This window comes from Lactuca sativa, chromosome 4, assembly GCF_002870075.4.
Source record: "Lactuca sativa cultivar Salinas chromosome 4, Lsat_Salinas_v11, whole genome shotgun sequence".
Classification (NCBI taxonomy): Eukaryota; Viridiplantae; Streptophyta; class Magnoliopsida; order Asterales; family Asteraceae; genus Lactuca; species Lactuca sativa.
Genome location: NC_056626.2, coordinates 175,269,069 through 175,341,157, shown reverse-complemented (window position 1 = coordinate 175,341,157; position 72,089 = coordinate 175,269,069). Strand labels below are relative to the sequence as shown.

Sequence of the window (72,089 nt, the reverse complement as noted above, 5' to 3'; positions counted from 1 at the left end):
CTGCGATCGCATGTACTAAACCTGCGATCGCAGGTTTTGAAGTAAACGCGTCTTGGGCCTTTTTTAATGAAGTAGGATGCTATTTTGACACTTTTTGGCCAACCTGCGATCGCAAGGAGACAAACTGCGATCGTAGGTTTTGAGTTTTCACTTCCGGATGAATTTTGGGCATAAAAGAACCTCGAAGGCAACCTGCGACCAAACTTAAGATCGCAAAAGGTCACCTGCGATCGCAAGGAGACAACCTGTGATCGAAGGTTGTGCCTATGACGTCCGATATTTCGTCTACTTTTCAGATCATTTTGAATCGCATCAATCGGAGTTATAGTTCTCGAGATATGGTTAAAACACGGACAGGGGGTCAAAGCTGCCAGCAACATCCTTTAACTTTGATATTGTATATTCTATCTTCGTGTGATCAATTCAATTGAATGTTTCTTGACCAAAGCATCTTCCAAACATTCCTCAACATACTCCATAAGTTTCAAGCTCTATTTTAAGCTCCAAACACGCATCCAACTGCTCCCAAAGCACTGCTCCACTCGAACTATCTGTAATCAACATAAAACATGAGCAGTATGGGAATTCTAACAAAATACATGAGCTGAACATTATTTAAATAAATGACATGAAAATGTACAAAATAGGATCCTAAATGCTAATGAAAACTACCCTATAAGATGCATAAAATGGCATCTAACAGTGTTATATTATTTATTTTCTAGACTACGTCTTATTTCATTGGATTCTGGATTATCTTTGTTTGTTTTTGGACAGGGAATTGATAGCATTGATTCTAGAGTATGAGATAACACAATTTATTCAACCTAGCATGTCTTTGTTTTTTATTTTATTTTACTTTAATATTCATGTTTTAACTTTTGTTCATTACTTTATGTTTAGCATGTACTTAGACATATTTGATATTTACTTAGATATTCGATTCAAAAAGCTTAAAAATATCGATGAGAAACAATGAAATTTTGATTATTTTCAAGGTGCTACAATTTAATTATTTATTTTATTTTATATTATAGACGAAATTGTATTGTGACAAATAAAATTGTCACTAAAATCTTAAAACTATAACTAAAGGTAGCATGAATTTATTAAATCACATGAGCTTTTAATGGCACAAAATATATGCCACAAAAACTTTTCTTCTATTGTGACACATAAAAAAATGTCACTATTTTTTATTGTGATAAATAAAAAAGTGTCACTAAAATCTTAAAATGTGTAATTAAAAGTATCATAAATTATTGAATCAAATCAGATTCAGTGGCACAAAATATGTGCAACAAAAGAAATTTCTTTTACTGTGACAAATAATAAGTGTCACTGAAAACCTAAACGTTGCAGCAGCAAAAACAAAAAGTGCCACTAAAAGGTTTTAGTGGGAGCGTTTCTAGTGATATTTATTAAGTGTGCCGCTGATTCTTTGAGAAGCCTTTAGTGTCATTTTTATTGGTCTTTTAGTGGCACTTTTTGTGTACCACTAAATGACATATTTTTTGTAGTGGACAATCCAAGAGGATACCCACGATTCTAGGCACAAAAGTCGTAAGCCAAATTGCTAGAAGGATTTTGTGTTCATTTAAAGAAAAAGAGAGCTAATTATTTTCATGTCTCTCTTCTCAAAGAGAAGAGCCGAATATATAATAAAGGAGATTAGGGTTCCGTTAGGGTTGGCCTTCATGGGTTGCTTTAGAAGCAAGTCAGGAAATCCGAAATTTAATCAGGATTTAGGGACCCCGGCCAAGGGCTCCGCCCCTTGGACCCCGGTAGGAGCGCTGCCCTTAGACCGTGCCAAAGGGGCGCAGCCTCCGGACCCCCAACTTGTCGTTGAACCGACTTCTAATTCGATCTTATATATGCGTGCACTCCGCACAAACTCATACATATATTATAGCACAAATTATGAAGTCCCTTAGCTTGCATGTTAGTTCCAATTACATAAAATGACATTTTTTTGTCTTTGCTATCCTTTGATGTGATGGTCTAAGGAATGCTGGAACGGAGAAATGATATAATATATTGGTAAGTTTCTATCAAAAAGGCTTAAGATATTATTATATTTTTATTTTTTTTCTTTCAAATTTTGAAAGGACCAAATACAAGGACCAAATACAGGTTTATGCTTAACCATCTTTTATTCTAAAATGTTTATTAAAAATATTACAAGTCAGTTATTAAATCAATAAAAAAATACAAAAATCAATCTTTGGTAACATACACCCTTAGATAATTAATTTTTGAAATACATTCTATAAAATTAAACCCAAATAAAACTGTAAGTGTGCTATTTCTCTATAAAAATTTATCAATAGCAAATTGTAGGGACAAAGCATGGTAAATCGGATATGTTTGCTGAAAAAAAAAACTAGATTGCCATTTCTTCGTGCAGCCCATTCACAGGAAAAATGCAAGACACAACAATGTACTTTCTGTTTCTCGATTTTCCTTGACTACATCCAAATTTTACAGTTTATTCCTTAAAAGGTTTTATCTATGTTAATGTTCACCGAACTTGCAAATGTTAATCTCACCTCCATTCCATATTTGCTTTATAACTGGATCATGTTTTTTACCATCAAACAAGAACAGGATAACCCATAATGGAAGGTTAAGGAGGAAATTCCAAAGTACATACTTTTAGTACAGACAATGGATGATGAAGCTCTATTTTGTTAGAACATCTTGGAATATGAAGCTAAAGAAAGGTAGGTAGGACAACTTACTTGCCTATTTTCCTACCTGTTTCCTTTTCCAGCATTGTTTTCACCTTTGCTGCACAATCATCACCGAGACCATTTTTGTCGATTAAGGGTTTTATCAGGGCATATTTCTAAAAAGGGCAGTGTGTGGCTGATAGCATCCTCTATCATGAAATGTACTATAGAGAATCTTATTTTCCTAGAAAAATACTTTTGTAGTTGGTTAGATATGGCATCCTACTTCCATTTTTCTATTTTTCCAATATCAATCTACTTTCATTAAATTCTTTCTGTTTCTGTTTGTACGTGTTAATCATTGTGTTCTTTGACCTTGCAGCTTAGGTGGTAACTGAATGCACGTGGACTGATTCGTTGGTATTTTATATGAAAAAGTGGCACATTTTCATGTATGTATGTATGTATGTATGTATGTATGTATATATACATACATATATATATATATATATATATATATATATGTGTGTGTGTGTGTGAAAGGAAGAATGTTATAATTGGCTTTTTCAAACTACATTATCCTAATAAGACAAAAAACCGTCATGGGGCGAAGCCCATGCTTCCCTCATAGTGAGTACACCAAGCCATTACCCCCAAAGAGTAGAAGGCTACCTGGTAGGCCATCTACTAAGAGGAGGAAAAGTGCAGCAGAAAGGGAGATATCAAGCACACACACAATATCAAGAGTAAAGCAGGTGCAAAGGTGTTCAATATGCTATGTTAGTGGGCATAAAAAAATGGGTGCCCAACAAAAATAATTCCAACAACAGGTGATCCGGTTCCTGGATCTTCCACTCCAGCTCCAATTCCAACTCCAGGATCCACTTCTACAACTCCAACATCCACTCCTGCAACTCCAAGACCAAGATCCACTCCTGCAACTCCAAGACCAAGATCCACTTCTACAAGACCAGTTCAAAGTGAAGTTCAATTGAGAAAGAGGAAAGCTTCATAAAGAATCATCAAATAGTGCCTGAGGAAAAAAGTGGTGCCCAACGATGGTAGTGGTTGTAGTTCAGAGAAACCTATAGATTTGGCTTGATTGTAGGTGTAATGTTGAACTCTTTTGTTTTCTTATGTATGCATGTGGGGTGTAAGTGTTAGGTAAGCATGTGATGGTCGAATCTTTTGATATTAAATGTAATGTTGTACTAGACTAAGGGACAAAACTACCCAACTTTTGATGCTCTTTTGATGCCGAATGGGACACCTTTTTAAGGTTGTTTGTTTGTTGACAATATTACCTTTAATATATTTTCTTCTTTAAATCTTTTAACTGATTCTTGGTTGTTGAATCATACACTTTACAGATGTACTTTGCCTTCAATTTGGTTGTTCATTATAATTACTGCTTTTGCATTACACTGACGTTGCTTGTTCACTATAATAGCATTTTAGATTTCAATACACCATATTAACATTACAATTACATATTTCATTACCAAAAGCTTCATTTGCATTCATACATATGATTTCATTACATTATAGGTAACCTTACAATCAAAATAACAAAATTATGGGTACCCTTTATATTCAAAAGATCTTTACTGTATCATAATTGCATTCAATATAACTTAACAAAGTACAATACAAACAAGACAATCAAAGCTTCTTTATGCCATTTCATCATCTTCTTCATTTCATTCAGCTCATGACTAAGACCCAAAAGCTCCTCTGTGACCAGATCTTTAACAACCCATTCCCAAAATCCACATTTTCTCCCTGCTCTTTATAAAAAAAATGAAAAAGAACAAAGCTTTAGGATAAATGTTATAACTTACACACTTATAACAGAGATTTAAAGAGAGAAAAGCTTCAATCTTCAAAATTGGCCATTACCAACGAATTAGGGCATGTTCTAAACCTTTTCCCCGGATTTTATGGTGTCGTGGAGACTCGAATCTGACTCGGGAGCCCACAGTAGCACATGATTCGGTTGTTTGAGGTGGAGGCGATGGAGGCTTGCGACATCTTTTTCTGTTCTTCTTTAACTCTTCAATTTAGGACAGAAGAAATATGGGACATTGTTTGAGGTGGAGGCGATGGGGTGCTTATAGGCATGCTACTGGACACGTAAGCTACCAACTAAGCTAAACAATAAGAAACCGGTAAAAAGGACTATTTCTAAACGGTAACAACAACCAAATTGGTCTAATATGCACAAAAAAAACATTAGTGACCTAATATGGACAAACTGGAAACCTAATTACCCTCCTAAGTCATTAACCCCATGTTTGGCTGTTGTAGAAGCTTATGATACTGCAATAGAAAACGGTAAAACAATTAAAGTTTAGACTTTGATTTTATTAATTTGGTAGAAAGAAACATGACTACTGTTTTTGTGTTAATCGGTAAAAAGAAACCAATGTTGTGGTTAAAAAAATAAAAGGAATTTTTTATATGATTATATACAAGGATAGTTGCATTTTGTGTATATTAAGTGCTAAATAATTTTATTTGATTATTAATTTGGTAGAAAGAAACTTAATATTTAATGTATTAAGTGTTGAATAGTGTTTTTGTAATATGCAATAAGATTGATAAGCAGATCCTAAGACTTGATGTCAACAGAAGTTGTCTCGATTACTGAAATTAGTTGCACTTATAAATTACATCATTTTGCAAAATATGCGCCAAAAAAACATTTTGTGAAAAGAGTGATAATTTTTTTTATTCGAGAGATAGATGACATTTTGTAATAACTAATAAAAGTTTAATATAGACTATATTTTTATATGTTCATCACAAAAACTTATTTAATATCGTTTTATTTCAACTGAGAGGTTGTGAGTTTGAGAAAGTCGTTACCTTAACGGATAAAACATTTATTGTGGAAAATATCCTTTTTAGATTTCGATGGAATTGGAATTTCAGATTCTATTCCATTGTGGCTTTTTGACTCATTAATTATTAGAAATTGTATCATGTTACCAATGTCTATTTCCCATATATATTGTACCGACTTTTAATATAATATAAACAAAACCAACTTCTCTATGTAACTTCCTTCATATATTAGAAGACTATAAAATAACAAAGGGATTGGAATAGGGAGAGGTTTGAGTGTGTTTCCCGTCTCCACAAGACTGAAACTTTCATGACCTTTCTGATTTATGTTTGTCTTATCGATAGGTTTTTTTACTGAATCATGACCACAACTAGATTTGTTTAGGACTTATTTATTTTTGATGAGTTACATATGTATTTCACTAATTTATTTCGTTTTTTCATTTAGTTATAGATGCACGTACAAGATGAGATAAAGAATTTAGCAAACGAAGTGGAAAGACTCAAGTATGAAAATGAGTAATTAGTAGCTTCATGTTTGTTGAAGTAAATAATCTATATTCTTTCATTTAGTTATTTTTATCCACTATCCTCTACATTTGGTTTGTCTGATAAAATTATATTATTTTCATTAGTTAAGAATCTATAATATTTAATAATTTATAATGTTAAAACATATAAAGATATGGATTTTCAGATATTTTTTAATTATGTTTTACGACAGTTGAAATAATGTTATATGGGTATTTTAAATGGTGAATTTTAACTGTTAAACATGATCTTTATTAGTAAGTTTTTTTATTCTGTTTTAATTGTTATTATTTATCATCTAATCATATTTTAATATGTTAAACATGTACCTCCTGATGTTGAAAAATCAATGGTGGAAAGTGTATTTCTATATATCTACGCTTTGAGAAGGTCTGTACTCTTTATCTTTTTATATAAGTTAATCGTTGATAGAATAATTTACAAAAAATAATCTCTTTGATACATGCTTTTTAGCAGATTTAGTTCGAAATTGTAACTTTTTGCAATTTTGGTTTTCATTGCAAGACTCTATATGGATTTTTTCAATGTGTCATTAACTTCATCCATCTTTTTGGTCAAATTTGTAACAATGACCCTTATGCCCTTTTTGTCTATGTGGTATGTGATTTTCACCATCTTGCAATTTTGGCTCTTATAGCAAGGTTTTATATTGATTTTGGTCCTTTACTCATTAAGTTTCACAACCCTTTTGTTAACTTTGTACAGATGACCATTTTGCCCTTCTTTTTTCGCTCTTGTTGTATGTGATTTTTTCTTGGTGCAGTCCAAAAATGAATCATTTTGCCATTTTTCTTTAGTAGAAGGTTTCATATAGTTTTGGTATCTTGTCTTTAGTTGATATTTGTGGAAAAGGTTTTTTAAACTGTTTTAATAGTACAAGTGGATACAAATTGGCAATAAAAGTGAAAACATGTATGTAAATTATTGACTTTGAGTTTTTAGTTAATGATTCATTAGGCCAAATGTGTGTCACATCATTGTATTGGCACCAACTGCTAATGTCTTGGTTCAAAAACTTGAGGTAAGTACAAAATTGTTAACTTTTGAAGTCAAAGAAAGTTGAAAGTCAAGTGCTTGACTTTATTTAATTTGTTTGACAAATTACAGGATGTGCCTTTCCATGAAAGAGTTACTTCGAAATTGAGTTGAGAAATAACAGAAGGTTGTTATTCAGAATATAAGATGATGCAGGAAGGGGAACTAATAGCATTTTAATCATCTCTGTTATATTTTTTGGATTTCCTAAGTCATGGTTGCACCGTCTTTTGCTAAGATTTGGCCTTAATCACCTTTGTAATATCTTTTGGATTGCCATGTCTCTATCATGTACCCATTCTAACCCTTACAAAACATGGGTTCCTACACTAGTTATTATTTAATTCATAAGGATAATTTAATTAATCTTATAATTAAATATTATCTATTCAGGATTATCTCATAATATTTAGGTTTTTATTTTTAATTTTTGAAGGCATTTAAAATTTGAATTTTGACAGAATTAAAACCAGATAATCACCAAAAATAATCATATAAATCAGATTAGGTAGAAACTCCCGTAATTCGGTTTTGTGGTGGAGTCATGTCGTGACCAATAGTTTTCTAAAATATTTTTGTTCAATTCATCTCATACACTTTGAGTGTTAGACAATCAGATATCTCTGATACCACTTATTGGTTTTATAGGTTATAACTACATGTACAATGCGGAAAAATATTAAACAATTAAGAGGGCACATGCAACTTATAAAGAACTATGTCATAACACTTTGAAGCCCACATACTATGAATAACAAAATTAACATAAACCCTAACATATTTCAAATCATGGTATTTGGGTTACATACCTTTGATTTGTTGTAGCAAACAAATCACTTCAATCCTTCCTTTATAAAGCTTGGAAAGCGAACACCTAAATTATGATCCCTCTAATTGTTTGTACCCAAACCCTAGAACTAGAAGACTATTAAGGAGAGAGGAGGGAGATGCAAGAATTCAACTATTCTATTGGTAACACAAGTGGCCAAAAATAGGAGACCCAAGGGTCCTATTTATACCTGCTTAGGAAACCCTAGAAAACCTTAATTTGAACATATAATATTAATATTTCAAATCCGAGTGGTTATCTATTTTCCTTATCATCAAGAGGCTTCCAGAATACTCTAATAATGTATCTAAAACTGTCCTATATAAGAGGGTTTTGGACCTTCTCATTTGTTCAACTATTGAACAATTACCGCTCAACCTTTGCACTTTCAGTTAATCTAATTAATTTAAAAACTAATTCCAATTAATTTTTAATTAATTGTTACTATTTCTAATTAATATACTAATCACATAGTATATTAACATATCATTTTTACAATTTACCGATCATATAATAAATCAATAAATCATCATCTTTCTCTATAGAAATGTCATTCTAACCAAGTGCAAGTTATGAAGGCAACACAAAAAAGATTTTGCTTTTAGTTACAAGTATATGCCAATTTAGTTATGATCTTAGACACCTTAATCCAATAGTATCCAACTTGGATAAGTGTATACCTACAATTGCAAGTATAACTTGAACTAAGCAACAAAATGTGCTTTTCAAAGCCACTTTAGAACTCTGATTCAAATCAAATGTTTGATATATGCTTTCAAGTAGGATCATCTGTTCGATTATCTATCTTTCTTTCAGACTACATACAATTATCCATTCATAAGATGAATGTTAATATTTCCCGTAGCTTTTGTATGGTTGTATGATACCTTAGAAGTTGTAATTATGTGATGGCGAAGAGTTTGTAGCTGTGTGATGGATGTGAGCTTACCCTTTTTGTTAACTAGACATGCATTAGAGTTGTTAGTCATTGTTGATGACTAGATGTGTATTATACCCAATAATCACCGTTGACCAAGTGGATCGACATTAGAGCCTAGAGCCTTCGTTTGTTTGTAATTATATGTATGGTGGATTTTATGGCATAATCGAAAACTCACTAAGCTTTATGTTTATGTTGTCAAGTTTAAAGTTTTTCTAGTTGATCAAATGTGAGATGGAATGACGCGACATCATTGTACATCGCATCGGTGTCATATTGTTATCTCAACTTCCGCTTGTTTTGTAATTTAACCCTGTTTAACTTTATGAATTTTAAACAAATGAATGATGTGAAATGGTTTCAATGAATGGATTTGAATGTTTAATAAGATTTTAAATGAAAATTTTGGTTTGACATTTGGAATGTTACATCCGAGTGGTGAGTCATCAACATGAATCGCTTCCGAGTCTTAGCTGAATCTTGGTGGAAAATATGCATCTAAAGATGTTGAATCGGCATTGAAAGATGATGTTTTTTGTTATTTTAAATGAAGTAGGTGGGGAGTCTTTACCAAATTTTCTAACGCACAACCATTTCACATTTTTTGCTATAATCGTCTTGTTTGGATATGCCTTTAGAACCCCTTGAATAAAATTTAAGATAATTTGAATGGAATTGAAGAGAAAGAGTTTGGAATCGGAGAAAAGATGTGATTTTTTGTAAAGATGGATGTGGTATTTATAATGGTAAAATATTTTTTAATTACCATTTGAGAGAGAGAGAGAGAGAGAGTGTTATGTAATATGTGGTCCTTCGATTTAATGGTACCTCCACATTAGCAGATTTGTTCCACATGTAACTCACCATTAAAAATAACCGACTTCGTCCACCCTAAAAAGAAGGGAGAACTCCAATAAAGTCCTTACACATTGGTCTCATAATCGATTTAGTCCTTATATCTCTTTTTATTTAATTAAGTCCCAAAACCGGTAATCGTATTCAATTTAACCCTTTTACCCGGTCAACAGGTCATCCAACTTTCAAAAAATTACACATTTGGCCCAGATTTAAAATTTTATTACAAATTTGATCCAAAGTTCACACTTTTGGCCTAGATTTTAAATTTTATTACAACTTTGGTCCAAAGTTTACCTTTTTGGCCAAGATTTTACAATTTTGTTATGAATTCGTCCCAAATGTAGTTTTTTTACAACTTTTTTTTTTCAAAATTTTGTTTCGAATATGTTTTTTCTTTATAAAATCATATTTATAAAAAAACATATTTTCACATAAAATTCTTATATTTTCTATATAAAAACCTTTTTTTGTATACGAAATACCTATTTATAAAAACATATATTTTTTAAGTACATAAATATATACAAATTAGTTTATATAAAGAAAAATGTATACAAACATGTATTTTACAAAAAAAAATGTATACGGACATCTATTTATAAATACATTTGTATGCAAACATATTTATAAACAAAATATATACAAACACCTATTTCATAGTAAATGTATTCATTCCTTTTCTAAAAACATATTTATATGCACCCAAATAAGTGTTTTCATACATTTCTTTTGTAAAAACATATTTTATAATAAATGCATTTGTATTCACACATGTTTATATATAAAATGTATACAAACACGTATTATATAAAAAAATTATTCAAACACGTTTTTATAAATGAAATGTATACAAACACGATTTTATAAAAAATATAGATACACTCCTACATATATATATATATATATATATATATATATATATATATATATATATATATATATATATATATATATATATATATATATATATATATAGTATATACACGTTTACTATAAAACAGGTGTTTATTTATATTTTTTTTATAAATATGTGTTTGTATACAAATGTATTTATAATAAAATAAGTGTTTGTATACATTTTTTTTGTAAGTTACGTGTTTGTATACATTTTTTTTTATAAAAATGGATTTGTATATATTTATGTACTTAATAAATACCTATTTTTATAAATATATAATTCATATATAAAAAAGTTTTTATATAGAAAATATAAGATTTTTTATGTGAAATATGTTTTTTTTGTATCAATAGGATGTCATAAAGAAAAATTATTATCGAAACAAAATTTTGAGAAAAAAAATTGTAAAAAAACTCAAGATATGATGAATCCATAACAAAATTCTAAAATTTGGGCCAAAAGGTTAAATTTTTGACCAAATTTGTAATAAAATTTAAAATATATGCAAAAAGTGTAAATTTTGGACCAATTTTTTAAGATATTTTGAAATATGCGTCAAAAATGTAATTTTTGAAAGTTGGATGACTTTTTGACCGGGTAAAAACGTTAAATTGATTATGATTACCGGTTTTTGAGACTTAATTGAATAAAAAAAGATATAATGACTAAATCGATTATGAAGTCAATATATAAAGACTTTATTGGGGTTGTCCCTAAAAAGAACCACATTTCACTAAGGGAAAATGACTTGTATAGTTAACTATGTTTCAAAATCGTTCAAAAAATACCATTCAAGTTCGGTGTGTTCAAAAAACAACATCCAAGTAAAGCATTTATACAAAAAAAATACCAACGAAGCACATTCTTTGTTCAAATTTGACATTGTGGTAACCGGCAATTACCGGCAAAAAATAAGTAAAGAAAAAAAACAAGAGGAAATGACTCAAAGGGGTAATTGTGTTTCAAAATCGTTCAAAAAACATCATCCAAGTTTATTATGTTCAAAAACACCATCCAAGGAAACTTTTTGTACAGAAAATACCAACAAATTATATGTTTTGTTCAAATATTACCCACCGGTAACTGACTCTTACAAGTTAAATGATGATTTGGCTCGACTCAGAGGAAGAACTAGAGGAGGAACACAAAGTAGAACTTGCAGATGGACCTGCCGGGTCAATAGTGGACCTTGAAGAGGAAGTGACCAAGGGCAATAATGATGATGACTCGGATGCAGAATCCGATGTCATCAATCCTCCATGTAAAGCCAGAGTACCGACTTATCGTGTGGGCCCCGGTGGCCCCATGCCCCCATGGGTACACGATATTTGGAGATAGAGTCACCAGCAGGGGATACGACCACATTACGGTAGGAACTGAGGTCTCTTCGATCTTAGTTATAGAGGACCAGCTGACCGGGCCCTCCCAGTCATGGTCCGGCGCACCTGAGGTATTGATAACCAACCTCAGGACACCTCAAATTAAACGGAACCAATGTGGTTTGCTATTGAGAGAGATGAGATGCAAACATAGGAAGTGAACGGAGACTCCCGAGCGAGACAGTTAGTGTGAGAAGTACGACTACGAGATACCAAACAACAAGTAGCTCATCTCCAAGGTGCATCCACTTCATCAGCACCACCACCAGACACTTTCCGCCACAATTAGGATCAGCCTTTTCTTTTTCCCCCTTACTATCCGATATGACTCTCTTTCGTGTACTAATGAAATGATTATATGCTATCTTTATTTCGTGTTATTACATAAATTCAATTATATGCACAACCAAACCCTCAAAACCGCTAGATACTTAAGGATCTCGAAACCAGAACAACCTATATACTCTAAGGATAAACGTAGCGATCGTGCCAAATCTGCGATTACCTACTACCGTAAATACATCATAGGGATGTAGATGGAAGCAGTGAGAATTATACAACAAGATGCAAAATTTATAGAGTATAACCAGGAATGACGATCATTACTTACGATCTGGCGTATCAACATGCAGCAGGAAAATGCCATCCCGTAGGAATAACAAGCACACCCGCGAGACACCGCTCCTGCAGATGGACTCTGCTACATTCCAAGCTGTTGTAACAGCGGCAGTAACCGCTGCTATGGCACAGATCAATGCAAACAACACCAATGGAGGCAGGAATAGCATTGACAACTCCAGCCGAAGGAATCATCACGGAAACCAACAAGTGACAGCTTATCAAGGAACACTAAACCCCAAGCTTAAGAGTAGGAAGCAAAATCCTAGAAGTAAGAGAAAGGGACAGCCAACTCAAAGGTTCTCAAAGAAGTAGCATGTTGTTGTTGTTCATGCAACCATGACCCCTATCACACCAACATCAACGAGACCATATGTTGGAAGCCTTCCAAAATGCAACCAGTGTAATTTCCATCATAACGGAGCCTGTCAGGAGATGTATTGTAAGAAATGCAACCGAAAGAATCACACCGCCAAATACTGTAGAACTTATCCATGTCAGAACCATCAGCCAAACGAAAACAACAACAACAATCGCAACAACCTTAACAGCAACACCAATAATGAGACCAGTCACACCTACTATGGGTATGGAGGAACCGGTCACTTCTGGCGCAATTGCCCCAAGGATAACAATCAAGGAGCAGAAGGATCAGAAATGGTCCTGACCTTGGGTCAAGGTGAAGCAGACCAAGACCCGACAGTTGTTACTGGTATGTTCCCACTTAACAACTTTTTCGCTTACCTCTTATTCAATAGTGAAGTTGAGCGAAGTTGCGTTAGTAACATATTCAAACACTTACTAAAACAACAACCCCAGAGGCTAAACTAAGCCTTAACGGTGGAGATGACTAATGGGAAAACCGAATCAACCAAGGATATTTATGTAGGAAACACCTTAACACTAAACAACCATTCATTTCAAATAAAAATTTAATGTCAGTAAATATTATGAGTTTTGATGTGATAATCGGCATGGTTGGTTTAAGCCCCCACCGTGCTGATATTATGTGTCGCGAGAAGGCCGTTTTCCTTCATCTTCCCAATCACGAAACTCTAAAAATCCATGGTGATAGACCTGGCACCAAATCCTCATCCTATCTCGTGCATCAAGGCACAGAAGTGCCTGCACCAGAAGAACTACGTTTTCCTTGCTCATGTTGTGGACAAGACCGAGGAAGAAGTAAGCATACAAGGTATTCCAGTAGCATGCGATTTTCCGAATGTATTTCTCGAAGAACTTCCGGGAATACCTCCAGAAAGACAGGTCGAATTTCAAATCGACCTAATATCGGGAGCCACATTAATTGCCAATTCACCCTATAGGTTAGCTTCCGCCAAAATTCGTGAGTTATCCAGTCAATTGAGAAGAATTGTTGCGCAAAGGATTCATCGGACCAAGCTTCTCACCCTGGAGAGCTCCGGTCTTGTTCTTCAAGAAGACGAATCCTTCAGAATGTGCATTAATTTTAGGGAATTGAATAAGTTCACTATCAAAAACCGATACCCACTTCCTCGGACTGACGACCTATTTGACCAGCTCCAAGGAGCTAGTTACTTCTCTAAAATAGATCTAAGAACCGGTTATCATCAACTTCGAGTCCGAGAAGACGACATTCCAAAAAAACTGCTTTCCGAATTCGTCACGACCATTTCAAATCTGTTGTATTACCCTTCGGTCTAGCGAATGCTCCCACGATATTCATGGACCCTACGAACCGAGTCATCCCAACCATTCCTAGTCAGCCTTTTTAATTATCTTCATCATTAACATACCCTTCTGCTCTCAAAGCAAGAACAAAACTATGTCAACATCTACGACCAGCCTTGAAAGCATTAAAGCCAGAGAATATCACGAAGAAAACACTACATGGATGGATAAAACTCTCGAAGTCGAAGGACAAAGCTTATATTTATGCGAGTTGAGTTGGGCGTTATCTGGGTGATCGTCGATAGGCTAACCCAATCCACCCATTTCCTGCCAATACAGAAATCAAACAAGACAGAAAGATTAGCTTGGACCTATATCAAGGAGAACGTGAGGCTCCATGAAATATCGGTATCTACTATCTCGGATCGAGATAACGGAATTACTTCAAGACTTTGACAGTCATTTCAGAAGGCTTTGGGAACATAGCTTAGTATGAGCCTTGCTTACCACCCTCAAACCAATAGCCAAATCGAACGGACCATTTAACCACTCGAAGTCATGCTCCGAGCCTGAGTGTTTGAATTCAATAAGTCATGGGATACCCGGTTGCCCTAGATTGAATTCTCATACAATAACAACTATCGCACGAGCATCAAGATTGCTCTTTTCGAGACTCTTTATGGTCCTAAGTGCAGATCACTCGCCAATACTCTCACGGGACCAGAAACCATTCACGAAACGACAAAGAAGATAATCCAAAATCAGAACTCGACTTCAAGCATCACGAGAAGGACAGAAGAGTTATGCTGACAAATGACGAAAACCTTTGGAATTCCAAGTTGGAGGCTGGGTACAATTGAAATTCTTTCCCAAGAAAGGAATGATTCGCTTTCAGAAACAGGAAAACTGAACCCGCAATACATTGGACTGTTCGAAATTCTTGCTCGGATTGGTCTAAAGACTTATAGGTTGCAGCTGCCTGTAGAGCTCAGCAACATACACCCTATGTTTAGCGTATCGAATCTAAAAAAAGTGCCTATCAGGCAAAACTCTTATCATTCCTTTAGAAAGAGGTCAAAATAAACGAGAATCTCCTGTTCATCCAAGAACCAGTCGATGTATTGGATAAGGAAGTAAAGCGTACAAAACAATGTCGCATTCCGATTGTGAAGGTTCGATGGAGCGCCAAGTGTGGATCGGAATTCACATGTGAACGTGAAGACCAAATGAAGCAGGAGTACCCTCACCTATTCTCTCATTCATGAACCTACCTTTCAAAGGAATTTCGGGACGAAATTTCCTCTAACGGGGCGATGATGTCACAACTAGCCTTTTTGCTAGGAAATTCTACTCTCATATAATCATAACCAGTATAATAACCGGTACTCTAAGCAAATATCATACTCTATGCTCATTCAAATACATCTCTCATATTCAACAAAGAGTGTGAAACTTTAAAAATTCCGAATCAAGTTTAATATGAACTAGAATTCTCTTATTGGGCCTAATGGACCAATAAACCATCAACTTTACTACTTTGGGCCTAAAAATCATAATTAGGTTCTAATTGGACCCAACTTCATGAACTTAACATTTTGGGCCATAATGGGCCTAAAATAAATTTGTTTAACCTTAATGGGCCATAAACCCACTCTTTTTACCATTGTGGTCCGTGAACATGAATGAGAGCCCAATAGGCCGAAAACTTCCATGATTGGGCTTTGTAATTTTCGAGAGTATTCAAATTGTGGCCCAACATAACTCTTATCCCCTCTCCTCATCGCACTCTCGGTATTACAAAAAAACTTAAATAGCTTAATGCATGACACCTCAATGTTGTTTAGAGGATAACTAAGCCATTTACACACCATGAAACAACATTCACATATCTCCATGCAACACTTGTCTCTCCCTTCCCCCTTTTTCTAAATTCTCGGCCATAAGGCCTTTCCCCCACCATCAATTCTCATTTCAAGCTTAGAAACACATTCCTCATTCCTCTCATACCTCCCAAAGAACCTAAGGAAAATTTCACCACTTATCCTTCCAAAAATTCGTGAACTAGGGTGTTCACCAAGATTTTTCATCAAAGATCATCATCATTGGTAAGATCTCACAAGCTAAGTTGATTTACTACATCTTTAAACTTAAATCACTCCTCTTACCACCTCAAATTCGTGACCATGCTCCCTAGAACTCATCAAGATTCGAAGATCACTTCAAGAAGCTAGCTAGAGTCATAACTTACACCACCTTCTTCTTATCTTCATCAAAACCGAAATCCAAACCCCAAGGTAAGTTCATACCCCCCTTGTTTTTGGTTTTTACTTGTTTTTGGGGGAGAATACAAGTTGATTTGTGTAGATCTATGTGTATATGCATGACTATGTGTGTTTTCCATGAATTATTTGGTGATTATGTGTTGATTTCTTCATTAATCTAAAAATATGTTAAGAACTTGAAGTTTATCACTTGGATCTTCATAAGAACCTTGAGAAAAATATGTTTTATCACATATAATACATTTAAACTTGTAGATCTAATATTTATACACTTTAAGTAGCAAAAAAATGAGTGTTGTGCTCAAAGATCTATAAGTTATATTCAAAATCAGCTTTTGACAGGAAAGATTTAGCCCAATCTCGAACTGTTTTGACCCTCTTAATGGAAGTATTTTTCAAAACTGTTTTACATGGATAAATTTCAGATTTATACCTTTAAAATGACTACTCTCACGTTTTCATACGATTTTTCTATAATTTTTGGCGAATTTTACAAAACTGCCTACCAAATTTGAAGTAATTTCGGACCATCCTGTGAAGGTGGGCAATTTCACACTTGTTAGAAGCCATTAAAAATTATGAGAAAAATTGTGAACAAAGTATACAAAATTTCCAAAATTCCAGAATTTACGGATCCAAATTTCGACGTGCGATGATTTTTCTACAAATTTTCCAAAAACTAGGTCGGAAAAGCCCAAAACCAGAAAAAATATGTATTTCCACAAAAATCACGCCAAAAATGATGTTTTGACAAAAATGGGTTTAAAATGTTATTTTTACCACAAACTAGTCATCAACACAAGTTTTGAACAACATGGAGGCTAAAGTGTTATTTTTACTATAATTGGGCCTTAACTGAAAACTTGGTGGCTTATTGGGCCAAGAACGTCATTTTTTTTTTACAAAAAGTGCGCTTTAGATATCAATTATGTAAATAATCAAGCTAAAATAAACAAAACAATAACAAACGGGTTAAAAACGATATTCATATCCTTATTGGGCCTGGAAATAATATACATGTTTAGTGGGCCTTAGTGTCCTTTTACATTATATTGGGCTCGGGATAGATATTCATATCCTTATTGGGCCTGGAAATAATATATATGTTTAGTGGGCCTTAGTGTCCTTTTACATGTATATTGGGCTTAGGATAGACATTCACATTCCTTTTGAGCCTGGAAATAATAGACACGTATAGTGGGCCTTAGTGGTCCACTTACATGTTTATTGGGCCTGGGAATGGGTTTTATATGCGTTCTTCTTTTTATGCTATTTTAGTGAATACTTGAGCTAAAACCAATGATAAACCAACAAATGGATTTAATTTGATCATTTTCTAGGTTATTGGGCCTTAGTGGCCCATTTTTATGTGTGAGAGGTTCTGTATATGTTTATTGGGCCTCATTGACCCATTAACATGTGCGACGGACCTTGGATACTATTTGTGTGCTATTTGGGCCTGTAAATACTTTACATGTGAAATGGGCCTTAGTTGTCCTTTCATATATATTTCGGGCCCATATTATATAATCTCATTCCAATTGGGTCTTGAATGATTTACATGTTTAGCGATGCCTTAGTGGTTCACTTACATGGATCATTGGGCCTGGAAGGAGTTTATACCTTTTTCTTCGCGTAAATTCGGTTAAGGATCTAGTGAGTTTTTGTCGGTTGGCACCTATTAAGTGTACGATCGTAACCTGTAGTTATAACCAAAGTCTCTTGGAGGGAGAATGGGGATTTGTGTATAGATCTATACGGGGATGACACCCCACACCTGAGCTGTTCACTACAGTTAGACTAACTCAGTCTAGGGTGACAAAAACCTTATAATCAAAGTCAAAACCGGCGTCCAACGACGCCAAGACAGGTGAAACTGTCATTATTTAGTATGGTTATGACGACTCGCTTAGAGGAATTAACGTTATGAAGTTTACGGAAGACCATTTTTTTTACAGGCAACGTCGGGTTGTCTGGGAACATTCTCTTTACATGCTCTTACATTCTCTCTACATTCTCTTTACCTTTTTAGTCAAATATAACATACATGCATTAATACAAGATCTAACACAAACACACTAAACAGTTTTTAGAAAATATCAGATTTTTTGGTGGTTTTCAAAGTTATACAAATCATTTTCACAAACATGCTTATGAACTCACCAACATTTTTATGTTGACCGTTTTCTAAATAACTTGTATTCTCAGGAAACCATTGAAGCAGGATGAACGAAACAAACTAATATATATTATGTTATATTTCGTTTCATCATACTCTTGCTATTTTGACATGTAATATTCAAATACAATACTCGATGTAAACAATGAATGTTGTTATATTACATATGTGATGATGATGATGTTATGTTTCAATTATATTCACTGTAATGATATTTCAAGATGAAGTCACGCACAAGCCCCCGGACGTTTCCGCCGTCTGGTTTAGGGGTGTAACAGTTATGAGATTCAGTTTTGGAATATATATGTGTAAGATTTTGCTATGGTTAGTATAGCAATCATGAGCAACACACTTTTTTTAAATATGTATGTTAATTTGTAATGTGACTACAATAGTGTCTGGATGAATATTTATATCAATTTTTAGTTTGGTGAAATCTACTTGTTGTATCCAACTCGCCTAGCTACAGGTCATGACTAAAATGAAATGGATTGCAAACTATTATGCATCTTTCAATTTTCACAAATCTCATTCCTTGAGCAACTTATGAACATTATCCCCTTGTTTTCACAAATTTCAGTCTTCTTGTAACATCCCATAAATCATAAGGTAAAAATTTCATTTTAAAATCAACCATAAACATCAATAAGCCTTTTTAATCATTCAAAGGCATGTTATAGTAAAATAGTTATCAGAGTACGAATTCCCAAAACCTCTAAGTGCGGAAACCATAAGGTTATGCGGCGCAGTCAGATCGGGTCCTTCCCCTTCGAACTGGAAGTATATGAAACATAAACTGAAACTGTAAGCACAAAGCTTAGTGAGTTCCCCCAAAATACCACATACTAAACAAACATACTGCGAAGCATATCTGGGTCTAAACCTCTCTTTCCCAAGGCCCGAGGCCTTAAGATACTCGATCCTCAGGTCATGATCCTGAATTATGGAACAAACCAAAATAGGGTATTACAACTCTCCCCGACTTACATTAGATTTCGTCGTCGAAATCACTCCTTACTACCTTTCAGATATGCCAAATCACCTAGACGATAATCCCACAACCACGATACGAAATGAGAAGTTGTCTCGTATCTACAACACCCTTTTATGGCCATAATCGAACCCAACCTTAGCAGGGTTCTTATGCCATGACGACGTACATATACTCGTCCTTTTGGCATTAACTAGTGAAGAATAACCATCGCTATCCTACCCAAAGCCTGAAATCTGAAATCATAACCATTGCTACCCAACCGAAATGACCCATTTGTATGCAAATGAAACATCCCCTCCCTGTCTCCTGACAGCCTCCAACATGGGTCCTCCCACACTTGACACAATGACCCGGACCCTGCTGGCCTCCCAACTGCGAATCCTGAGTTATGGGCCTCTTTGCCTGGCCTATTTCTGTCTGAACCAGTTATGTCCTTTTCTTCCCGAGGTACTCCAAATCAACCTCCCCCTCACTGGCTCCAATAATCACATCATTCAGAGTCTTACACCCTGACACCTCCATTCATGAAGAGGCCCTAAATCGATTTTTAAAGGGGGGTGTATCAACTAATATCCTTTCACTAACTATTATGTCATGTCACCAATAATTAGGTCAAGTCTTCTAATGGTGTACCAAGCCGATAGTCTGAGGAAATCCATTACCGACCTGATACTTACCAGATCGGCGTTACAAACACCACGACTTATTACGAACGAATATAAATTCGAATATATCGTACACAAGTATCGGAACCATATCCCAGGAAACATGCAAAAGAAATGGTACGAAACAATATAATAACAAAGAAAGGACACGAGACATGCGTGTCTGTAGACCGGATAATAAATGAAGGACCGGGCAAGACTATAAACTCTTCTAACAAGGAGCTGCCTATAAATACCCCAAAGACATGATATCTGAGGCAGAGTAAGGTAAGGAAAAATAGAGATTAGCATACATAGTATTAAGGTAACACTAAGAATTGCAATCTAATTTAAGCATCAGAGAGCTATGCCGAGTTACAACCCTCAGAATGACTGTCTGACCTAACACTTGTTTATCTTATGCAGAGCGGATTCCCAGATGCTTATTGGACTGAGACCTTTAGGTGAGAGAGCTAAACATGTGTCTGGAGTTCGCCGTAACAACATCTTCCTTTGAAAAATAATGTATAGTTTGTTGGTGTTTTTTGTATAAAGACTTTCCTTAGATGGTGTTTTTTGAACATACCAAACTTCTATATTATTTTTTGAACAATTTTGAAACATAGTTACCTTCTTAAGTCATTTGCTCTTTTTTTCCCTCTAATTATTTTTTACTGGTAATTGCCGATTACCATAAGATCAAATTTGAACAAAAAATGTATATCATTGGTGCTTTTTGTACAAATGTTTTACTTGAATTGTGTTTTTTGGACACATCAAACTTGAATTATATTTTTTGAACGTTTTAAACATAGTTACCCATATAAGTCATTTTCCCTTTCACTAACGCAAAACACATAAACCCAAAATGAAATGTAAAAAAATAAAAATAAATAAATAAATCATTCTTATTGCATATTACAAAAACATGGATAGTGAAATGGTGTTTTTTTTTTTTTTTGGCTTCGCATTTCCATTTATTTATCACCCATTATTCTAAAGTATAAAAAATACACATCTTATTCTAGTTCACATTTTGGTAAAAGCACTAGTTACCTGCAATTAAACGCGGCTTCTTCAAGAACCCGATCACTTGCAAAGGGAAGCTAGCACACGACGTGGTGGCTTTAGTAGTGGTCGCCGGCCATGAAGAACCATCAAGTTATTAACCAGAAGCACATCGCCTTTCTTCCAAGGAATCGCAACACACTCTTCTTCTAAGATCTTCAAGTAATCTTCCACAGCATCATCAGGCACAGGGTCGCCATTACCGAGCTCCACAATCGTATCAACATCACAAAACCTTTTGTTCGCAGGGCCACTGTAACTAACTGCAATACTGTTGAACCATGTTTTCCGGCGACTCTCTTCGTCAACCCTAACGGCTGCTAATGGACCTGTTATGATTTTTGCCGAATTCCCAATCCATTCAATCTTTGCCCCAAGCTTAGATGCCCTGTCAATGGAGGATTAAGTTTAGATAAAGTCGGTGAAATCACGAACCTGTTAATTACTAGAGACATGATGATACCTTTCCTCAGCGACGGTTTTGTCGTCGGTTTTGTATGTTGACTTCCAACCACTTCCGGTGAAGGATGATGGATCGTCTTCTTCGTTCGATACTTTTGTATAGGTCAATCCATGCTCCTCTAGCTGTGAAACGAACTCTGGGTGCTTCTCTGTCATCCTTTTGTATATGATATGACTCAAAACTATCGGAGTTTCTCCCCCTTTTCCTGGTTCTTCGTCGCAAAAGAAAAATAACTTGGTGGGGAAATCACGAACCTGTTTGAGATCCCAACAATTCAAATAAGTAAAGGTTATACATCTACAAAAATTGTAAATAAAATCAATAGAATGAAGTAATGAACATCTATCCAGATTTCCCCTTTAGTGGAGCACGGATTTCATGTAGATCTGAGCTTAAATTGCTGAAAATCAATGAAACCACAAGCTGGAAAGAAGTGGCTTCAAGTACAGAAGCTTTGAGCTGAAAGAAACTTCAATCATACTGAAATAAAATTTGCCTTAGTGTCTGGAATTATGAACTACCACTACAGACTTGATTGTAAGCACGAAAAACGAAATTGAGAGTGAAATTGGATAGATATGTAATAGAATCGAGGAATTTACGTAAGCCATTTCGTGATGGAAAGGAATTCCCTTCTCGGGAGGAGCTTCATTTGCGGTGTAAACCCGGCCAACGACCTTGATTCGAGAGGCTCGGCCGCCGACATAGAACGCTTCAGGGTAGCCGAAAGCTTCGACGACGTCGTTGAAATCAGTAGGTGAAGCAACAGGGAAGCCTCGGAAGAGAATAGCGCCACTTTTCTGAAGAAGAGACTCCAGCCATGGTTTATGAGCTCTGATCGCCTCTTTGAAATTAGGGAGTTGAACTGCAGTAGAATCAGTGGTATGGTTTGGGGATAACACCGCCGGGAAAACAACGCCGTCGTCCTGAGGCTTTTGCTGTGGTAATTCTACTTCTCGGAAGAATTTCACGGTGGCCATTTGGATTGTTTTTCAGCTGTCGTTCGATCAATACCGAGACAGTGAGTAATTGTGCCTCCATGCGTTGGGTGGGATTATTTTCTCTGCAACATATACAATACTCCAAAAACTGATGGCAAAATCATACACGTCTCGTTACATGCACAAAAGAAGTGTATAATATTTGATTTCATATACTGTATTATCTATTGTTATTTTATTTATAATCAATATATATATATATATATATATATATATATATATATATATATATATATATATATATATATATATATATATATATATATAGACTTAGATTCAAATGTTTTCAATATCTATTGTGTGCATGTATAATTAATTCTGGACCAATTATTTTAGATATTTTAATAAAGTAATTATTGCATATTAAATGTTGAAGATTTAATTAATATTCATTATATCTTCAACATGTAATATGCATTAATTACTTTTTTAAAATAACTAAAATAATTAGTCCAGAATCAATCATACATGCACACAATAGATAGTGAAAACAAAATAACCTAACCATATATATATATATATATATATATATATATATATATATATATATATATATATATATATATATATATATATGTGTGTGTGTGTGTGTGTGTGTTCAGGTTCATTTGATATCATTCTAATTTTGTGAGACCGTGAGAATAAATCTAAAAATAATTTTAAAATGCAAAATAAATGGAAAATCCAAAAAAAAAATTAATATTATTTTCGGACTTGAATTAACTAAAAACAAATAAAAAAAATTCCATTTTTTTTTAAATATACGTGAAATATTCTAATACAATATTATACTGACATATTGTAAAAAATAATATTAAAATGCAGAATAAATGGAAAAATCTAATCAATTCTTTTTTTAAATATTATTTTCGGAACTTGAATTAACTAAAAAAAATAAAAATAAATTCCAATTTTTTTTTGAAAAATACGTGAAATATTCTAATAGAATATTACACTGACATATTCTAAAAAATAGTTTTAAAATGCAGAATAAATGGAAAAATCTAAAAATTCTTTTTTTAAATATTATTTTCGGAACTTGAATTAACTAAAAAAAATAAATAAAAAAATAAAAAAATTCCATTTTTTTTGAAAAATACGTGAAATGTTCTAGTAGAATATTACACTGTACATATTCTAAAAAATAATTTTAAAATGCAAAATAAATGGAAAATTCCAAAAATTCTTTTTTTAAATATTATTTTCGGAACTTGAATTAACTAAAAAAATAAAAAATAAATAAAATATATATATTATTTTCGGAATAGAATATTACACTGTATGTGTGTGTATATATATATATATATGATTAGGTTCATTTCAAACCACCTATATTTTGTGAGACCGTGAGACGCATTTTTTTATTTTTTTATTATTTTTTTTTAGTTAATTCAAGTTCACAAAATAATATTTAAAAAAGGAATTTTTGGTTTTTTCCATTTTAAATTTTTTTTTAGATTTGGTCTCACGGTCTCACAAAATCAGAATGCTCTCAAACTAACCTGAACATATATATATATATATATATATATATATATATATATATATATATATATATATATATATATATATATATATATATATATATATATATATATATATATATATATATATATATATATATATATATATATATATATATATATATATATGTCGTTAAACGCACCATCTATGCTTAAACAAATAAAATCACTATTCAAATGCACCAAAGAAAACATGGTCGAATTTAAAAGAACACTATCTAAAAATGATGTCTTTTTGGTGCAACTATAAATTTTTTATATAATTCACCCCTAACTTTTTTTTATTTATTATAATTTGACCCAACTTTTAGTTTGTTTTACCATTTTGATACAGTCGATTTTTGTTTTTACAATTTCCATATTAATTTTTTTAATAGTGTCTTTGTACAACTTCTTTTAATAATATTTTTACAACTTTTATTGCATCTATTTTAGTAGTTGTATTTTTTTAATTATATAAACATTGTTCACAAAATTTCCTTAAATTTTTTATAACTTTTTTTTTAGTTGATAGCTTGTTTTACATTTTCTTCCTTGGTTAGGCGAGCGGCCTTTATACCTTAAAATTTTTTTTAAGAAAGGTTATTTCAATAATATATTTATTTAGGAATTTTATATATTTGTTTTTTTTTTAAATAATTTTTTTTTCATATGCACAGGGTATCAACCCAAGTAACAAATTAAACACTATCAATTTATATGAACAAATTAATTAAAGAAAATGTAACTTTCTACTTAAAAAACGTCGTTCAAATTTTTTTAAATAAAAGTATAAAACACCAAAACTTAACCGATATAAGCAAACCAATACACATACCGGAAAATTATATTGTTTTATTTAGCTTGCCATATGCATTTATTAATCGCTGGCTATTAATTACTAGACTACAGCATTGTTTTTTCCTGCAACAGTTCAATGAAACGCCGATCACTTGCAAAGGGAAGCTAGCACACGACGTGGTGGCTTTAGTAGTGGTCGTCGGCCATGAAGAACCATCAAATTATTAATAAGAAGAACATCGCCTTTCTTCCAAGGAATCGCAACGCACTCTTCTTCCAGGATCTTCCTGTAGTCTTCCACAGCATCATCAGGCACAGGATCGCCATTACCGATCTCGACAAAAAACGATTTTCCCGCAGGGCCACTATAAGTAGTTGTAATAGGGTTGAACCATGTTTTCCGGCGACTCTCTTTGTCAAACCTGATGGCTGGGAGTGGACCTGTTGTAGCTTTTGCAGCATTCCCAATCCATTCAATCTTTATTCCAAGCTTTGCTGCCCTGTCAATGGAGGAATTCTCTTGAGCCATGCATGTTTGGATAAAGTTGGTGAACTTTACTTGTATTACATTATTGGGTTTAATGTGAATTGTGAAGAAAACAAACATACCTTTCCGCAGCAACATTTTTGTCGTCGGTGTTGAATTTTGACTTCCAATTACGACTGATGATGGATGATGGATCGTCTTCATCCATGATTACCTCTGTATACGTCAATCCATGCTCTTCTAGTACTGCAACCAACTCTGGGTGCTTCTCTTTCACCTTTTCGTATATGATATGACTCAAAACTATCGGAGTTTCCCCCCCTTCTCCTGGTTCTTCATCACAAAAGAAAAATACCTTGGTGGGGAAATCAGGAGCCTGTACATGCATTAACATGTGAGCACTAAGTTGCAATTAATTAGGTATGTCAATTGTTATCATGAAAAAAAAAACGAGATTGACAGAATCGAGAAATTTACGTAAGACATCTCGTGATGGAAAGGAATTCCGATATGGGGAGGAGATTCATTTGCGGTGTAAACCCGGCCAACGACCTTCGTCCGAGGGGCTATGCCGCCTAAGTAGGGAATTTCAGCGTAGGAGAAAGCTTCCACAACATGGTTGAAGTCGGAAGGTGAGGCAACAGGGAAGCCTCGGAAGAGAATAGCGCCGCTTTTCTGGAGAAGAGACTCCAGCCATGGCTTGTGAGTTCTGATAGCTTCTTCAAAATCATGGAGTTCTACTGCGGTAGAATCAGTGGTAAGGTTTGGCGATAACACCGCCGGGAAAAGAAGGCCGTTGTCCAGAGGTTTTTGCTGAGGTAGCTCTATAACTCGGAAGAATTTTCCGGTAGCCATTTGGATTGCTTTTCAACTGTCGTCGATGAATAAGAGACGATGAGTAATTCTGACTCCATGGATTATATTCGCGGGGTAGATATATCGCCCTTCTCTAGGGGCTTATAGGTTATAGCTTGAATAATTTGTTGTGCTTACATTAATGATTGCAAGATCAATGATTGTAGCAGGAATCCACATATACACGACGAATGCGACTTTTTAAAAGTGATAGTATTAAATTGATCATTTATTTTATTAGGATAGAGTGTGTGCGGTTGGGCGTGCCATCCGTCCGCATGCTTAGGTGGACGATGGCTTCCTCTGAGATTACTCTTCTTGACCGTGATATGGCTTGGCACTAGGCAACTCTTTACCAATAATCTAAAAAATAGTATGACAATGTTGACACTAAGGTGATGTTTGTTTTCGAAGTAGGTAAATGTCTTTTGTCTTTTTTCAAGTTTGCGGAAGAAGACGTGCACTTGCAAAACGTCTACCCGCTAGAAGAGAAAAATGCTCAAAAAATACTTTTGTAGAAAAACAAACGAGGCCTCAATGCAAAATAATGATGTGATGCATTTCCACACCACACATTTTAGATTAAGGCTATCCAGTATGGTATGGAGGGAATCCGATATCGAGGGTTCGACCCATACATGAAGACAAGGAGGTTTCTCTCTTCTTCTTATTCTTCTTTTCTCTCCGTTTCTCTCTATCTCTACGTGTAAACACTGCTCCCTTGGGCTGTAATGGTGTTTATGGAGCGTAGTTTTAATGAGGTGCCCTTACCTTTTGGCTCTTTCACGCTTATGTATGCCAGATAGCGTAGTGGTGTTTGGGATAGCTGATTTAACTTAGCATATTATCTTAATCATAATTTTTTTTCTTTTAAAATGTATGGATTACTTATGTGATGGTATAAAGCTATAACTTGATAAGTCAATTTTTTATAAAAAAAAAATTGTTTGGGTTAGTTTATGCATATAATACGACCAAAATAGAGCATAACTATTTATTATTTTTTACATATAATATTTATGTAAAAGTAATAGTAACTTATAAGCTAAAAGAGGACATACTTTAATGAAGGTGTTATATGGTCTTCATATTTATAAATTAGGCAATTTGGACGGCCCAGTATCGTGATGGATTGCGTTATGATAATGTGGTAGATTGCGTTATGATTATGTAAAAGGCAAACGTTTCTTATTTGGTCGATAAGGGAAACAGTACATTGATCATTAAAACGAACTATAACAAAGATCAACACACAAGGAAAAAACATATTGTCTCTGTCAATATTAGGAACAACATCTACACTTCATATTAGTTATGTCATTTTCTCTCTTGATTATGATTAATTTCTCTTTGTGGTCTACTGAGGTAAAGTGAGGATTGCTTCAAACATGGTGAATCATCTAACTATTTTAAGCATTAGGCATCATGTGCCTTCAATTTTCATGCATACTTTAGACCACTTAACAAATGTATGTCATTAATTTTGGAACCCTCTTCATCATGAGAGCAACATCAGGGGACGGGGTTGTGTCCACCAGATTGCACAAGCATTAGGTTCTTCAACAATGGCAGCACATCCGAATCCTCCACATTTGCACGACCTCTCAACATGAGAGCAAATGTTACTTAAAAGGTAAATAATGTCATTTTAGGGCCTACAAGAAAATACACAAAAATCTCAAATAGTTGCAAAATAGCACCACCATCTATCCAAATCATATCCAGGTTACAGTATCATTTTCATTTAACTTATTTTTCTTCCTAATTTCATATAGAATTATACATATTATCATATTCAATGCTTATAATAAAATAATCTAATTTGATATTCACTTAGGAATAACATTTTAGATGTATATATACAAAGAAGCAATTAATGGAACATTTGGGTCACTAAAGCAGCCCTAATATGTTTGGAAACAAGTTAAGTAAAGCAACCTTTACCCATGATTCATCGTCAATCTAGCAAAAATTATTGTGAGATTCTAGTAAAGAGAAGCTTCATGTTCTTACCATATCATGCGTTGTTTGAGAAAGTAAAAGGAAGAAGGGTGTATTGCTTTTTTTTCAGACACCATATGGGAACCAAAAGCGCATGAACAAAAAGAAAACAAAACCACAATTCCATGAGCCCAAAAATACAAACAGAATTAATAATTAACGATCAATTCTGCTCCAAAACTTAGAAGACGAAACATATAATGCTAATATAGGGATATAAATTATAGAAGAGTAGTAATTTGATATAAGCGGCACCTGAATGGATTCTGGACATGCATATATTTGGCGATGTTTCCAACTATCGGCACCAATGAGACACAATGATCTAGGATTGTTTGAATACATGTCAATGTGTGTTTCAGTAACTAAGTAGCAATTTTTTTTTAACTAAAAGACTAAAATACCCCTATTATATATTTTAAAATAAATTAAATTGAAAACTATAATTACAAATAAAAATTAGTAAGTTATTTGATTTTGATGCTCCTTAATTAATTCTTATAGGTTGTCTGTGTTACATAGTTGTCTGTGTTACATAGGAATGGATAAACATTTTAGGGGTATTTTCCAATCACAAGGATGGCAAGGGAATTTACATGTTTTTTCTTGGTATATTCCATTTTCCCTTGTTATATAACATATGAACAATGTATCCCATGGAGTGATGAAGACCTTTTCTGAGAAACATAATCATGTTGGTACTTTGTTATTACTTGAGCAGGTATTCAATTATCATTCACATGAGATGACCACTACATCACGTATGCTATCAGGCACAAATTTCTAGTATTTTTTCTATCTTTCGAGGGGTATTTTAGGTATTTGGCTAAGGTCAAGCTCTTATATTGTTATAAAAAATCATTTATAGGAGAACTTTATCCAAGTGATGGAATTGTGTAATTTTTGGGCAAGATGTGATTAAACCCCAAAGTTGCTCGACAACTTGTATTTCAATTTCATTTTCTATCTTTTCCCATATCAAATAACACCATGCTAGCATGGAACATAAGTAGTGAAAACATTTTGACATGTATCATTGTCATCATATTCAACGAACTGCACAAAAGTTACAAGAAATAAGGTTTCTTTAGTTACTCATGTGTAAAAATTACTAAACCTCATTAGCATGTACATAGAAAAAACAATTACCTGTTTTGAAATCTTGGATGGTTAACTTCTTTGATCTCCCTTTCAACTTAGCATCTCCTATTGAGCACTCCCGTTGGACAAGAATAAAGATGCTGGTAAAATGTCTTCGTTGGGGTTCCTCATCCTGATGAAAAAGGGGTTAAGGTTCACGTTCAAGAAATCATAAAAAACAAGGGTTACAAAGTTAAAAATCCTAATTTTATCTTCAATTTTAAAGCTATATAATGGATTATCATAAGATTATCGTGAAATCAGATGCATACTGAGTCACATAATGACCTATCATAATCATACTACTATACATGCGTGGGTTTTGTCCACCTCTTTGGTATCTTTCAACCGGTAATCGTCTTCGGTATCTTTCAACCAGTAACCAGGGGCTAGCGCGCCCTACTACTACTAGCACATACTCAACACAGATATAGCAACCAGACAATTATCACAAAGATAATCATCTCAACCATAATCACCTACTGGTGGGCCAGCATTAGTGTCTTAGACCCACCCCTATTGGAAGGTAACTCACCTCGTAAGGCTGATTGCTGAAAAGCTTATCGGCAGATGTCTGACTGTTGCTCCGGTGATCCTCCGGCTATAATTCCCATAAAACACTTAGTCAGACACTGATAACTGCTCTTAGGGTAAAATGACTATTTTATCCCTGACCAAGTCAAAGTCAAAGTCAACTTCTAGTTGACCTGGCTCACCGAGTTGGTCCTCCAACTCGTCGAGTCCCTACCCTTCATCTGTCCTTCTTCCCGCTTCTACTCGTCGAGTTTAGCAATGACTCGATGAGTTCTCCTTCTAAAACAACCTCGAATGAACCTTCATCCGACTCACCGAGTTGTATGAACAACTCGTCGAGTTCATCCTCGTCCTACAAATAAGTCATGTCCTTGACTCGCCGAGTTGTAGGAAAAACTCGTTGAGTTCATCTTCAAAAGTTGGGAGATTGCCTTGGACTCGCCGAGTATGCTCATGCACTCGCCGAATCCTATGATTTCTAGGTCTATGGCTAAGTCCAATGTGTTGGGTCACTCCCCCAGACCCCTCTAAGACCATTCTAACACTCACTGGGTTCCTTTGAACCCTAATAGAAAAGGGGAGTCAAGCCTCGGACTCGCTGAGTCCTAAGAACAACTCGCCGAGTCGAGGTTGTCCAAGGTGATGTTTGTTTTTTATGAAAAAAAACCTCTTCAAAACTCTTATTTTTGCGCGGCGCAGCACACGCGCAACACTTTTTCTCCCGCGGCAGTTTGTTTTTCAGAAGTCTTCGAGGCTTAAAACCTCTGCCTGTGTGCTTCTTGGGGAAGCACTTGTTGTACCTCTTCACACCTCTTCCCACTCCTTCAAACCTAAACCTAAAAAGAATTCAACCCAAAAAAACACGTTGCATCGTTCGTAAACATCTTCTGCCCAACGAAGCTCCATCGACGTCCCTCTAAGATTGCAGCCCCACCACCTGTTGTCGCCACACCTCGCCGTCGCCCCACCTGATCGCCGACGACTTCCACTGCAGTATATCTTCCTTCTTCATCGGCCTCGTCCTATCACAGGTATGTTTTTTTTTCTGTTTTTCTATTGATTTTGGAAATTGGCAATTGATTTCGTTTGTAATCAAAAATTGATTTCATTTGTATCTCTTTTAGTCCATAAAAGATCAGATTAGGTGAATTGCATGTAAATTCAGTTGAATTCGTTTTTTTTTCTTTTTTTTTCATTCTGGAAACTGGCAATAGAAATCGTTTGTAATCATAAATTGGTGCTGATTTCCTTTTTTGCTTCATATATGTTGTTGAATTGTTAATGTTGTTATATGTTTTTTCTTGTTTTTTTTTTCTTTGTTGAAGATGATGCTGTTGATGCATTCATATTGTTGAATTGTTATTGTTGTTGTATGTTGTTTATTTTTCAAGTATAATAATGATAGTTTATTGCTTAAAAGTCACAAATATATGATGAAATATCATAAATTTTGCTTAAATGTTTGTTGAATTTGCTAAAATCTTTGTTGAAATCATAAACTTATATGTTTTTTTTTTATTCATGGTGCATTGTTGTTAAGATGTCATCAATTTAAGTTATTATTATGTTGAAATATCATTAATTTATTATTCTGTGTTTAAAAACCTTTTTCGGTTTATTAAATTAGTTTATTTTAGTTTTTTAATGTCTGCAGATGTTAACAAAAACAAACACGCTTCTTATTACAATATGCAGCCGTTTGGTCCACCTCTTCTGCTGTAGAGGTTTGCAGAAGTGGTCCGCAGACTTTATGAATTTTTTCTTCAGAAAAACAAATAGCACCTAAGTCTCATTTCTCGATTTCTGATGTACAACACTTGACCAAAAGATATATCTAAGCTTCTAAGATTGATCTAGCACATAAAGTTACAAACTTTACGTGCATGCATGGGAGAATAAGCTCAAAAGGCTCTAGAAGAAACTCTTAAAATGCATGGGGCTTTCTAAGGCTCCAAAGGTAGCCACTTTATGTCTTGTAGTTCCCTAAGGACCTTAGATCTGGATTCTTAGCCTCAATCATGCTTGCACTCATGGTTAGTCACCAAAAATGGCTCCTTAAAGCCCTAATTCACTCCAAAAGGGGATCTAGAACATGAATGAGCAAGGTATAAGTTTTATACCTCCAAAGAACTATAAATGTTGCACAAGCTCGAAATCTTCTGATTTCCTCTTGGCTCTTCAAGCTTTTTCTTCCTTCTTGTGATCACAAACCACCAAAATCCACCAAATAGGCCTTAGATCTTCACCAAAGACGATTAGGGTTTGATATGAGGTGTTCTGAGAGCATAAGGGACGAGGGAGGCTGAATAAGATGTTTAAATAGGGTGCAAACCCTTAGATTAGGGTTTTGTCCAGACAGGGTCTACTTGTCGAGTCTTGCCGCCAACTCGACGAGTCTGCCACTTATTCCCCGAGTCCAAGTCGCTTCTACTCGACGAGTTGGGCCTTCAACTTGCCGAGTCCATTCCAAAATGTGAACTACTTGCATAATAATACATACCAGGAACTAGGTGCTACAGTTGATATCTAATTTGGTGGTTGTCATTGTCTCTACAACTTGTGGTGACATTGTATTTGCTTGTGTTGGGCAGTCGGTTCGGTTATTATTAATGTTTTCTCAATTACTCTTTTTATTTAAAAATAAAACTCTTCCTTACAATTGGTGAATTTATTAATGGGGTTATCTTAATATTTAAGCAGTAAAATTTGAAGAGCTCTTTTTTATAATTCTACCATATGTCCTCATATTCAATCCATAGAGGTTACTACAGGATATTTGCTAGTTGGATATGTGATTGAAGCTGGGGGACTTAGTTTTGTTAGTGAAATGGTTCATAGTGAGTTGGTCCAGGTATGCCACTTCATTTATCTATTCACTTTCCACTGGGAAAAAATGCCCTTCCGGATTGTTATAAATTATTCTGACCATTTTACCCTCATGAGAATTTTGATATTAACTTCATCCAAGTCGAGACTATTAATATTAGTTCAATGGCATGAAGGAACACCAAGTATTGAAAGACTAATGGAAAAGGATTACCTGATGCAGGTAATTGACTTGATCGGGATAAATGCAAAACATAGGTGTGTACTTTCATTTAATTTCAATCTGTCATGTACTAATTGCTTTTTTACCCCTTAGTAATTTTATATTTACAAAATTTCAATCTACTGCTATGTATTTGTAGAAAAAAGTTGAGTTTTTAAAAGATAAAGAATGTGAAACTTAGAGAAGAAGTGGTGGCAACAGTAAATGTTCTCCAACTAAATTGAGAAAATATACAAATTTATTAAAATATTTGCTTATGATACTTATTTTTTTAATTAATGTGACATTATTATAGCATATGGCAAGGTGGTTTTAACATCATGTGAAGTTCAAATCACATAAATGGTGCTTGTTTTTTTTCTTTTTATGACTCATCTTCTAGAGCATCACCATGCTATACACTAGCAAAGTATAATCCATACCATTATGTGAAGTTCAAATCACATAGCTGCATACTTTAAAGAGGTATATTATTGATTATTATATGATATACTAAGTTCTTTTGGATTTTATGTTAGGTCTGATTATATATAATAATTTAATTAAATTTTATGGTGGTAATATGCAGGATAGGAAGTCGATCAATGCTTCAAACCCGTACTTGCCATCCACGCCAGGTGGACAGCCGCTCATGACACCAAGTTCAACATTTTTACTCGGTAGACCATGTGGAAACCAATGACATGAAGGATTTTGTTTGACATGACTAGTGAAACAAGGAGTCCCTTAATAAAAATGTAGTATCAGGTTATATAGTCAGGGAAAACCCCTTAATAACAATGTACTAACAGATCCCCTTAATATCAATGTATTAAAAAAATTTGATAACTTGTTTGACATGATGTTATTAGATGAAATTGATTGTTTTGGTATATGTTTGTTTCCATATTTTTGTATTAAGCGTATATAAGTATCGTAAAGGCACGTCATAATTGCATGTCATAAACGGCTGATGAAGTTTATGACACGCAAATGTGTGTCATCTTCATTTATGATAGGGGCTTTAATAATATGCAATGTGTTTCCTAAACGCGTGTCGTAAGGTTATAACACGCATATGTGTGTCGTCTTCATTTATGACAGGGTCTTCCTTGATACGCATTGTGTGTCGTAAATGAGCCTCATAAATGCGTGTCGTAACCGCGCGTCGTAAATGCACGTCGTAAATAGACGACGCGCAAAAGCATGTTGTCTTTCGTTATGACATGGCCTTCATTGACACGCATTTGCGTGTCGTTCGAGCGTTTTACGACACGCGTTGTGCGTCGTAAAAGGCAAGTTTTCTAGTAGTGCGAAGCAGTACTTGAAATTATGTGACAGATTGCATTGAAGCCTCCTCAATCAATTTGCTGCTATCTATGAACCTACTGAAGTGATCCAGAAGAATCGGTCTCTCTGTTATTTTCTCGGAAGATGCTCAAAACTGAAAATGCTGATTTTCAAGAATCCTTACAAGAAGCCTCCACTCCCAATGTGCGTTCAATGTACAAAATTTTGGAAGAAAAGTCCAACTGTTCAATATGAAGTCAATCATTCAGACATTCATATGTTTATCTTGAAGTTGTAAAAAAAATCAAAGATAAACGTTGAAGCCAAGCACAAAGCGAAGATTGAGAATAAAAGAAAGCCACAAACCCAATGGGGGCTTGTTAAATCATAAGAAAAGAAACCTATAAACCAAAGGGGGGATTGTTTGGTCTAAATTTATGGTTTATACTTTTCTTTTCTAGGCCTTTATGGTTTTCGGTCTAGGACCGAAATTCCCATGAGTTTATTTGTTGTTTGGACCGTGATTTCGGTCAGGCTATTGGGTTTCCGGTTTGGGCTGCCATATTGTAAGAGACGTGATTAAGGAGAAGAAACAAGAGAGAACGTGTGTCTTCAACATCTTGTGTACCAGACTATATTAAATATAGTGTGCATTTGAAGATTAATCATCTTGTGTTCTTGTTCTTCTTCTATATTCTATCTTGCATCATTCACTTGATTGGGATTCCGCACCATCAAGTGAATATGATTGATACATCAAAGCGAATTTGGGACTTACATAGTTAACATAGACAATGGAAAATAATTATGTTAATAACAATAGTAGTTGTACTTTTATATCTTTATAGGTTAGGGTTGATATCAAGATTCAAGAGAAGTCCATGAATTGAATTTTTTTTAATATGACATGGACAATTCGCGAGGAACAGAAAGATGGTTATCTAAAAATATCAAATTCCATTCCATCCAACTAAAATTCATCTCATTTCTTGTGGTTTGTAGGTTCCTTTTTTCTATATAAACACATATAGTTGGTCCCCAAAATGATGTTGTTTAGTTAGTACCGACCAATAGAACCTGTTATTTGTGATAAAGATTCAAAATGCTTAATTTGATTCAAGAGATACATAGTACCATAGATACACTTATAGCAACAACCGGTGTTGTTGTCCTTTTTCACCATTTGGTTTTATATGATGGTGGAATGAGTAATCTTATTTTAGGTTATCTGCATTATGGAATGGTTGTCAGGGCATCCACAATGCATTAAACTTATTAGAGTTTAATGCATTAACACATTATCAATTTATTTACTATACAACTCTACATTAATTTTTCTACAATGCATTGAACTCGACAGAGTTTAGTGGAGTATATATTTAATAGTTAAAAGGTTTCTTTTTTCCCATTCAAGAGTTCAATGATCATTGAACTCCATATCGATTGAATGCTAACATGGCTTCCCACAATGAAACGCCGATCACTTGCAAAGGGAATTCACTAAGCTTCGTGCTTACAGTTTTCAGTTTTGGTTTCAGGTACTTCCGGTAGCGGAGGGAGGAGCCCGGGATGACTGCATGGCACACACCAAGAAGTTTTAGCTTGGAATGTTTACTCTGATAAAAAGAACATGTTTTGAGATGATATTCTGATTTGATATAACGATTTTTTGGACCGTATTTTTGGGATGTTTCATAAAGAAAAAAAATGAAAACTACTAAACTCACGTCGTGAAAGGTGAATCTCACGTCGTGATAACTGTAAAATCAGAAAAAATAATTTTTGTAGAAAATTAACTTTTTGCAGTTTTTACACCACAAAAGGATCAATTGACCTGAAGCAATTAAATTAAAAACTAAAATAGTCGTTCCCCGGCAATGACGCCAAAATCTTGATATGCACAAATTATATTTATCTAGTTTTAAATTTATAACCTAACGAACTTAACTAGCTAAAATGCAGCTAGGCAGTGTACCTAGTCAGATTGTAGTGTAGTAAAGTAAGTTGGGGTCGAACATAGGGAACATATTTAACTAACTAAAATAATTACACTAAATTAATCTAAAATCAAACAATAACTAAAAAGGTTTTTATCTGATTTTGCAAGTTCAGACAAACTTAAACACTCAACAAAAATGGTTGTAATCAATATATTAAAAACACTTTCGTTTAGTTTCGAATCCACATTTTTCCTATGACTAGCTTTCTTACTTATGGATTAATAAAGTTGGTTACCAATTTATATGTACTTATAAATTTTGTCAACAATATTTTTACCAATTCATGTACTATTTTGTAAGGTCCTATACAAGCAAACACAAAATTAGTTATTAATTATAATTGGGCTATGTAAGATTTGTTAAACATAATTATGGTCACAATTATGTTCTCCAACAGTTAAATGTTTACTTTTATCACTTAACTAAGATGCGGTCAATCCTAGCTCTACCAATTTAATGGTCACTAAATCACTAGGTAAAAGAGTTCATGTAATTTAATTGTCACTAAGCTACACTTAACTTGAATTAAAGCAACAAAGAAAAACAATTTAACATGCTAGGTGTAACGTCCGGGTTTCAGGGCTAAGCATTTTTGTCAATGTAATAGTCGAGATTGTAACTCTTTTTGAAGTAATAAAGATGAAATATTTGAGTATTATGTGAATTGTGTGTGTTTATGTGTTTACTATTTAATTATAAATGTATACTTAATAAAGAATAAAAATGAGCGGCAAAATTAAAGCATGAGATAATCCCGATATCTCTACATAAAGTTGAAGGATATGTCTCAAGGTTTCCGTACATATAAAGAACGCCGAAATCCAAGTTATAACGAAGAACTTATGACCCGTCAAAGTTTTACGGCTAAACCGACACGATACCGGGAAGCGTAAATAGTGAATTTACGATAGAGCGAGATTTAGCCTTAGCCATCTAAACGAAAGTCATAGAATATGTTAAACTAAGAACATCGATAAAAAGAACGCCCATATCTGACTTCGTATGAAGAAGTTATGATTTTTCGAAGTTTCGAGTTAGTAGTGTACAGCCCGAAATTCGAATATTAGATCGAGCGGTTTTTAGCCGAAACGACCTAAACGAGAATCGAAGATCTCGTTGAGAGTAGCGTAACGATAAAAAGATGGGCGAAAACAGATGTCGGATGAAGAAGTTATGAGGATTTAACGGACCAATCATGTTCCGGCCTGTTAAAAATATAACTTTAAAAATAAAGTCAAAATTAGCCGACGGAATCTAAACGAAAGTTGTAGAGTACGTCTCCACCTACGCGTGGATATAAAGAACGTCAAAAACGGAGTTCGTATGAACGAGTTACAAATTATAATAGCATATTTACGTATTAAAATAAAGTATAAATCATGTATACGTACACATATATATACATATGTATATATCAGTAGAAAGGTATCGACGATGCGGTCATTATAAGACTAATGTTGAGTTCTTTCGACATTAGTTTAGTACAAATATCATTAAATCCATTTAAAATAGTATTATAGAGGGGTGTTTAGTTGTTTATATAACTAAAAGGTCATCAAGTAATTATGGAGGGTAGTTTTTGAAAATTCAATTAGTATAAATAAGAGTCTTGGGCTCTCATATTTCTTGCACCATTCTCTTGATTCAAGAGTCTTTCTCTCCTTATCCCCCGAGCATTTCGGTCCATCGTGATTCGACTTCTCTTTCTGTAGTTTAGTATAGTAAGGTGAGCGCTAAAGCGTTGCACGAATCTTTCTTAGAAAGATTCAGGAACAAAGTTCTGCCCCTGCAGAGCCCGACTCCTAGCTAAAACCCCCTTGTAAGTAAGTTATGCTTACCTTATTTTAATATAGCTTATATTTAAAATTAGTATTGTTATTATGAACTTATAATAAATATTTGAGCTATTATTATAACTTATATAAGTGTCGTTATAATATTTTTTTTAACTACTCGCGGTACGGGGAATCTGGTTTAAAGGGCCGCATAGGGTTGTTGGATTTCAGAAGTGCTATATGTCAAAATGGTCCTGCCCTCCGGTGTTTTATGTCTGGCCCCTGTCTGTACATAGTGGTTGGAAAATGTTGTTTAACGCTTATATAATAATAATAATACTAAGACTATTAATTAGTCGCGGTGAATATTAGACTAAACCCTAGTGGTAATAATGCTAGGTTTCGTTGAAAGAAAATACAATCGTTAGAAGCAAGCGCTGCCCGATTTTGGAATCATCACTTTAACAAGTGAGTGCATAGTTACTTTCAGCTTACAGATAGATATGAAGTATTTTATATAAACTACGTGCTATGTGTGTATATTATCTGAATACTTGCTATCTATGCTGGATGAACATTGTTATACTGTTTATGCTTTTGATCTGTACGAACATGACATCCCAAGTCTTTTAATGAAATACATTTCTATGGAAATGATTTTGATAAATCTTTATCATATTTTGTTTTGGGACAAATTCCGCAACACTTTTATTTAAAATGTTACTCTGATTTTTAAACAAAGCATAAACAAAATCGGTCTTTTCTGGCCGTGATTTTGGGGATGTCACAGTTGGTATCAGAGCATTAGTTTAAGCGAACTAGGAATTTGTAGGGTTTCTAGACTTAAACTTAGAATGTTAAGCGATGATTGTGAGGTGGGAGCACTAGCTTATTTTAGGAATTATGCCTAAAATGCTTTTATGTGCTAAATGCTTTGTGCATGATATATACTGTTATTTGTTCGGATCTATGGTCTGTTGCCGACCGGATCTGGAAACCTTATGTGTTTAGGATTCTAAACGTACGACTACGATATTAGAACTAGCATGTAAACGTTTCGGAGTGATAAGGACGATTTAAACGTTTATCCTAAATAAAGATCTAAATTCACCTTTAGTACTAGCATGAACGTTACTGAATACGCTACAAGCTTTACTGAGAAAATGAAGCTTGTTCCTCACCTCGTCCCAACTGAACTCTCCAAGTTTAACAAATTTGCCCTCGGATTATCAGCGGACTTTTGTCCAATGGTCAAGCAAAATACCACTCTGAAAGCCGCCATCTTGGCAGCTAAGAATGTGGAGACCCAACAAAAGGAAAGAGGTCTGGAAAGGGCTGAGGTTGGTGAGAAACGGAAGTTTGATGGATCCTCGAAGTCTAACAAGAAGAGTAGATTCTCGAAGTCTGGTTTGAGAGGAGGAGGATCAGAAGCGAAGTGGTGTGACAAGTGCAAGAAGAAGCACTCTGGAAAGTGTGACGAAGGGGTCACTTGTTTCAAATGCGGAAAGCCTGGGCACTACGCCAACGAATGCACGTTCACTAAGAAGGTCTGTTATGAGTGCAACGAGGAGGGGCACATTTCAAAGGATTGCCCGAAGAAGAAGGAGGCAGGAAGACCCAACATACCACCAAATCCGAAGGCGAGAGCCTTCCAGATGACGCTCGAGGCTACGAAGGAGGCAGTAGACGTCGTTTCAGGTACCTTTCTTGTAAATGGTTTGCCTGCAAATATACTATTTGATTCGGGAGCCAACTACTCCTTTGTGTCGCATAAATTTTGTGGGAAATTAGCATTGCCTGTAGAAAAACTTGATAATGCCCTGATTGTAGAAGTTGTCAGTGGCAAATTCGTACCTGTTAGTGATCGTATTAGGAACATCGTCATCGACCTAAACGGAAACGAATTCCACGAAGAGCTATTACCCATAGAGTTAAAAGGTTTCGACATCGTTTTGGGTATGGATTGGCTTAGCGCCAACGATGCTGAGATTCAATGTCAAAAGAAGATAGTAAGGGTGAACCCACCCGGAAAGGAATCATTTATGGTGTACGGGGACAAACGCAGAGTGAATTCTGGAATCATCTCCCTAATGAAAGCCAGGAAATGTTTGTCCAAAGGATGTGCATCATACTTGGCATTCGTAATCGATGCTAAGAAGGAAAAGAAAGAGGTGAAAAATATACCAGTTGTGTGCGATTATCCGGAAGTCTTTCCCGAAGATCTTCCCGGATTACCACCTGATAGACAAGTGGAGTTTCGTATAGACTTGTTACCAGGTACAACACCAATAGCAAAAGCACCTTATCAATTAGCACCGACGGAGATAAAGGAGCTTATGACGCAACTTCAGGAGCTGTTGGACAACGGTTTCATTCGACCTAGTTCATCACCCTGGGGAGCTCCGGTGTTATTCGTAAAGAAGAAGGACGGAAGCATGAGAATGTGTATAGACTACCGAGAGCTGAACAAGGCAACAGTGAAGAACAAGTATCCATTGCCGAGGATTGATGACCTATTCGATCAGCTGCAAGGTTTGAGCTACTTCTCAAAGATCGATCTTAGGTCGGGATATCATAAGCTGAAAGTGAGAGAGCAGGATATTGAGAAGACTGCATTCAGGACGAGATATGGACACTACGAGTTCTTGGTTATGTTGTTTGGACTAACCAATACTCCAGCAGCATTCATGGATTTGATGAATAGGGTTTGTAAACCATTCCTTGATAAATCCGTGATACTGTTCATCGACGACATTCTGATCTACTCAAAAAGCCAAGAGGAGCATGGCAAGCATCTACGGGAAGTGTTGGAAGTGTTAAAGAAGGAGAAGCTTTACGTTAAGTTCTCCAAGTGTGATTTTTGGATCCGATAAGTCCAATTCTTGGGTCATGTGGTTAACCAAGAAGGGATAATGGTTGACCCAGCAAAAATCGAAGCTGTAATGAAGTGGGAACGTCCAAAGAGTCCCACGGAGATCCGAAGCTTTCTAGGATTAGCCGGATATTATCGACGATTTATCCAAAGCTTTTCTTCGATAGCTTCTCCATTGACAGCTTTGACCCACAAAGGAGCCACATATACATGGAGTGAGAAACACGAAGAGGCATTCGAGAAGCTAAAGAAGAAGTTATGCGAAGCACCGATACTTTCTCTACCCGATGGAGTTGAAGACTTCACAGTTTACAGTGACGCATCTGGAGTCGGGTTGGGTTGTGTTCTGACCCAAAGAGAAAAGGTGATAGCATACGCATCTCGACAATTGAAAGAGCACGAAAAGAACTACCCCACTCATGATTTGGAGTTGGCAGCGGTAGTATTTGCCTTAAAAATATGGAGGCATTACCTCTATGGCACGAAGTGCAAGCTTTTCACTGATCATAAGAGTCTCTAGTATCTCTTTAATCAGAAAGAATTGAATATGAGGCAACGACGCTGGCTAGAACTACTCAAGGACTATGACTGTGAGATACTTTACCACCCCGGTAAAGCAAATATTGTTGCTGATGCCCTCAGTTGAAAAGTCAATCTTGAAAGGAAGAGGCCAAGAGCATTGAGAATCGAAGTTGTCTCGACGATTGTGGAAAGTATCAGGAAATCTCAAGACGAAGCTTTAGAGAAAAATGACCGAAAGGAAGAACGTTTGGGCAAAACGTTAGTGTTCGGTACAAACAATCGAGGACTAAAGGTATTCCAAGATTGAATTTGGGTACCTAAGACGGGAGGAATAAGAGATCTTCTGATGGAAGAAGCCCACAAGACCATGTACTCGATTCATCCCGGTAGCACTAAAATGTATAGCGACCTAAAACCCTACTACTGGTGGCCGACGATGAAGCTCGATGTTGCGAAGTATGTGGTCGAATGCATGACATGTGCGAGAGTTAAGGCACAGCATCAGAAACCGTATGGGAGTTTAGAATCTTTACCTGTACCCATGGGTAAATGGGAAGACATCACCATGGATTTTGTGACTAAACTGCCCAAGACGAAGAACGGACACGAAATGATTTGAGTAGTCGTGGATCGTTTCACCAAGAGTGCACACTTCATAGCAGCCAACGAGAAGTGGTCTATGGATAAGCTCGCAAATGCTTACGTGAAGGAAATTGTAAGACTTCACGATGTTCCTCTTACGATTGTATCAGATCGTGATAGTCGCTTCACGTCGAGGTTTTGGAGGAGTATACAAGAGGAGTTGGGTACAAAGTTGTGTTTGAGTACTGCTTACCATCCGCAAACTGATAGCCAAAGTGAAAGAACGATTCAGACACTGGAAGATATGCTGAGAGCATGTACCCTCGAGTTCCAAGGGAACTGGGACGAGCACTTACCTATGGTAGAATTTTCGTACAACAACAGTTTCCACTCGAGCATCAAGATGGCACCTTACCAAGCCTTGTATGGACAAAAGTGTCGTACGCCGTCTTGTTGGCTTGAAGCCGGAGAGAAGCAGTTTATGGGTCCCGAGATAGTCCATGAGACTGCTGAGAAGTTGAAGGTGATTAGGGAAAGGATGTTAGCAGCTCAGGATCGTCAGAAGAGCTATGCTGACAAGAAAAGACGACCGATAACTTTTGAAGTTGGGGATTCTGTTTTGCTTAAAGTCTCACCGTGGAAGGGACTTATACGATTTGGGAAACGAGGAAAGTTGAGTCCAAGGTTTATTGGACCGTTCAAAGTTCTTCAGAAAATTGGGAACCAAGCTTACAAGCTGGAATTGCCCGAAGAACTCAATGGTTTTCATAACACCTTCCATGTGTGTTATTTGAGGAAATTCACAGGAGATGTTCCCGACATAATTCCAATCTCAGAGTTAAGGATGGATGAGAATAAGAGGCTGATCGAAGAGCCCGAGGCAATTGTTGACCGTAAGACTAAGAAGTTACGACGCAAGATGGTCGACTTAGTGCTAGTCCGATGGAAACATTCGAATTGGCCGAATCTTACTTGGGAAACAGAGGATGACATGATGAGTCGTTATCCACATCTGTTTGCTGATGCATGATTCCGGGAGTGAATCATCCTAAGGGGGAGAGAATTGTAACGCCCGGGTTTCAGGGCTAAGCATTTTTGTCAATGTAATAGTCTAGGTCAACTATTGTAACTCTTTTTGAAGTAATAAAGATGAAATATTTGAGTATTATGTGAATTGTGTGTGTTTATGTGCTTACTATTTAATTATAAATGTATAATTAATAAAGAATAAAAATGAGCGGCAAAATTAAAGTGTGAGATAATCCCTATATCACTACATAAAGTTGTATGATATGTCTCAAGGTTTCCGTACATATAAAGAACGCCGAAATCTGAGTTATAACGAAGAAGTTATGACCCGTCGAAGTTTTACGGCAAAACCGACACGATACCAGGAAGCATAAATAGTGAATTTACGATAGAGCGAGATTTAGCCTTATCGATCTAAACGAAAGTCATAGAATATGTTAAACTAAGAACATCGATAAAAAGAACGCCCAAATCTGACTTCGTATGAAGAAGTTATGATTTTTCGAAGTTTCGAGTTAGCAGTGCACAACCCGAAATTCGAATATTAGATCGAGCGGTTTTTAGCCGACACGACCTAAACGAGAATCGAAGATCTCGTTGAGAGTAGCGTAACGATAAAAAGATGGGCGAAAACGGATGTCGGATGAAGAAGTTATGAGGATTTAACGGACCAATCATGTTCCGGCCTGTTAAAAATATAACTTTAAAAATAAAGTCAAAATTAGCCGACGGAATCTAAACGAAAGTTGTAGAGTACGTCTCCACCTACGCGTGGATATAAAGAACTTCAAAAACGGAGTTCGTATGAACGAGTTACAAATTATAATAGCATATTTACGTATTAAAATAAAGTATAAATCATGTATACGTACACATATATATACATATGTATATATCATTAGAAAGGTATCGACGATGCGGTCATTATAAGACTAATGTTGAGTTCTTTCGACATTAGTTTAGTACAAATATCATTAAATCCATTTAAAATAGTATTATAGAGGGGTGTTTAGTTGTTTATATAACTAAAAGGTCATTAAGTAATTATGGAGGGTAGTTTTTGAAAATTCAATTAGTATAAATAAGAGCCTTGGGCTCTCATATTTCTTGCATCATTCTCTTGATTCAAGAGTCTTTCTCTCCTTATCCCCCGAGCATTTCGGTCCATCGTGATTCGACTTCTCTTTCTGTAGTTTAGTATAGTAAGGTGAGCGCTGAAGCGTTGCACGAATCTTTCTTAGAAAGATTCAGGGACGAAGTTCTGCCCCTGCAGAGCCCGACTCCTAGCTAAAACCCCCTTGTAAGTAAGTTATGCTTACCTTATTTTAATATAGCTTATATTTAAAATTAGTATTGTTATTATGAACTTATAATAAATATTTGAGCTATTATTATAACTTATATAAGTGTCGTTATAATATTTTTTTTAACTACTCGCGGTACGGAGAATCTGGTTTAAAGGGCTGCATAGGGTTGTTGGATTTCAGAAGTTCTATATGCCAAAATGATCCTGCCCTCCGGTGTTTTATGTCTGACCCCTGTCTGTACATAGTGGTTGGAAAATATTGTTTAACGCTTATATAATAATAATAATAATAATAATAATAATAATAATAATAATAATAATAATAATACTAAGACTATTAATTAGTCGCGGTGAATATTAGACTAAACCCTAGTGGTAATAATGATAGGTTTCTTTGAAGGAAAATAGAATCGTTAGAAGCAAGTGCTGCCCGATTTTGGAATCATCACTTTAACAAGTGAGTGCATAGTTACTTTCAGCTTACACATAGATATGAAGTATTTTATATAAACTACGTGCTATGTGTGCATATTATCTGAATATTTGCTATCTATGCTGGATGAACATTGTTATACATGTTTTCAATGATTTAAACTGTATATGTATTTTATATCTACAAAAATGTTAGGGTAAAACATGGGTAGATGTAATAGGTGATGTGTGATAAAATGATGAGAGGCCTCAATGTTGGTGTTGTTGATTTTGTCATCCAGTGGAGTATGGATGACGACCACAGACTCTTCTAGACAGTCCATTGGAACACTAGCAGGCTCGCAACCTGTAGGTGTTTGTGAACGATGTGTTCACCGGTGTACTCCATCCCCCACATGGTTGCCTTTAGGACATTTATTGCTGAGGAATCCCCTTAGCAGTAGTGTCCGTCCCGATAATGATCCTTAGGCTAGGTCCCTTATGATAGGTGTTTAGGGACGTAAAGTGAGGATAACGGGAACGGGTAATCGGGTTATTATTCATGGATGAAATTAATAAACTTATTTATTGTGGGTTGAAAACCCTATGTGCTCACCAGGCTCCCAAGCCTGACCCACTCAGTTTTATGTATTACAGGTAGTGGCGCTTGAGCATAGATATGATGTTTGGACGAGGGATTACGGATATAGGCATGTAGATATGAAATAATGTAGTAAGGCTTATATTGTACTGTTTATGTTTTTTATCTGTACGAACATGACATCCCAAGTCTTTTAATGAAATACATTTCTATGGAAATGATTTTGATAAATCTTTATCATATTTTGTTTTGGGACAAATTCCGCAACACTTTTATTTAAAATGTTACTCTGATTTTTAAACAAAGAATAAACAAAATTGGTCTTTTCTGGCCGTGATTTTAGGGATGTCACACTAGGTAAGTTAATAAAACACAAGATCCAAACCAACTTTTACAAATCCATAAACTAATAAACTAAACCATAGTTATTAGGGTTTCATCTAACCAAACGAATGTAAAGAAGTTTAACTACTCATATTTAAAATCAAACACACAAGCTTATGGAAAAGTGACATGATTAAACCGAATGAATTGATGATGTTTTCTTCTAGATCTCTTCAACTATTGAGCTCCAATCGTTTCCTCCTCTTCTAAGGGTTTTCTAGAGGTTCTTTTTTGTAATACTTCTCCAGAAAGTCACCTCCAAGTCCCCCAATTCGTCATAATGTTCAGATATATATACTTGCCTAAAATCTAGCCACCACAATGTGGTAAAGGCACCACGTCGTTGTCTTCGTGTAAATTCCGTATTCTCCAAGTCGGCGCCAAGAATCGCGAAGATTCCATTCACCACGTCGTGGTCGCATCACCATGTTGTGGTTATCGAGAATCAATATTTTCTCAAAACATGAAAGTTGTCCGAAATTGTGTCTAGTTTTCAAATCATTTTAAATCACGTCAACCGGAGTTACGAGTCATGCGATATGGTCAAAATACTGTCGATGGGTCAAGCTGTCCAACAACATCCCTCTTGTGTCTTCTTCTTGCCTAAGCTCGCATTTTCCTGCTTCCAGCTTCCATATTGCTTCCGAGAATGTCTTTTGTGCTACATAACAAATATTAAACATAATAAGTACCTTTTGTTCTATAATAAGCATAAATATAGCTAATAATATTAAGATATGATGTAAAATATATACGTAGATATGCACATATCATTGATTAATATTCTTGCTTCCCTCATCTTCAATAGATTTTAGGCAAACATAATTTCACCATAACTGGTCAGAGTTCAAGCGAAGACTATTAATGATGACAACCATGGTTAGCAACCAAACATACACGCTTTAGTGTCACTACTATTGTGTACATTAATGATCTGTGTGAAGTCTCATCTTGTAATCATAGTCGTTGATATGTTGGATATATCTAATGGTTGGAGACATGTGTCAATATAATACCAATAGAAGTGACATTAATAGCGGAGACAGGTGTCGTCGTTAATACTAGAAAAATGGCTTGCGAAAATTTCCCTCCTACGTGTCGCCGTTAATTATGTACCGTCACTGCAAAAATTTGTCGTAGATTAATCCCATTCGGTTCATTCTTTCCTGCATCTACGACCCTTTTCTCTTTAACCATTCTGTGGCGATTTGATACTGATTTGAGCAATTTCTTCGGATTTTCACCGACAAAGACCACTAGCACCCCCCTTCACTACCGACGATGACAAAACTCGTCATAGGCGACCACCACAATATCAGTCATGACAAAACTCATTATTAACAACCACCATAGCACCAACAACACTATAGGTGCTTCTCCTCCGTCTTTTTTCTTTCTCTTTCTCTTCTCCCCACATACCACCAAACCAAATTTTATACCGATTCCATGATTTCTTCAGCTTGTTCCACTGTTTAGTTGTAGCTTCTAGAATTCCATTACCGTTGCTACCGGAGTACCCACACCACCCTTCTCCGGTGACCAACAAGTTATATATAATTTGATTTTTGAATTTTTTAATTTGTAATATATATATATATATATATATATATATATATATATATATATATATATATATATATATATATATATATATATATAGACAAAACTGCAAATTTGGTCCTTGTGGTTTGGCAAAACCTTTGGATGGGGTCCAAAAAGTTTCCAGCTTGCACCAAAGGTCCAAAATCAAGGTTTTCATGGGTTTTTAGTCCATTCCGTCATTGACCGTTTGTTTGGGGCCGTTAGTGCCTTCACGTGCCCTCCATGTGAGGGCATTTTGGTCATTTTACGTACTTATTTTAAATAATATCATATTTCTCCTTTATATACATACTCATACGCAATCCTCTTCTTCTTCTTCATTTTTATTTACAGAGAAGCAACAAAAGGGCTTCTTCTTCGTCTCTCAAAGGATTCTTCTTCTTCGTGTCTCGTCTACTTCTACTGCTACGAGATTCAAAAATGGTGCTCTGCTTCTGTGGGAACGTTGCTGTTGTGCGAACCTCATGGACTTCACGAAACCCTGGTCGACGTTTCTATGCATGCCCTAAAATGGTAAGCAAACTCATATTAGGTTATGATATTTCGGTAGTTATGCAATAACTCTTCTACTTTAATGTATTCTTGTAGGGATCCAGATGTGGATTTTTGGGGTGGTTCGATCCCCCTATGTGTCAAAGATCAACTGTTATCATACCAGGACTGTTGAGAACAATGAATAGGTATGAGGTTGAAGTGGGCCAGCTGAAGATGTGTTTGCTTGTCTCGTGGGTTCTGTTTCTGTTGTTTGTGCTGTTTTGGAAATAGGAATTAGAGGTTAGGACTTTTTTGTTGGTAGTAACCACTTAAAAATGTGGTCTTTTGGTGCTAGAAGGTTTAATTGTGGTTTATATATGTTTTTGTTGGTAGTAACCACTTAAAAGTGTTATCTTTTGGATCATTGTATATGTAATGCTTTTATGACAATGGGAAGTGTAATGGTTTTATCCTTTTATGAATATGAAATTATAAAGGTTTGATCTTGACATGATATGCAAGTGTAATGGTTTTTCTCTACGTTTGAATATGCAATTGTAATGGTTTTATATGCATACATTAAGTACATTGCCATAACATCTTCATGCTTTGACAGTACAACATAAACAAATAACAAAAAACATTACCAAAAGGGGACCATAACAGATAAATGCCAAAACACAATCATTACCAACAAAGGGCATTAAAGTACATTATCATAAGGGCATCAAAGTACATTATCAAAATAGATAAAAAAAAAAGGCAACAAAGTACCAACTAAAGTGCATTAACAAGTCTTCACAAACATAAAAAGTACTTAAACATCAATTCCCATCTTTGGCCTTGCAGGTCCTGGCATTGTGACCCTTTTGCTTACACTTACTACATGTCACAGTCAAAAACTTCCTGCTCAGTGATTGAGTTTCATTATCATTTTGACTTTGACTGTTTGTTTGCCTCTTACGTTGCTGGATTTCAATCCTTTCCTCTGCTGTAATCCTTCTTTTCTTTTTTGGCCTGCCTATAGCTTTGTTGTGTGGTGGAGGCACAAGAGTTGTTGGGCAGTCACTCTTAGGCCACATGGCTCTACCTTTGATAGGCTCCACCTTGAAGGAGTACATCTCTTTCCATGTATCAAGCCAATACACCTTATGCACATAGGTGTATAGTTCTCCCACCTTTTCATTATTGTCTGCCATTTCATTTAGGCTTGCAATTGCATGTTTGCAAGGAATTCCAGTAAGCTCCCACTTTCTACAACTACACTCCCTTTTCTCCATGTCCACCACATGTTGATCATTCCATGGACCTTTAACCTGATACTTTTGTCCCCCATTCCATCGTGCATGATACTTACTAGCTAGTGTTGTGTTTGATTCCAAAATCCTAGTACCAGTTGCAGTTAATGGACCTTGACACTTGTTTAACACCTTCATCACATTGCATACTCTCTTCATAAGGTACTCTCTGATGAACTCCAAACAACTGATAATGGGTTTGTCTCTCCCTTTAACAAGTTTGCTATTGAACACTTCACAAAGGTTATTCAATAACATGTCTGAAATTGCCCTTCCTAATAGTTCATTAAGAAAACAACAGTTAGTGTATATCTATACTACAATAAAAAATAAGACAACAAATTGAGAAAATACCTGAAAAATGACTTCTAGCCCAATGATGTGGAGGGATTTTCAAGAGCCACTGATATGCTTCTATGTCATAATTCCTTAGCTCTACCATTACAGCTTCAAACTCTGGTATGGTGGTGGCTGTAGCACACCTCCAAAAATACTCCTTGTATTCTGTAGTCTTAAATCTGATCCTCATGTTCTGGTATATGTGTCTAATACAGAACCTGTGTTCTGCATTAGGGAACAATTGTTCTATGGCTGGTAGAAGACCCTGTTGTCACCAAAACAAAATAAGAAATTAGTCTGTAATGCAACTAGTATGCAATATTAAATGTAACTAGAGTACCTTCTGTCTATCACTGATAAAGGTGAAGTTGGAATTTGAATACAACTCAAGATCTTCAGCAAGACACTGAAGAAACCATTTCCAACTTGAAGTGTTTTCACTTTCAACAACAGCATATGCCAATGGGTAGGTTCCATTGTTGGAATCAACACCAACTGCACTTAGTATTTGACCTGGGAAAGGTCCCTTCATGAAGGCTCCATCTAAGCCTAAAAATTCTCTCAAACCTGCCTTAAAACCTTTCTTCAAAGGACCTAAACACACGTATATCCTTCTGAATTGCCTGGTTGGGGATGAAACCACAGGTTCTGAAACCACATCAATCTTTACAGTTGTACCTTCATTTGTCTTTTGTAGCTCTAGTACATAGTCTCTCAAAGCTGCATATTGCTTTACGTAATCCCCTGCAACATTTTTGGTGGCTAATGCTCTTGCCCTAAATGCTTTCTCTTCTGAAATACTAACTCCATAAGTTGATTGGAGTTGCTCTTGTAGGGCACGAACAGGCAGTCCAGGATTAGCTTCAATATGATCCATAATACGTTTGGAAAGAAATGTTGCTGTGCAAGATCTAATTTTTCGTGTTTGGAGACAGATGTGTTTCTGATTATAGGTCTTAATAAACCAATAGTCCTGTTCACTTGACCTAGATGCATGAAGTTTCCATGTGCATTTAACTTTATCTGAGTTTACATCTTTACCCTTTACCTTTTTCCCAGAGGTAGGTCCACCTACCCCACTTGCATTTAAAACTATAGTTCCATCACAAACAGCTGCCAATCTACTCTTGTCGTTTTTTGTGAATGAGATATTCCTCCTTGTCTCTAAAGCATGCAGGTCAATTTTGTCTTTCAATTCTTTCTTGGCTTTATATTTCTGCCCAATATGAAAAGCTACCTTGTGCACCTCACCAGCAGAACATAAGGTTTGTTTCCCCAGCTCTTTGATCATTTCTCTTCTTTTCCTGTTGTCCCCTGAGTCCTCACTTAATGAATCCCACTCGTCATTGTCAATTACCTCCAAATCATCTTCTTCATCACTATCTTCATTTCTTTGACCACCCATTCTTTGACATCCATTGAACTCTGCTTCTGTATCAATATTTAGATTGAAATCCTCCATGTCAACGTCAACATCTTCAATTATGTTGTCCTCATCAATCATAAAGTCACTATCTTCATCTTCACTGTTTTGATTCTCAAAATCAATGTCATCAGGCTCCTCTTGTCTCCACTCATCATTGAAAGGAATGTTATCTTGGCCTTCAAACCCATTAAATGGGATGCTATCTTGGTCTTCAAAAGGTTGAAAGTTTGTCATTAACTCATCATCTATGTTGATGTTAGTTGAAAATTCATTGACTCCTTGAGGATCATTATCCATGACAACTCTATACCCCTCATCTGCAAATCCTTCTACACCCTCACCATTGGATTTGTTCACATCAAGTTCTTCATTCACATCATTCTCTTTGTTTAACTCTTTTTCTGCATCAACTACAACAAATTCATCTACAAATCCTTCTACACCCTTACCCTTATCAACTTCACCACTTGCCATTGTTTTTTCAGCACCTTCCCAATCCAAGTTAAGCTTTGTACTACAAGACGATGCCCCTTTACTATGTTTCCAACCTTTAGACCTACTAAATTCAGGTGTTGCTGATTTGTATAAGGTTAATGCTAACCCTAAATCACCCTCACCAACATCAATTTGGATTGGAGTTACCACTTCATGAGCAACTACAGGTGATGAGGGTCTAATGGAATCCTGCTTCTCCATGTCTTCTATTATAACCCTTCTTGGACCAGTTGGGGACATAAAATATGTAAGCAAGTTCGTTTGACCATGCTCTGTGTACACTTTAATCATTTTGTTATTATGGGTAACATACCGTGAGAGATTACGCACATCATCATCGTTACCTAATGCTCGGAGTCCAAAGTCAAATCCTTCATTAGGCAAACGGAAATGGTAATACATGATTTCAGTACCATCATACCCTAATTCTCTCATCATCAAGTCTAGTTCATGAACAGAAAATTCATCAATGTCGACAACATCAAAGTACCTTACTTGGCCGTTAATATACCTGATATTTGGAAACTTTGTGAAACTCCCTCCGTGATGAAGTTCAATAGAGAATATGTTGGGGTAACCAGCTTCAAAACAGAAAGAGACGATTGTTAGTTACAGTTTTTCAAATTTTGAAGCTTGATCATAAAATACAGAGTTTTTCTAAGTTTGAATCTTACCATAAACTTCTTGAACGTTGACAATCTCTCCAACATTTCTAAGTCCCCACATTTTCAAAAGCAGGAACACAATCCAATTTTCAGACGATCGTTAGGGTTTTTGCGTTTGAATCAAGAGGTATGAGTAGAAGACGAAGGAGTGTACAGTCTGCAATCTAATTAATTGAAGTGGCGGCAACGGAGGCTAGGACCTAAAATGACCAAAATGCCCTCACATGGAGGGCACGTGAAGGCACTAACGGCCCCAAACAAACGGTCAATGACGGAATGGACTAAAAACCCATGAAAACCTTGATTTTGGACCTTTGGTGCAAGCTGGAAACTTTTTGGACCCCATCCAAAGGTTTTGCCAAACCACAAGGACCAAATTTGCAGTTTTGTCATATATATATATATATATATATATATATATATATATATATATATATATATATATATATATATATATATATATATATATATATATATATACACACGGTGCATGTATGTATAAATGTATAAAATCCATGGAAGATGAGTGAAGCAAGAATATTAATAAATTAAACTTTGATTTCAACAATGGAGAGTAATAATGAATTTTCAATAAAGGGAATAGAAAAGGAGGCTTGATTTCGATTTTCAAGAGAGAAGGAAGCTATGTTTTCGTTGGAGGAAATGGAAAGAGGAAATTGAAATATTTTGATAGAGGGAGGGAACTTTTCAATCTACACGGGTTTATATAAAGGTGCAAATTACATGTCAATTTATCTCTGTTTTTTTTTGGTGTTAAGTGAATAACTGTAAATTGTGATTGTTTTTATTTGTTGCTAAATGTGTCGTCTATGGTTAGACAAATAAAGTTACGGTTCAAATGCATTAAAGGATAACACACGGAAACATGATTGAATTCAAATGCACATAAGTGCATAACCTAAAACTCAATGTGTTTTTAGTGCAATCTTTTTTTTTTTTAAAGTCCACGCTAACTTTTTTTATTATAATTTGACCCAACTTTTACTTTGTTTTACTAATCTGATACAAAAAGTTTTTTTTTTTTAAACATCCATAACTTTTTACAACTTGATTATTTTTAAACTTTCTTTTTAAATTGTTTTTTACAACTTCTTTTAATAATATTTTGACAACTTCGATTACATCTTCTTTAATAGATGTAATTTTTTTTAATTATATAAAGGTTATTTACAAAAAAAATTGAAATTTTTTATAAAATTTTTTATGTTCTTTAAGATTAGGATATATATATATATATATATATATATATATATATATATATATATATATATATATATATATATATATATATATATATATATATATATATATATATATCTTAATTACCTTATAAAGCATTTTTGGTCAAATGCTGAATTTAAGTCGTACAAACATACAATGCATTTGTACAATCAATTTATGCATTACAAAAAGAGTAGAGTACATATGGTCAACAGTTGAAAATGTTAAATCTCTTATCCTCTATTCTTAGGCTATTTTGACCAGGTTCATTCCTTATCTCCGTATTTCCCCAAATCTCGCAATTTTTGTTTACAAATTTTGGATATTTATCGCTGACGTTTCCATTTCTAGGGTTTAATTCATCTTTCAGCATTCAACCACCGTTGTCACACCCATCGATTGGCATGGGTAAACGGCTAGTTTATATATATATATATATATATATATATATATATATATATATATATATATATATATATATTTGACAGCTTCTATTACTTTTTTTTTCCAGCGGTATATATATATATATATATATATATATATATATACTTAGTCGTTTACCCGTGTCAAGCGATGGGTGCGCGAGAGGATATCAACCCAACTAACAAATTAAATATCTATTAGGCCTTTTTTTTCTAACACAGCAAAGGAATTAAATGGAAACCTATAAAAACGCATTTTTTATTTAGCTTGGTATTTGCATTTATTAATCGCTGGTTATTACTATTAATTATAAACTACAACATATTGTTTTTGCCTGCAATGAAACGCCGATCACTTGCAAAGGGAAGCTAGCACACGACGTGGTGGCTTTAGTAGTGGTCGTCGGCCATGAAGAACCATCAAATTATTAATAAGAAGAACATCGCCTTTCTTCCAAGGAATCGCAACACACTCTTCTTCTAAGATCTTCAAGTAATCTTCCACAGCATCATCAGGCACAGGGTCGCCATTACCGATCTCCACAACAGCATCGCTACCAACTGCAAGACTGTTGAACCATGTTTTCCGGCTACTCTCTTTGTCAAGCCTGATGGCTGGCAGTGTAGCTGTTGTAAGTTTCGCACCATTCCCAATCCATTCTACCTTCACCTCAAGCTTCGCTGCCCTGTGATCAATGGAGGATTTTCGTGAGCCATGCATGCATGTTAATATGAAGTTGGTGCACTTACTTGTTTTATGGGGTCCAATGTAAATTATGAAGAAACACACACCTTTCCTCAGCAACATTCTTGTCGTTGGTTTTGAATATCGACTTCCAACTCCTCCCAGTGAATGATGATGGATCGTTTTCATCGCTTGCAAAGTCTGTATACGTAACCCCATGCTCCTCCAGTTGCATAACGAACTCAGGGTGTCTCTCTTTCATCTTTTCGTATATGATATGACTTAAAACTATCGGAGTTTCTCCCCCTTCTCCGGGTTCTTCGTCACAATAGAAAAATAACTTGGTGGGGAAATCACGAGCCTGTTATATGAGATCCAAATTCATATCAATATATATATAGTTTGTAAAAACTATTCTGTTACAGAACCATACAGATCATCTGACTGTTAACATGAAAAACGAAATTAAAAATGCAATTGCATAGACATGTGATAGAATAGAGAAATTTACGTAAGACATCTCGTGATGAAAAGGAATTCCCATATGGAGAGGAGATTCATTTGCGGTGTAAACCCGGCCAACCACCTTCGTCCGAGTGGCTATGCCACCCAAGTAGGGAAATTCAGCGTAGGAGAAAGCTTCGACAACGTTGTTGAAGTCCGAAGGTGTGGCAACAGGGAAGCCTCGGAAGAGAATAGCACCGCTTTTCTGGAGAAGAGACTCTAGCCATGGTTTCTGAACTCTAATCGCTTCTTCAAAATCATGGAGTTCTTCTACTGCAGTAGAACCAGTGTTATGGTTTGGGGATAACACCGCCGGGAAATAAACGCCGTTGTCCTGAGGTTTTTGCTGAGGTAGCTCTATATCTCGGAAGAATTTTCCGGTGGCCATTTGAATTGCTTTTTAGGTTATGACTCTTTGGATTATATTCTGAGGCAGTTATATTGCCCGTCTGTAATGTGATAGCTTTGACAATATGTTGTGTTTACATTAATGATACGACCAAGAATTGACATGTACGAGTATACGACCAAGACTTGACATATACACGATTAATGCAACTTTCGTAAAGGTGATATTGAATAGATCTTTTGTTTTGTTAAAGGCAACTTTCTTTAACTTTTTATTAATTTTTCAAGTAATGAAAAGAGTTATTAAGAACAAAATATAGAAATAATAGAATTCTTAATTATACAAAATATACAAAATACATGATTGGTAAAAGTGGCACATTTAGACAATTATCGAAAACGTTAAATGATTGTTTCTTACGATTTCATTGTTGTTACGCGATTGGTTTTACTATTTTAAACACTAATTACTCGGACTGTTATTTTATTGAAATGATCATCTTACTTTTGTGCTAAACTTCAAAAAAGAAAAAAGGACAAAACTTATTATTTACATGCATGCCATTTAACAAATTTATTTTTAGTTACCTTTTTGTATTTGTATTCTTTTTTAAAATAAAAAGACACAAAGCTCTTACATCCTCTGTCTTTCTCATGCTTTTACTTCTACAGACTTTTCCGTCTCTACTACTTCATTATCAATATCGGATATCGGATTATAACCTCCACCTCAACTGCTACGAAGTTTCATGTTTGAAAAAAATTGTCTTAAGTTAATCACATTCATCATGATAGTATATAGTATATACAAAGGTTTCTAAATAAACCAAAATAATTGACTGATTCCTTCACAATCGTTTTTGACCCACTAACTTCAATTAAAAGTCATGGACTCGATCCTTCTAATAAAAAAAATCTGATAATAACATTTATGGTGTATAATATTCAAATGTTATACGATAGATAAAACCAAAGTATCTATTTTATATATTTAGTATCATTTATTTAAATTGGCACTCAACCTATATATATCCTCACTCACATCACATAAATTGTTAAATGATGAGGTGTCCATACATTCACCCACTCACACTCACACAGTTTTACAAAAAGTATAAGATGAATAGACGATGTCAAAAAAAAATATGTGTGGTCAAAAAGGTTGGCGTGGGATATTGTAAATATATAGTAAGAGAAAGTTTACGTATGTGTCAAAAGAAATTGTCAATATATAATAGTAGAGAAAGTTTAAATTAGAAAACTAATATAAAAAATTAAGAGATTTATAAATAAGATCTGATTGTGAATTTTCAGTCACAAATTTTATTTATAAATCTTTTTAATTTTTCATATTAGTTTTCTGATTTTATAAAAAGAAATATTCATTTAAAATGTTGGTTTTATATAGAAAAATCTTATTATTTTGAATTTTTTTTAATAAAATCATAAAATTCTTTTTGATAGAAAAATCATGATTATCTAAAATTTTATCCAAATTAAAAAAAAATTATTTTTTATATTTTAACAAGAAATGACAGATTATATGATTTTTCAAAATAATTAGATTTTTCAGTTAAAAAAAAAATCTTTTAACCCTTTATCAAAATTATCCCAAAATATTGAAAATTTTATGCATAAAACCTTTTAAACTTTCTCCTCCTATATTAAAAGTTGTTTATTAAAAGTTCTTTTTAATAAATTAATTTACCTACATCTTTGTAAAAGTAAAGCCTTCCGTTTCGATCTATTTTCTTACTTTTCAAACACATTGCAATATTTATAAAAACTAATACTTAACAAAATATTAATGAATATATTACAATAACTAATACTTTTCAAACACATGCAATATTTATAAAAACTAATACTTACCAAAATAATATATATATATATATATATATATATATATATATATATATATATATATATATATATATATATATATATATATATATATATATATATATATAATTTAAAAATTAGTTATATATGTATCCTCTCAATTGTTTCATGTCTTTATGCGGGTGAATGTAATCATGTATCCTTATTTCATAATTTATTTTGAATGAAAAAGTGTATATATATATATATATATATATATATATATATATATATATATATATATATATATATATATATATATATATATATATATATATATATATATGATAAAATTGCAAAAATAGTCCCTATGGTATGTAAATTTTTGGGTTTTAGTCCAAACCCCGAGTTTTTTGGATTTATGGTCCTTTTGGAATGGTTTGTATGTGAAAATAGTCCCTCTGAAAATTGAAATGACTATAATACCCTTGGGGTATTTATTTTTCATTTTTCTTTCATTTTTCTAAATTTAATATCTATTTATTTATTTTAACAATTAAAAAAATAATGGGACCCTCTCTCTCTCTCTCACTTACTCACACACACACTCTCTCTCTCTGACCAGACTCTTCTTCCAAAATCTCTCTTGCTTCCTGAAACAATTCAACAGCTTCATCAATCTTAAGTGCCGAATTCGATTCCAATAGTTAAGTCATGAACTAGTTGAAGCCTCTTGTCAATGAATTGTAGCAACAAACACGATTTAATACACCCGAGAGTGAACAAACACCAAAACTCGTCAAACTAAGTTGAATTACGTTTTCTGAAATCGAACTAGATAGAGATACGGTGGAAATCAAGTCAGAAATCGAAAACACGTTTAGAAATTTGGCAGACTCATAATTTGAATTATGAAATCAGTTCATACATACACATGCTCACAAAGATGAATGCAGAAAATCTAAAATATATTATAGGAGAGCAGATACTAGCAGCGACTTAAGTTGGAAGAAGGAGGTCGATCACTGACAAAGTGAAATTGAAGAAAAATGTTAGAGATTTGAGGCATTTGATCGATTGAGAGATAAGATTTTGATTTAGGGTAAATACAGACGTTGCAAATGTGGATTCAATTGTTTGATGATTATGATTGAGAAATAATAGAGAAGCTTCAATTGATTATCCATAATCATCTTATTTCCTGACACGTTCTGGTGATTGAAGAAGGATAAGTGGGTGGCGGAGGGAGGAGCTCCGACAGCCTCTGCTGCTTCTGTTTGGTCTTCTGCCGGCGGAGACGAATGAGGAAAGAAATGGCACCGATGATCGCTGGAGTGACTCGACAGAAGGGGGCGAAGGGAGGTGGTGGTCGCTGTCAAGTTCGTCGGTCTTTTCCTTCGGCCGGTGAGATACGAACGAGAGGGGTCGAGATTTGCTATAGCAGTGGGTGGATATTTGGGTTTGGAAAGAGAGAGAAAGAGAGACAGAGAGAGAGAGAGAGAGAGAGAGAGAGATGTGGGTCCATATTAGTTATTTATTGTTTTTCCTTTAAATTAAACCAAAAAAATATAAAAAAAATATATCAAAAAGGGCATTTTAATCTTTTTAGTTTTCCAATGGACCAAAATCACAAGAAAACATGGTCAAAAGGACCATCAATCCAAAAAACTCGAGGTTTTGACTAAAACCCCAAAAAAATGCATACCACAGCGACCATTTTTGCAATTTTGTCTATATATATATATATATATATATATATATATATATATATATATATATATATATATATATATATATATATATATATATATATATATATATATATATATATATATATATATATATAACACATGTTTTAATTCTTTTTCTTATAGTAATCATTAACTTTATATTTTCAATAATAATTGTTTAGTTTTATTAATTAGAGATTGGTCCCTCAAATTTATATATTTTTGGATGTTCTTTTAAAAGCATTCTTAGAACAATGAGAAATTAAATATCCTCCTACTTTCTTTTTGGAACCGACAAATATATATATATATATATATATATATATATATATATATATATGTGTGTGTGTGTGTGTGTGTGTGTGTATATATATATATATATATATATATATATATATATATATATAAAGCAGCTTCTAGCAGGTGACTAGAAGTAGCAATAAAAGTTTACAAACAAAAGAAAAGAGATTACAAACAAGAGAAGGGACATTCGCACCATTTAGCCTACACCATATTGGTTCTATTACTCCTATTTTTTTAATCCAAAGAAACGTAGTGGATTTGATTATATTTGCATAGTTGGAGGGAGGCAGCCGCTTCATGTTGAAGATTCTATCAGTATGGGCCTTCCATATGCACCAGAGTGAACTGTAACATATTCCCAGAAGCAATTTCCATTTTTGAGGGCAGTCAAAATAGTTGTTAGCATCATCTAAGACATCGTATAGTGTTTGGAAATTAGATATTGGAACCCCGCACCATTTCAGAATGCAATCTAGTACCAAACAGGCATACTCACAACCAACTAATGCATGATCGGCACTTTCCTCCATGGTCCCACAGTGGCTACATAAATTAGTTTCCAAAACTACCCCTCTGGATGATAAAGCAGTGGCTGAAGGAATTTTACACATCCTTGCTCGCCAAATGAAACACACCACCTTAATTTGAATTTCTTTTAGCCAAGTAAACTTACCAGTAGCAATCGGCGGCCTGAAATCCCAAAGTTTCCTTAGAGCCTTGACAATGAAAGATCTTTCCGAAGTGAAACTGCAATGCCAGTAGTCTCTAATTAGGTCTTGCTCGAGCAGGTTTTGGGTTGAGCAGTACTTGCGCCTGAATCGCACTAAAAACTCTACCCATGTCAGTTGCAGTGGCTCATTAGGGCTCATGATCTTTCCCAAGGTGTTCCACCAGCGAACAACTCCACCCCTAAACTGACGCACTGCATATGTGGTTTGTAGCTTGCCTTTGCAACCACATGTTATGAAGGCTAACTCCATCTCCAAGATCCAATCCATGACTCCGATCAGATCTTCCTTCCCAGTGAAAGTCGATGGCTTGCAAATTAGAAAATCTTTGTACTTGCATCCATTCCTATCGACTTCGTCATCTTGATTGTTCCTCCTAATCATCGGTGGATCAGCTTGACCAACGGTCCTGCTGTTGTTCCCTTCCTCAGACTGCCTGTCATTCAGCTCAGGTTGTTCAATAGGCATCGTAAGTTCCTTTCAATTTTGTTGAAGTAAACGCCTTGTTTCCTCCATTTGACGATCCAACATCATCTAGATCAACGCTTGCACTCCGTCCATTGTGATTGGCTCAGGAGCAGCTACTACAACAGGTATTTGCTCAATCACTGGTGGTTGATTCCTGTTTCCATTCGCGTTCTCGGCTCCACTGTGGGTTCTTACCATTTCGATCTATTCACCAATTTAAACATTCGGTGTGTAACGACGAGAATTTAGATAAGAAATATTTTATTTACGATCGACGTGTAAATCTCCTTATCACTCTGAAAAGTTATATGCCAGTTCTAATACCAAAATTAAACGTGTAGAAATCTGAACACATAAAGTTTCCAGATCCGGTCGGCAACAGACCATAGATCCGATCATACATTTAGCATCATAAACCATTTAGCACATAAAAGTATGTTAGGCATTTTCCCTAAATATGCTAGTGCTTGTGTCTATTCAGGTGTATTACCTAAGACACACTCCTCACAATCATTGCTTAGCATTCAAAGTTTAAGTCTAGAAATAAATTCATATTCCTAGTTCGTTTAAACTAATGCTCTGATACCAACTGTGACATTCCCATTTTCACGGCCAGAAAAGACTAATTTTGTTTATGTTTTATAAAAATCAGAGTACCTCTTTTAATAAAAATGTTGCGGAATTTGTTCCCTGGAAAACATGATAATTACGTTATCAAAGCATTTCCGAAGAAATATATTTTTATTCATTTTAAAACATTTGGGATGTTATTGTCAATACAGAAACATAAGCATAAACAGAACTTACATTCATTATCACTAGTGATTTATATATCCTTAATCTCTCAGTGTAATGTGACTTCATATCAACACCTGTGATATAAATAAATTGAGTGGGTCAGGTTGGGAAACCTGGTGAGTACATAGGGTTTTCAACCCACAATAACTTCACATAATACATGTCAAACAATTAACCCGATTACCCATCCCCATTATCTTCTTTTGATATTCCCTAAAGTGTTACCTTAAGGTTCATCTCCTATATCGTATTTACTTCTCATTTCTTTACATCGCATTTCCTTATATGTTCGTTCCTAAGGACTTTTCCTAAGGATCATCTCCTACATCACACAACCAATAATGGTTCGGGGATTACTCCCTCAATGCGCACCTAGTAAGGATTGGCGTATCATCGCATGAATACATAGTTACAACATCGCCTGAACTCGTACTTCATAGTAAGGTTTAGAGTATCATCACATGAATACGTAGTTACAACATCGCCTGAACTCGTAATCATCACCTACAGGTTATGAGTCTGTTGGTGTTTCCACGGGTTTACTATAATAGTTCGTGGTCGCCATCTATACTCTGGTAGATGACTACATCTCCAAAATTGTCGGACAAGGTTATAGTATCTTTCATCCTACATCACCGATTCATCATCACCTATCTATCCTCACTTAATTATCGTCACCTTCCTATCATCACCTATCTCTCATCATTTTATTTCATCACACACCAACTATTTCATCTACCCATGTTTTATCCCTAAATATTTGTAGATATAAAATAAGTATACTGTTTAAATCATTTAAAACATGCATAAAATCGTTCATCTAGCATAGATAATAAGTATACAGATAATATGAACACATAGCAAGTAATTTATAAAATACTTCATATTTATGTGTAAGCTAAAAGTAACTATGCACTGACCGGAAAGGTGGTGACTCGGCACTCGAACAACACTTCGTTATCTCAAAACAATTTTCCCTCGACAAAAAAAAACTAGTATCAATATCACTAGGGTTTAGTCTGACATTAACTGCGACTAATTAATAGTCTAACTATTATTACTATTATATAAGCGTGACACAATACTTTCCACCCACTATATACAGACGATGCCAGACATGGAACACCGGTGGGCAGAATCATTTTGGCATATAAGCACTTCTGAATCCGGCAACCCAAGCGGCCCTCCAAACCGGAACCCTCGTATCGCGAGTGGTTAAAAAGATATTATAACGGCATTATATAACCCATAATAATAGCCCAAATAATTATTCTAAGGACCTAATAACATTACTATAATTATTTAGAAGCTATATTAAAATTTTCATAAGCGTAGCTCACTTACAACGGGTTTTATAGAAAATCGGGTTTCGCTTGGAGCAGCGTTTCCGAAACGAAAGACCTTTTTTTCTCGGGACTCCGGGAGCCTCGGGGCTTCCTTCGGGTGCTAAGGGGTTCCTTAGGGTTTAGGGGGTTGGAATGGGTTAGAGAGAGAAGTGAGAAAGGTGTGAAAATCCAAGAGAATTCGCAACCTATTTATAGGGTCATCAACTTCGGACTACATTGCGCGTTCAGCAGGTTACGTGGGGTGTAACTTCGGATAGGGACAACAAATGGCGAAGGCTCGGTGGTGCGACGTGTTCACTTCTGGGCCGAGAAGACCAGATGTACACTGCACGTATGAGATCTTGGACATTGGGCGTAATGCGAGGGGTGGCATGTCACAATCCGGAGCGAGCTCAACGGACGGCTGGGACTTAGGCCACGTCATCAATCCATGCATCAGCTTCGCAAATTGTCCCCTTATCTTCTAAAATTCGTAACTTTTGCGTACGAGCTCTGTTTTTGACGTTCTTTATATCCACGCGTAGGTGGGAACGTACTCTACAACTTTCGTTTAGAATCCGTTGGCTAATTTTGACTTTATTTTAAAAGTTATATTATTAAGAGGCCGGGACAGGATTGGTCCGTTAAAATCTCATAACTTCTTCATCCGACGTCCGTTTTCGTCTGACTTTTTATTGTTATGCTACTATTAACGAGATCTTCGATTCTCATTTAGGTTGTGTCGGCTAAAAACTGCTCGATCTAATATTTGAACTTCGGGTTGTACACCGTTAAACCGAAACTTCGAAAAATCATAACTTCCTCATACAAAGTCAGATTTGGGCGTTCTTTTTATGGACACTCTCAGTTTAACGTATTCTACAACTTTTGTTTAGATTGCTAAGGCTAAAAGTCGCTCTATCGTAAAATCACTATTTACGCTTCCCGGTGTCGCGCCGGTTCCGTCGCGAAACTTCGACAGGTCATAACTTCTTCGTTATAACTCGGATTTCGGCGTTCTTTACATGTACGGAACCCTTGTAACATATACTAAAACTTGGTTAAGATCAAGCCTTATAAAATAATCTTCCATCAAAAACTCATTTTTGATGTTTATTGTCTCTAAATTGACTAGCTCGGATCTGCGGGCGTTACATACCTTTAAAGCTTCCCCACAAAAATTGTCTTCGGATTTTTTCTAGTTTATCTATCACACCTTGAGGTGCCACAAAAAGTGACAGATAGCAGGTCAGAAGATTCCTAAGGACGGATTGTACAAGAGTTAGTCTCCCCCCGAATGATAAAGTTTCCGACTTCAATTTTGATAGCTTCGCGTGGAATCGGTCGATCACTGGTTTCTAGTTTCTTTTTTAATTTGTTATTCGCCCCAACTGGGACTCGAGATAAGGGAAAGGTAATGTGGTCGGCTCGCATCCCAGTAATCTAGCAAATCTCGTCACCTCATGCATGTTTACCCCTATCCCAAACACCCGAGATTTGTTGAAGTTGACTTTGAGTCCAGAGTATACATGAAAACAATGTAGAATTCTGGCCAAATTTTTTATGTTCTGTTCCGACCATTCACCTAAGAACAGGGCATCGTCGACATACAATAAGTGAGAGATTGAAGGGCCATCGTGTGGGATTTTAAGGCCGTGGAATACTCCCATATCACAAGTTTCCCTCATAGCCACACTTAGACCCTCCATTATGATAATAGAGAGGAATGGAGAGATTGGATCACCTTGTTTGACTCCTCTCGAAATGGGGAATTCGTCAGTGGGGTTCCTATTGACAAGAACCGATGATTTTGAAGAGGACAAGCATCTGTTGATCCAGCATCTCCATTTATCTCCAAATCCCATGGCTTTCATGTTTAAATCTAGGAATTCCCAATTAATCGAATCAAATGCTTTGTTGAAATCAACTTTGAAGAGTAAAACATTATTTTTTTCCTTCTTAGCCCATGAATAGATTTCATTAACCACCAATGGACCATCGATTATGTTCCGTCCCTCCACGTACGCAGATTGTACCTCATCAATACAACTTCCTAATACCCTCTTGAGTCGATGAGCAAGAATTTTTGCTATGATTTTATAAATAGAACCGATTAGACTTATCGGTCGATAATTACTAAGCATGAGAGGGTCTTTGATTTTGGGGATTAGAGAGATGAAGGAGGATTTGCAAGAAAAATCAAGTTTCCCGTATCTCTCAAAGTGTTTGACTACCGCAACAATGTCACCAAATACAACATCCCAATATTTTTTTGAGAAACTTAAATGAGAATCCGTCTGGGCCAGGAGCTTTCTAATTTCCACACGCCCAGACAGCAGCTTTAAGTTCTTCTAAAGCGATCGTGGCTTCCAAAACATCATTGTTGATAGGTAGAATGCGTTTGAATTGACTGCTAACCAACATGGGTCTAGAAGGCCACTTCTCCTTGAACTTATCTGCAAAAAAAATTGAAAGCTTCCGATTTAATTAACACTGGAATGGTACACCAATTACCGTTGATCATAAGGCCATCAATCCTATTTTCTGATTATTATGATTGACATGAACATGAAAAAAACGGGTGTTTTCATCCCTGTCGACTGCCTACTTTACCCTTGATTTTTGTTTGATATCTAGGACTTTGAATTTCTCCAACTCTGCAATGGATTTGAAACTCTCCCGCCTTGTGTCAATTTCTTGTGGTGTAAGAAGTCTAGATTTTGCCTCATGATCCAAATGTGCCACAATTTGTTTGTGTTTGGAAAGTTCCAATTCTTCTTTAGGGTGATCTAAAGCTCTCCATGCCTTTAGATCCTCTTTCACATGTTTCAATTTGGCATGTAAATGTTGATCTGGTGTTCCATACCCCTGAAAGTTGTTCCAATGTGTGATGAATGCCCTCTCAAATCCATCTCTAAGCGGCCATGAGTTAAAAAGTCTGAATGGTGGAGGTCCAAAATCAGGCCTGGTTGTGGATAGCAGAATTCGGCAATGATCAGATAGTTCATGGGGAAGGGCTATGACAGTGGCGTGTACAGAGAATTCTAATTGGAATCAATTATATTCATCAATATGACAAGATACATACATATGGCTACATACAAGAGGAAACCCACTGGAAAGAAGAACTATACATGGAATAGATATGACACATAATATTTTCTGTGGCTATATGATCTTCTCAATAATATACATAATTAGTTTGCCTCTTTCAATATTAGCTCTTGTCAACACTCCCCCTCAATGTGGAGAATATATGTTTGTCATTCCCAGCTTGTCCAGAGAGTTGTGGAAAGTGTTCTTACATACTGCTTTATTATCATATCAACTAACCAATCTTCAGAATTCACAAATGGCATCTTAATTGTTTTCTTCTCCAAATGGACCTTTATAAAATGACGATCAATCTCTACGTGCTTCGTTCTATCATCTTGTACGGGATTATTTTCAATTTTGACAGCAGCTTGATTATCACAATACAAACTCATTGGCTCATTTACTTTAAATTCAAGATCCCTGAGAATCCTTTTGATCCATAGAAGTTTGCGTATCCCAATTCCCATGTACCATACCTCGAAACTCCGTTTCAACACTTGACTTAGCTACCACCTTTTGCTTCTTACTCCTCCATGTAACCAAATTACCCCATACATATGTGAAGTAACCCGAGGTAGACTTCCCGTCTGACTTATCTCCGGCCTAATCTTCGTCCGTATACCCGTGAACACCTTGACTGTCACTCTTTCCAAAAAAATAATCCCTTTCCAGGACACCCTTTAAGATAACGAAGAATTATGTATACCGCCTTCATGTGATCTTCATTAGGTGCATGCATGAATCTGCTTACGACACTCACTGCATATGCTATGTCCGGACGTGTGCAAATTAAGTAGATTAATTTTACCTCTAGCTTTTGGTATCTTTCTTTATTTGCGGGTATTTGACTGGTTTGTAAGGTTAAACCATGATTCACTTCAATCGGGGTTTCTACTAGCTGACAGTCAAGCATGTCGGTCTCCGCTAGAAGATCTAGTACATACTTTTGTTGACACATAGTAATAGCACGTTGTGATCTTGCAACTTCAATACCCAAAAAATATCTCAACTGACCAAGATCCTTCAGCTCGAACTTAGTAGGTAAAAACATCTGTAGCCTTTTTATTTCATCAGGATCGTTGCTAGTTACTACCATATCATCTACGTATACTACTAGAGTTGTCGTTTTTTCTCCCCGTATCTTCACAAAAAGCATGTGGTCTACATCGCTCTGTTTATACCCCACGGTCTTCATGAAGTTGGAAAAACGCCCAAACCAATCCCGAGGAGATTGTTTCAGACCGTACAGTGCTTTATTTAGTTTGCATACTTTATCTCCATAATTTGTTCCAGGTGGTGGATCCATATACACTTCCTCCTCTAGTGTGCCGTTTAGGAATGCGTTTTTTACATCAAATTGTCGTAACATCCAATTCTTATTAGTAGCAATCGATATGAGAATTCAAATAATATTAATTTTCGTCACCGGAGCAAACGTCTCACCATAGTCTATCCCAAATTTCTGTGTATAACCTTTCACGACAAGTCTTGCTTTATACCTTTCAATCTTTCCTTCGGCATTTAATTTAACTGTGAAGATCCACCGGCACCCTACCATCTTTTTCCTTGGGGTCTTGAGACTACATCCCACGTACCATTCCTTTGCAATACTTCCATCTCATTGTTTACAGCCTTCCTCCATCTCAAGTCTTTTAAAGCATCATGTATATTCTTTGGAATAACTACTGTTGAAAGCTCTTCTATCATGGTTCTTTGTGGTTTCGCCAGCTTATGGGAGGAGACGTAATTATTAATAGGGTACTTGGACCCCGACTTTAGTTCTGGATGGTACTATTTCTTGGGGTCCCCCCGATTTTTTCCTACAGGGTACCTAGCTTCTATAGTTTCTTCTTGTGCAATATCATGGTCAAGAGTAACAAATATAAGAGTAGGTGATATACATTGCGACGAATTCGGATCTGGCTCCACAGTTGTTGGGATTGGGTCTGATGTACTATCTTGAGGTGAGTTCATATCTTCAACAGTTTCTTAATCCATTTTCCTGTTATTGTTATCACCTTCTTCATCCATGTTCCCATTATTGTTATCACCTTCCGTGTTTTCAGTTTCATTTTCTATTACCACTTCGTGGATGCTTTCATCATTAGACATCGTCATTTCTCCATGAGGGAAGCACTCGGGTTCAAAGTGATGGGTTTTGGTCATAAGACATCCTATGTGCTCATACAAACCCTAATGCTTGGATCTAGGTTTCTCTATTATACATGCAAGTTATCCAAGACTATAAACCCTAATTCTAGCATACAAGTAATCATATTAACATAAGAATGGGTTTAAGATATTACCTTGATTGTTATGTAGCAATAACAATCCCAAATCTTCTTGTATTGACTTTAGAAAGCTTATAGTCACAAATGTCACTCCTCTAATGGCTTACAAACACCAAGAGCAAATGGAGAAGGTATAAGGAGAGAGGGGAGGTATTGAATTCGTTCCTAAGAAGCCTTAGGGAAGGTCTGGACGAAATCATGAGCCAAGGGGTGTTTATATAGGTGTAGAGATAGGGTTTCAGTCCTTATCCTTATCTAGTTGCTTGCCCACCAAGCAATCCATAAGATAAGCCTTGAATCCTTATCATGGTCGAATTCTAAGGCCTTATCACCTCAAATTCGTCCAACCTATCCTTAGGATAATCCTTACCCTATTTTGTAACTATCACATAATTACAATTCAGCCCCTCTAGTTTAATTAATTACATTTGATCACAAAATTAATTCTTAATTAATTATTGACCAATATTAATTAAACAAATATGATTTCTCCTTTAATATATTATTCTTATAACATATTAATAAATCATAATAACCTCTCTCTCTATTTATTTCTCTAATCAAGTTGCTTTGGTGAAGGCAACCTAAAAGGACCATGCACCATCGGGTCAAGTACATACCAAAATAGTTATGGACTTAGACACTAATCCAACAGTCTCCCACTTGGATAAGTCTAATAACTATTCTGCGTATGACTTCAGATCCTGATCTACAATCGTAGCTTTCCAAAGCCGCTGTCAACTCTGATCCTATCAGATATGCGTGTCCTTAGATAAGGGATCATATATTCCTCCATTCTAGATATCGTATGAGACATGATTTCTAATCATTCTCTTTGTACTATATCTCGATTTCCGATTTATGACGACTGACTAATTGGACAAATCAAATTAGCCCTAGCCCGGCCGAGCATTTACGTTTGTCATCACTAAACCATCGAGGGGCCCAAAGATATCGCTTTTATCCTACTTTGAATAAAAGGAACGGATAAACTTTGATACAATGCTTGCTTGCACTCACCCACCGAATTACACACAACAATATGTTTTATAACACCAAGTTACTAGTGCGTTTACATATTATCAATGTGCAACCGATTTGCAAGATACAACTCACACATCTCGGTTTCAAGAATATAAGATGTTATCGTCTCACCAATCACTCGTGATACAATTCATGGAGTGATCCAAGTGAGCGTGGGTTTATTCCAATGCTCAAATTCATATTCATAAGCACTCATGAACGTTGCAGCAAACATTTGCTTATGTCTAATGCTCTTTAGACAATCCACACACCAATTCACGACAATATTTATTCATACCTACTTCCAACATATGAATGACTGTGGCACGTTCGAATAATTTAACTGTTCTTAACCAATTAAATTTGTTCAGGAAGTCAAAACATGCAAAGTGAAACACAAGAATAATACTAATCCCATATGGTCTCAACCCTTTGAGTATAAATAAAACACCTTTTATTTATCACCATATCGATTACTCATTATTTGTCGTTTCAGGTAATCAACTTCTTACTTGAATTATTACACTTGTCCCATGCTCCTAGCATGCACACAATGTTTACCTATGGTTCTTACTTTGTGAAATAGATCAAATTGAACACATTTCCAATCATTCTCATTTCACAATTCAAATCCTTTTTCATAAGTGAAAGAATATCAAATTCTTGCTACTTATAGAATATGCTAGATTATAACATTTTATGCAATAATCCTTTCGTAATGTCACTGCACCAAAGTCACAAAGACTATTGTCAATGATATTACAAAGTCCTCTATCGGAGATTGTTACAAGACAATTACTTAGATATGATGTCTCTCACTCAAAGTACATTCCTTTGAACATCCTTTTGCATAAAGGTTTCTAATCTAGTCATAAATTTTTCAATATTCAATTTCCAATATGGACATGCTTCCATATTTTCTATATGACAACTCATTCTTAATAGAATCTTATCTATTCATAATAATGTCGATATGGTCCATCCAATCTGTAAACATTTCCATATTTTCCAATACTATACTTCCAACTACTCACAAGCAACCAATCCTCGTCGAACTTTGGATTGTCCTTTGATAGTTGTTTAATTATTTTAGTCAAAACCAATTCTTGTCCTTTTTCCCTCTAAATACGCTAGACATTTGGAAAATTTTAGAATGGTCAAACATTAAAGCATTTGCAATCGATCCTATACCCGAAGCGTATGGGACACGACGCATAATGTTTTATTTGCTATGTTCTCAAAATTCGATTTGTGAAGAGGAATGCCGTAATCATAATCGAAATTTTAAGAACACACTATGTACCTTTGACTAAATTTATTAACATTTCTCAACCTAAGCCTTTATATTTGAAATGAAGCATAATATTCTCTCCCTTAATTATAGCAAAACAACTTTACAACCCTTACTACTTTGCAAGGTATAACTCTTGTTTTCTATTATTAATATTGCCAACTTGCAATACGTGCCTTAATAATCATACAATCATAACATTTATGCTCCCACTATCATGATGATTATTATAAAACATAACACTTATGCTCCCACTAGCTTCGACATGTATTCATAAACATCTTAACTTTTAGAAAAACAATGCTTATTGAATTTCTTAAGTTCATGTTCCGAATACTTAGTGCTTTGATAATCTTTTATCACTGCTTCTTGAACTTATACACCTTTACCTTTGATAGTTCATATGTGTGTCTAAACACTTAAGACTAATTTCCAAACCTCACAATTCAAATTATGGAAAGGGATACCATAACCATAATCGAATTCGAGAATGCAATTTTACAATCACTATCTTCTTAAAATCTTTCTTAGTGAAAGCATTTCCTCACAATCATTTTCATGAAGGAGGAAATCTTATGACACTTAGATTTAAACGGTGTATGTGTTCCTATCCATGTGAATTTGTTAAAACCAAAGTTTACGACAAATTCAAACTCGTATGGACCGAACTTTCTTAATCTTGATTTCTTGCCTTATGGTAGCACAGCTACCCACCATGTCTTCCAAGTAGTTAAGCAGCTCACCCTTTCCTATCAATGTACCTTTAATTGATTAAGGTGTTTTGCCTTTTATGCGTTCAAAATGAGAACTCACAGAACTCACATGCATAATTAACTCGATTGGATTGGCACAGAAACAAAATAATGTCATCACGATAGGTTGTAAACCTCAACTCGTGTGCTAGTGATGATCTATAAGGTTTATTTGATTTGTTCTTGAAACCTTTCAAGACCATTAAGACTCCCACTATCTCCTTGACATATAAGATTCTCTTGTCAATAACCATTTCTTGACAAACAAATATTCAAGAGTTAGTGTAGCTTTTATCAAAACACTTCATAAATTGGTCCTAGTTGGTCTTTGTCTTATCTAAGACATCACAACTTTCCACATTTGATGAATGTTATAAACCTTCTTAATACTATGTCACAATCTTAACATTAAGACTTGTTATTGGAACGAAGTATGATTGACTTTTTGATGTAACCATTTCTCCAATTCTTGATTCCTCTTCTTAAACATACAATTGTACTTAGAGGATCAACTGAAATATGGTTCTTAATCATTAAGACCTATCATAAAGCATAAAAGGTACTCTCCCTTCTTCTTAGAATGGAGAAACTTTTATCTTTCTGCCTACTTGATTCTTCTTATTCGTTCTGCTATTGATTTAAACATTTTCAATCAATTCAGAATTACTCTTAATCTTGTAAGTATAATCATATTTACTAAACCTTTAGTAAAGCATGACGAATATCTTGGTTACTCTTATGGTTGACTTGATCAGTACGCAACTTTGTGTACTTGATCTCCTAGTCCTTCACTTGACACTTTGTCAATGAATTAGTCTAATTTCTAAATATGAAATTTCTCATTCTTTGTGCAACCAAGTTGCATGATTCCAAATTTCTGTCCAATTGAAACTTGGGCGATGAGAAACTCTCCCTATTTAGTAAATTCTCGACT

General features: G+C 35.2%; 4 protein-coding genes across 7 annotated transcripts; all 4 read right to left on the bottom strand.

The window, feature by feature from the left end:
* Positions 1–21,246: 21,246 nt before the first annotated feature.
* LOC111877076 (clavaminate synthase-like protein At3g21360) lies at positions 21,247–23,025 on the bottom strand. Its single transcript, XM_023873614.3, has 3 exons — positions 22,511–23,025; positions 21,909–22,162; positions 21,247–21,833 (listed from the first exon to the last, which is right to left on the bottom strand). The coding sequence occupies exons 1-3, from the start codon at positions 22,886–22,888 to the stop codon at positions 21,467–21,469; spliced, it is 999 nt and encodes a 332-aa protein (XP_023729382.1). The 5' UTR covers positions 22,889–23,025; the 3' UTR covers positions 21,247–21,466.
* A 2,142-nt stretch (positions 23,026–25,167) lies between these two features.
* LOC111877084 (clavaminate synthase-like protein At3g21360) lies at positions 25,168–26,684 on the bottom strand. The gene is made up of 3 exons (XM_023873624.3): positions 26,177–26,684; positions 25,822–26,075; positions 25,168–25,712 (listed from the first exon to the last, which is right to left on the bottom strand). Exons 1-3 carry the CDS (start codon positions 26,552–26,554, stop codon positions 25,361–25,363), a joined length of 984 nt encoding a protein of 327 aa, XP_023729392.1. The 5' UTR covers positions 26,555–26,684; the 3' UTR covers positions 25,168–25,360.
* Positions 26,685–48,868: 22,184 nt separating this feature from the next.
* On the bottom strand, positions 48,869–52,713 carry LOC128133302 (uncharacterized). 4 transcript variants are annotated; one of them, XM_052770494.1, is made up of 6 exons: positions 52,338–52,713; positions 52,175–52,244; positions 51,977–52,106; positions 50,083–51,880; positions 49,758–50,007; positions 48,869–49,678 (listed from the first exon to the last, which is right to left on the bottom strand). In XM_052770494.1, the coding sequence occupies exons 1-6, from the start codon at positions 52,371–52,373 to the stop codon at positions 48,930–48,932; spliced, it is 3,033 nt and encodes a 1,010-aa protein (XP_052626454.1). In that variant the 5' UTR covers positions 52,374–52,713; the 3' UTR covers positions 48,869–48,929. The 4 variants fall into 4 exon arrangements, with proteins under 4 accessions (XP_052626454.1, XP_052626455.1, XP_052626452.1 ...); XM_052770495.1 differs by having other exon boundaries at positions 51,977–52,034; XM_052770492.1 differs by having other exon boundaries at positions 50,083–52,106.
* A 1,509-nt stretch (positions 52,714–54,222) lies between these two features.
* On the bottom strand, positions 54,223–55,605 carry LOC111877083 (clavaminate synthase-like protein At3g21360). The gene is made up of 3 exons (XM_023873623.2): positions 55,189–55,605; positions 54,785–55,038; positions 54,223–54,678 (listed from the first exon to the last, which is right to left on the bottom strand). The coding sequence occupies exons 1-3, from the start codon at positions 55,567–55,569 to the stop codon at positions 54,345–54,347; spliced, it is 969 nt and encodes a 322-aa protein (XP_023729391.1). The 5' UTR covers positions 55,570–55,605; the 3' UTR covers positions 54,223–54,344.
* Positions 55,606–72,089: the final 16,484 nt, after the last annotated feature.

Coding starts and splice junctions, on each gene's coding strand:
- LOC111877084 (XM_023873624.3), bottom strand. CDS start 26,554: ATGGCTACCGGAAAATTCTTCCGAGTTATAGAGCTACCTCAGCAAAAA. Junction 26,076..26,176: donor TCCATCACGAGATGTCTTAC/GTAAATTTCTCG, acceptor ATGCATGTACAG/GCTCCTGATTTCCCCACCAA. Junction 25,713..25,821: donor AAAAATGTTGCTGCGGAAAG/GTATGTTTGTTT, acceptor CTCCATTGACAG/GGCAGCAAAGCTTGGAATAA.
- LOC128133302 (XM_052770492.1), bottom strand. CDS start 52,373: ATGTTGGAGAGATTGTCAACGTTCAAGAAGTTTATG. Junction 50,008..50,082: donor TTATCAGTGATAGACAGAAG/GTACTCTAGTTA, acceptor TGGTGACAACAG/GGTCTTCTACCAGCCATAGA. Junction 49,679..49,757: donor GGCTAGAAGTCATTTTTCAG/GTATTTTCTCAA, acceptor ATGAACTATTAG/GAAGGGCAATTTCAGACATG.
- LOC111877083 (XM_023873623.2), bottom strand. CDS start 55,569: ATGGCCACCGGAAAATTCTTCCGAGATATAGAGCTACCTCAGCAAAAA. Junction 55,039..55,188: donor TTCATCACGAGATGTCTTAC/GTAAATTTCTCT, acceptor CTCATATAACAG/GCTCGTGATTTCCCCACCAA. Junction 54,679..54,784: donor AAGAATGTTGCTGAGGAAAG/GTGTGTGTTTCT, acceptor CATTGATCACAG/GGCAGCGAAGCTTGAGGTGA.
- LOC111877076 (XM_023873614.3), bottom strand. CDS start 22,888: ATGGCCACCGTGAAATTCTTCCGAGAAGTAGAATTACCACAGCAAAAG. Junction 22,163..22,510: donor TCCATCACGAAATGGCTTAC/GTAAATTCCTCG, acceptor GATCTCAAACAG/GTTCGTGATTTCCCCACCAA. Junction 21,834..21,908: donor AAAACCGTCGCTGAGGAAAG/GTATCATCATGT, acceptor CTCCATTGACAG/GGCATCTAAGCTTGGGGCAA.